General features: G+C 36.9%; 2 protein-coding genes across 3 annotated transcripts in view; one reads left to right on the forward strand and one right to left on the reverse strand.

Annotated features, from left to right (window-relative positions):
* Positions 1 to 6,243: 6,243 nt before the first annotated feature.
* Positions 6,244 to 42,662, forward strand: PCOLCE2 (procollagen C-endopeptidase enhancer 2). Its single transcript, XM_072407914.1, has 9 exons — positions 6,244 to 6,400; positions 13,672 to 13,780; positions 21,717 to 21,972; positions 22,710 to 22,834; positions 24,421 to 24,557; positions 25,489 to 25,643; positions 37,564 to 37,647; positions 39,767 to 39,934; positions 42,081 to 42,662. Exons 1-9 carry the CDS (start codon positions 6,324 to 6,326, stop codon positions 42,209 to 42,211), a joined length of 1,242 nt encoding a protein of 413 aa, XP_072264015.1. The 5' UTR covers positions 6,244 to 6,323; the 3' UTR covers positions 42,212 to 42,662.
* Positions 42,663 to 53,567: 10,905 nt separating this feature from the next.
* The window catches only part of TRPC1 (transient receptor potential cation channel subfamily C member 1), a 44,404-nt gene continuing 25,882 nt past the window's right edge, over positions 53,568 to 72,089 (reverse strand). For both annotated transcript variants that reach the window (XM_072407915.1, XM_072407916.1), the window contains 5 exons: positions 70,380 to 70,523; positions 64,525 to 64,700; positions 62,511 to 62,712; positions 59,840 to 60,034; positions 53,568 to 56,533 (listed from right to left, as the gene is read on the reverse strand). In XM_072407915.1, coding sequence (XP_072264016.1) covers positions 56,306 to 56,533; positions 59,840 to 60,034; positions 62,511 to 62,712; positions 64,525 to 64,700; positions 70,380 to 70,523 — 945 coding nt within the window. In that variant the 3' untranslated portion in view covers positions 53,568 to 56,305. The remainder of the gene's footprint in view (positions 56,534 to 59,839; positions 60,035 to 62,510; positions 62,713 to 64,524; positions 64,701 to 70,379; positions 70,524 to 72,089) is intronic.

Here is a 72,089-nt window from a genome sequence, read left to right on the forward strand (position 1 = left end):
GGAGTACATGTCCTCTCAAATGAAGCTGAATTCAACTACTGGAATCGGGAGACTTCCCTATATCAATTGATCCACGTTAGGTTTCATCCTTTCATTTTGTCTTCCTCTATCAACGTATACCTTATCCAGGCCTCCATTGATATTGATTGTGAAATTCTACCCTTCTTGAACCCTTTATATAAGGAACTTTTTCTTCAACAATCCTAATGAATCTTCCCATGACACATGAGTCAGTGAGCCCCCCCAACAATTATCGCTGTCTGAACCCAGAAAAGGCTCCTCAATATTTCTTTATTTGGGTCTACACCCGACTATTGATATACATATATTGCTTTTATTCTTGATTGGGCATACTATCAACACTGTAATGTAATGGTCCCAATTATCCCCTGAAGAAGCCCACATAAGCGAAACGCGTCAGGAAGAGACCCAACTTCTCTGTCTCGTTGATTCCTGATACACGTTTGTAAAAACTTTGTTTAACGATACAGTGTTTTAACCTCTGTTACTCCCATGTTTTATGGTTTTTAAAAATTCTTGTATATTTATTAAAATTGATTTTTTAATTTTATACAATACCTAAAAGTTTTTCTGTGCCACAAGTAGCCTTCTGTTCTGTTCTTACGTTTTCTCACAGAAAAAGCCTGATGAAAAATATAAGAAGATGTGTGAGGTGGCTCTGTATTAGAAATGTTCCTTTTCATCTGGTTGCTATTTGCATAGATGTCAGTTACTAGGCTGCACCATTTTAAAAAAGAGCCCTTAAAGAGGTCCCCTATATAACTTATGAGTGGAATTAAGCTGGAAAGTGACATTAAAAAAGAGACAAAAGCCTCAAATAAATTCCTTTACTGAGAATTGCATACAAACCATCCAATGTGTTACCAGGATTCAAACACAAAGTCTTTTCTCTGAACTTCATAAACCTTTGTTGTGTGAGACTGAAGTGAATATGGCGCTGAATGCACATGTGTGGGATGTGTGCTTAATTAATCTTAATATTCAGAGGTGCTGTGTGCATTAAAAACATTCATTGGTATGTTCTAGCCACTGGGGTGGAGTTACAATTCATCTTTAAACCCTGAAGAAGGGGGTATGGTATCACCCTCAAAACACATTTTGTATTCTCAGATAATCGATTTGATTTTATGCTTCCAACCTCATGCTTTTACTGACATTTTTATTTATATTCTACTGATCCATAATGTAACAAGATGTCAGCATTAGGTTTGTACAATCACATCACAGACTACCTTGTAAAGTAATATGATTGGTGATACAGGAGGCTTAGAGAGATGGAATACACTTCAGCTCACTCTGTTAGATGGTCCCTGTTGTAGAGGATCATAGGGTGCTCTGAAATGTGTACAGCTACCCTATTTGCTGCATAGTATTATTATGAGTGATTGACTTCCTTCACTCTTTCCCTGAATTGTGCTTTACTGTTATGTAATTCTGTGTTCTCTATTCGCAGGTAAATGTTCTTGGCTTAAAGCTGGTTAATACAGTTGACATTCAAAAATGTAAAAAAAAAAGGCAGCAGGGACGTCTCAACGTGTATTTAGTGTAGCAAACAGACCCAACAGCTGTTTCTGCAGAACAGCGCCATGAAAACATAAGTGGCCAAACAGTGTACTGAAGGAACCGGATTATCGATGGCCGGATTTTCGATTGTCAACTGTACTCCAGTACTGGAGGCAGCTGTTGTATCCTCCATTATATACACAGGGCGGACAATCAATAGAGAACCACATCATACATATCTCTTCCTACAAGACATATCAGTCACAATGTGTATGCCTTTTCCACATGCATTGAATGGAAGCCCTATAACAATTAAAGCAGATGTAAACCCAAACACTACACCATGATAGTCCTCGTTTAAGCATTACCTGATAAAATGTGACAATATTTTGTCCCTGTCTCCTAACTGTGTTCCAGCATTGTAACTAGTAAATAAAGACTAAAGGGTAAATAAAGACTAAAATTATCACACTGACATATATCATACAGACAAAGCTCACTGTTGTCACTTTCAAAACCCAGACTTAGAAAAGCCATGTAGGCATCAGTAGATGCCATTAATGTGAATACAAAGCGACTGCAAACATGCCACATGATATTGAAAACATTAAGCTGCAACAAAGTAGAAAAGTATTTATTGTCATTGTTTATAAAACAAATTTCATTTAGCAAACTTAATGCCCTTTCGGTTATATCTAAATTTTTTATCTGTATTCCTAGGTTATCTGTGAGCCTGGAATTTAGTTTTCTTCCTACAATATTGTGGTCACCGCTACCTCTACCACAAGCTATACAAACATTGAATTGTCAGTGTTTTATTCACAATGTAATGTTTACTGTAATGTTTAGCATACATCTACTAACTTGTGACCGACAGTGTAGCTAAACAAGGTCCAGGTGTTGGCTGTGAGTTGACATAGCTGTGTAATGCCAAGGATCAGGATCATAGCAGATAACAGCCATCATGATGACACAATCAGATCAATCACAAGTGCCATCATACCATTGCATACAATACCGTATTTACTGCCATTTTATGTTGATAAAATTAAATCAGGAAAAATCTGCTTAACCCTTTTGTTACGCGAGTTTTTGGAAGTTCGAAGACTCGGACCAAGTTTGGTAGCCAAATTTATGTGACAATAACTATGACTTTTTTTTAGATTGCTGTTAGGTCTGAAAACTAGCAAAAAAATACTGTTGTGTAGTCATACTTCTGTACTGTAAGGTTAAAGGGGATCTAACTCCCCCCACCCAAAAGTATCCAGCCAGAGGTTTTTTGCAGAAGACACATGCAGAGTGCTTTTCCCTTGCTATTGGTGGCTTTTTGTTTTTTTTTGGCTACATTGCATGGTGCATGCGACATGCAATGTGAAGCCTGGCACCATAACAAAAAGACCCACATAACTTACGCACACAAACACAGGAATTCATTAGTTGCTGAACAGGGTTGCCAAATATTAAGAGTTGGTGACAAAGATGGCGGCTTTGGTGGGTGCAGCGGTGGCAAGTTCCTGGTCCAGGTCTTTGCCGCAGGGTGCCTCCAAAAAGTGTGTGAAATAATTCTGTGCTGGTTATGGCAAAAGCCCAGCCAAATCAATGAGAATTTGGCCCTGCGTTGATTAACATTTTTGGCAAGATGGGTTGTGCTGTCATAAAGGGATAGTAGCAAATATGCATGGATAATATCTTGGGATTTTATATGATGATGATAACAACTGTTCTTTTCATGCAGTTATTGGTAGCCACCCTAGTCGTATTCAATGAAAAAATTATTAAACGTTCATAGTCGCTAGGTGAAGTTATGATTATGCCCCCAACAGGGCCTAGAAATAGAGTTATATGTATTATCTATTCCCAGGTTTAGGAGTTACTGAGTAGCATGGCAGTAGCGTGCTATATGTAAACATAATCTTACCTATAATATCAACATACGATCACATTAAATGATTACCAATATTCTAAAGTAAAATCAATTAATATTTGTTTGCAGTTGCATAAGGCTGGGTGACTGTCCATTTTTCCTGTGTAATTATGCATTTGGTAAGAAATAAGTAAGAAATATAATTAGAATACCCTGGCAATATGTAGATCAGCAGCTTTTACCTAAGCATACACCTAATCTGTAAGTCTTTTTTCAATTTCATCAAACCATCTTCTTTTACCTTTTTATTCTATATCCTATTCATGACACACACTATTTTTCTAAATTACAGTCACGGTAATACATCAATAGAAATATAATTTTTTTTAACTAACCATAAATTATTATTCTTATCATTTGAACCTCACTTTATTGTACTCTACGTTCCTTCAAAATTACCTGGACCCATTAAATTACCAGTACTTTCATCATTTACATAGACTATATATATCCCATCATATATAGCCAACATGATCTCAAACTATTGGTACATCAAGAATAATTACTGTTTCTCCTAATCATGTTTGATCTAGTAAATTAAGTCTCTATCTATTCCTGAAGAATTCAAAGAGTGAAATGCATTTGGAATGACATTATTGAGTAAGGACATTATCCTAAATTAGACAAATTCTGTACAGAAATAGGTCCTAGACCATGTTTTATTAGTGGGTCTCGGATTAAAATATTGTGTATTGTCAAAACCAGACATGACCTCTGTTAGGTTTTTTTGTTATTATTTCAGCAATATACTTACCCTATCCAATCTATACTTACCCTAAAAAAACCCTGTTCCCCTTATTTTTGTTTCTCGAATTGTATTAGCAGCTTTCGTTACATTTTTGGGACAGAGTCACTAATGTCCTAAAGATGCAGTGTACATTATAGCTGACTGCATGTATCATTGTTGCTGCTACTGAACATGGATTACTCTGTGACTCTTTAATGGAAATCTGGATTTGTATAGAGCAGCCCTTCTCAACCAGTGTGCAATGAAATCCTAAAGTTTCTCCAGAAGTTACTAGAATTTCCTTAAAAAAAGAACAATTTATTTTGTTAATAAACCACTATTGTGGTCCTTTTTTAGCCATCTGTAAATAGATATTTTTCCCACTGTGTGTTTAAGGGGGCCATTAATAATACACTAATATAAGAGGTCCTATATCCTTCTCCTTATGAGCACTAATATAGGAGGTCTTTCCTTTTAGCATTAATATAAGGAGGTCCTTTTCCCATTGACCACTTCTCTAACTACCACTAAAGAAGGAAAATCATTCTCCCACCGACCATTGATTTGTCAGAATTATTCTCCCATTGACTACTATGGGGCCTGCTAATATAGGTGGGATCCTTCTCTCACTAACCACAGAAATAAGGGATCATTTATCAGGTCATTCTCCTGATAAAGATCTATTTATGGGGGTTCTTCTTCCACTTACCTACCTAATAATGGGGGTCATCTCCCACTGATCACTAATAAATGAGGGTTTTTCTTCCAAAGACTGGTAGTGTTAGTGTATCCTTCTGCTAACCAATAGGATGAGGGGGTGTCCTACTACTAATCACAAATATTTAGGGGTCTTTTTGAACAATAATTGAAGTGGTTGCTCCCACTGACCACATATTTGGTCCTTCTCACACTCATCACTTTTTATAAATGGATTGTTCTACTTCGAACCGCTTACATACCGAGGCCCTTTTCCAACTGACCATTAATGTTCAAAGACATTTATCCACCAATGTAAGAGGACATTTAATTACTAAACACCAATAAAAGGGGGAAATACAATGTTTACTAGTTGTGCTTCTTTTTTGTCCATTCTTATTGTTAGATATATTCCATATTTATTGCTGAAAATAAATTTGTCCTTTGAAGCAGTGACAACACTGATCAAATGTCAAATATGTTAGGAATGGCACAATTTTTATTTGTGCATTTATTATTATTATATAGACAATGTCCTGATTAGGCTAATGTACAATGAGTTGTAAGTGAAATCAGTTATTGGAGTTTTTTTGACTAATACTTCGGTAATCAAATTTAGCAGAATGAAACATTTAATATTATGGAGCAGACTAAAGACGTGCAAGCATGTTTTATTGTAAAAAGAAATTCTACCCAAAACTGAAAAAAACATGTTGGTCCTAAAAGGGAACTCTGATGGGACACACTACTTGTGGAGCTCCCAATAGAGATGAAGCTAGCAAACCAATGTCTGCCTATACCAATATATATTGTTGGTAAACAAACTTACTTTGACTATACCTTATATGCAGAATACCCAATCTGATGCCACTTTGGAACAATCATGGGTAATGAGGAACATTACAGATGTCTTTTCTTCTTCAGATGCCTCTGGTAACTTTCCCCAGGGTTCTCTACATTTTCCAGCTATTAGAAACTTTCACCTACTGTACTAAATATTTACATTTGATAATTGTCAGCATGTGACATTTTCTGGTGCACATTATATATTTTGAAACTTAGGTGTCACATTTAAGCACACATGCAGCAGATAAGTATGTGCTGGAATGTTGAACTGAAGGAAAGCTGATTTTACACATGGTTTTCCTTTTTTTAAGGGAAAATAAGAAACCCCACCTATGATTGCACTGGCAGATGCTCTCAGGTGTTAAGGGGTTAATGGCAGGCTTTGAAAAAGAAGCTAAAGGGGAGGAGAGGGGAGGATCAGATTTTAGGGAGAAGTGGATCCCCTCCTCCCCAGGACTGCAGGAACAAATGGGATATTCATCAGGAGCGTGTCTATGCCAGAGAACCTCCCAGAGGGAAATGAGTAGAGGCTCAGACTATAGGGCGATCCTCCTTATAAAACCCCTGTAACCTCCTCATACCTACTGGGTGACTGCAGTGACAACCATGAGCAACAGACTGAATGTGTTTGTCCTGTGCCTGCTCCTGGCTGCTCCCTGCTCTGCACAGCAACCCAATGAAAGGTAAGGGGGACACATCAATGGGGACACTGCCTGCTATGGGACCCAGGGTCCAAATTACTCTCTTTAACCCTTACATTACCATGCCACATGTTCCATGTGATCAATGTACAATTCACAGACCAGCAATGTGCTCCTTATTTTACATAACCAACAAGCCCAAATTCCCAATTTTATTGCTGTGTCAGCTTTGTCTATTGGTGCCTCATGCAATAACCATCATCTGTCATTTTGTTAAAGTGTGAAGGATGGCATGTGGTTGTTATAGGTTAGTAAACTTTGCATCTCTGCATTAAATATATACAATGTGTTAGTAATGTATTCAGTATCTGAAACTTCATAGATCTCTCATCACACATGCTGAACATTCCATGCACATTTTCTTACATCAAAGATCAGAATTCATTGTTTAGAAAACAAACTGTATTTAAAGCTTTATCCTATTTGTGTGTTTTGTTTTCCATGCCGTATCCTAGTTCTGTATGCTCACATTACATCCAGTATTACTTCTTTCTACATTTGTCCTGGAACCTTTCATTCTTTGTACACATGGAGCATCTTGCTGAGGATTGGGAAGGCAATGCCCATCACCATCATGTCCCATTGCAGCTTATGTCTTTACCTTGGATTTACCTTGTACCTACCAGAGCCCCATAAATGTGCAGTTGGTGTATAAAACTCACCCCCTTAGCCACTTATGTGCCAGGAACCCAACAAGACATAACATCCTCTCTCTCTTTCGGGATTAGGTTTCTTAGTATGACTCTAAGTGGCACTTTTACTCCCATGAGCTGCTATTAAGTTGGATTTTGGGCATTTAATTCTTTAGCAAAGTATATGTGACCCAGTCTGGCATCTGATGTGTGAAAGCTTTTAAACACCTCTTCTGAGTTTATTCCACTAATAAAATGACACTTTAATTCCATTTCTTCTTATCGTCTCATATTAGACTTATTTTACAGGTGAAATCATTTATTTGGCTGTTTCAATTGGTTTTATTGTGCAGAATATGCAGCTCGTATGGCAGGTTCTGATGCTCATTGAAACGTCTTATTAGATATAGGAGGACTCATTTCTGCTATAGGTATTTTATGTTTCTTGGTTTGTGCAGCTATGGAAATACAGGATGGATTTTTATTATTATTTTAACCTATGTATGTCAGGCCACAAAAATATGTCAGATTTAACCCCGCTTCTTTATTCCCTTTCTGCATTATTATACTTTTTTATATGTCCTATGGACCTCCAAACAATCACTGTGAAGTATTTAAAATTAATAAATTATATATTCTGCTCCTTACCCTTACTTTAAATAAGCTAGAAAGTTGTGTTTAGGAGACATCAGGTTAACTAAGGCACCACATCCCTGATTGTTTGAAACATGTTTGAAAAAGGAGGAAATATTTTGGACTGAGACTTTTTAGGTGCTTTTACAGAAACAATATACAAATTATGTTTAAAATAGAATATATCTAAATAATTTTATTATAGTAGTACAAAAATAACATAAAAAAAATCATGCAAAACATTACAAAGATTTCCATGTTTTCCTGCTAAAGTACATAAATATCATATACCAGTTATCAAACTTTCCATTCTACCACCCTTGACGCGTTTCACTATAAAGGCTTCATCAGAAAGACATAATGTAGTGGATAAATAGATTTCTTTGTGACTTGGTAATTATTTGATGTAGATTATGGGAAAATAATCCCACCAGATTTAAAAAGATGTGAAATCAGAACAGCGGTTCATTTGCTAAGGCAAATGAAGGTGTTGCTGGTTGGAAGTGGAGGCACACTTCTTGAGTCTGCATTCAAGCTGGGAGTTTTTGAAATAGGAGCAAGCACTACAAAGGCCAATAAATGATTGCCGACCTATAACTCCTGGAAAGAAACCAACACCAATCAGGTTTAATCGTTAAGATTATTTAGCCCTAGCAAATAAACAATCTTCCACAAATAATTAACAAGTCACAAAGAAATCTACTTATCCACTACATTATGTCTTTCTGATGAAGCCTTTATGGTGAAACGCGTCAAGGATGTTAGAATGGAAACTGTGATAATTGTTAGATGATAGTCATGTACTTTAGCAAGAAAACATGGATATCTTTGTAATGTTTTGTATCTTTATGATGTTTTTTAAAAAAAGACATTTTCAACTACTATAATATAAGTACTTAGATATATTCTATTTTACACAAAATTAGTATGTTTCTGTATAAGCACCTAAAAAGTCCCAGTCCAAAATATTTCCTACTTTAAATAAGCCAAACATAAAAAAAGGAAATTCTAAGGATAGTAAATCAAAAATTATTATATACTATCATGTATATGCACTGATAATTTTAGGTTTGCCCCTAAAATTGTTGGTCTACCTATCTATCCACCCTACCTATCTTCCAAGTATTCTTAGTGGTCCTTTATTATACTGGGCAAACTTACTGACCAATAGAGAAGTTTTAGGGGGGGAGGATGTAGGAAAGCTGGACTTTACATTTTTATATATATTTCAGTTCTTTGTAGTTTTGGTTCAACTGATAATGTTATATGATATTTTCCTTGATGGTAGTGATACCATCTTTATCATCTTATCATCTTTTCCTCAGTGTGTGACAGGTGTATTTTAATGGCATTCCGCGTACAGTAATGTCCATTACATATCAGATGCTACAGCTTTGGTACACTGTGAACATCTAGTGAAAGGGAGGTTAGAGGGGGGCGGTCTAGGCTTTGACTTTCACAAACAAGTCAGTACTTGAATATCGGAGAAGCCAGGATTTGGAACCTCTTCTAGTTTTCTGAAGCCAGATCAAAAGTGCATGAGTGGTAATTAGTGTATTTTAAGGATAACTATAGATAAGTTTTCTGCAAACAAAACAACAATAACTAATATGGCCCTTGTAAGCTTTACCTGTCTGAGCTTAACTCGTCCATTTTAGTGTCAGAGGTCAGAGGTAATCTGAAGCCTTTAGGCTGCTGCCTTGACTGCACAATCTGTTTTCTGATTCATAAGTGCATTATTAAAGCAAATGGAAAAAACATCTTTCCTGACTCCCTAGTCGCTTAATCTAAACTCAAAACCCTGCCCAGTGATACTTAACTCTCTACAATGGCAGCAACTTGAATAATTAGATTTGAATGGGCCATATGTTAAAGGTCCCTGGAGTACTGCCTCATACAAGTCTCTGGGGAGGTCTTGCACCTGCAAATATGTAAAATCTTCTGGTTTAATTCTTTGTAACTGAGCTACAGTAAAAATAGTATAGATATGCTTATATTGCATTGCTTAAAAAGCAGAAATAAACATTAGTGCAATTCTTGGAAAACTGGAAATGTCTCTTTCTTCTGGTTCCTTTATTTTAGAATTATATTTTTACCAAAAGATGCCTGTAGGAAAGTGGAAAGTGCCAATCCTCTCTTCCCCCTTAATGGTTTTCCAGTTGAAGAGGGAATTTCCATTTCTCTTGGAAATCCCTTAAAGTAGTGTAAATTGGCAGTGACTTCAACTAACTGATCTTTCTGGATCCAACTGTGGTCTTGCACAGTGATGTTGAATATTGAATCATCTTTTTACATTGGAAAGATCTATGAGAAGCTGCTGGTGACCTCATTTATGGGGGAGGTGTAGGTGTATGGGAAAACATCTCGGTTAGTAACATCAGATGGATGCTATCTTCTTGTTTCTGATGGTTAACCATGTGTACATGCAGCAGCTGGACATCTGTAGCACAAACCACTTCTTGCTATACATGCTATGAACTCTTTATTTAATATGTTCTATATGACAGGGGAAGAACAGAACAGAATAACATAAGGAAATACTTAAAAGTCTTCTCATTCTTACACAAAGTTAGAAATGAATGAATTGCCATATTTGTGGGAATTCATAATTTAGAAATAACATAGTTCAGTCTGTAAGCTTGTAGATGCAGACATGGTGGTATGTATAGAAACATTTACAGATTAACCCTGCAAACTGCATGGACTACAGTGACTACAGTTTCCTGAGAATAAATGCCTAATTTCGTTTAAATGGCACAAACAAGAGAGCAAGAGATTTAAAAAGGACGCTGCATGGGCCAAACATATTTAAGGACAAATTTTTGTTAGGTTTTATATACATATTACATTTTGAAATGACCCCCAGAAGTACTTGTGCAATGCTAAAATCAGCTTTTTTCATTTAGAATTCTGTTTTCTTCACTGGAAAAAGTTTATGTTAACTTGTCGTGTGACTTTACATAGAGGTGAAATGGATTCCTTACTAGATAACTAAAAGCAAAATGTTCACACATTCACATCAAATCTTTTGAAGGTTTAATAGGTGAGCAGATATTCTAATAATTAATACGTCAGTTTAGAGGGCAATATGGTAAATTTTTTAAAATTTCCCTATAGTCCAATAATTTAAAATGAACATGGTTTATTGGTCTGGCAGAACTTATATTGGCCTCCCTTAGCCCAAACTGTCCAAAAAGGGAAAAAGGGAAGTTGTATTCCTTAGGCATACAACTCTGGCATTCTCATGAAAATTTCCTCAAACTTCCGATGGTTCAGCGCAATTTCGCAAAACCATCGGAAGATCGAGGAAATTATAATAGGAGGATTCACAGGATTCCCTGGGAATCCTCCTGTTTGCGATCCCCAGGGCACTAGAGGTAATTAACCTCTAGTGCCGGGGACCACACACTGTTTTTAATACATGCAGCCGCGGCTGCATTTTTTTAAAAGATCCTTGGCACTAGAGGTTAAATGGGGACAAGGCTCCCCATTCAAAACCTCTAGTGCTCCCTGATTGGCTGAGGAAAGATTTACACCGGCCATTCTCACTTACAATTTAAGTAAGCGAGAATGGCCGAATTCGCAGTGAGATCGAGTTTTAAAAACTTGCTCATCCCCAGTATTCCTGGCTTTTGAATTGATAAACACCCTTAGAATGATTTGGTGGCATCTGATACCCTTGGGGTCTTCATTCACCAGATACCTATACCAGAGATTTCTGGTTTTAGTTTGGGACAGAGTATAGAATGGGCTGTGTAACTTTGCCACATCTTGATTACATCTTGGGTCCCCATTGATGATTCTTTCCTCAATTACCGCATTTCTGTCTCCTAAAACCAGTGTGTTACAGTAACAGGAAATGGTGGTATACTGTCCAACACAAAAGGAGACAACACAGCAACAAAATCAAATAAGGTTTAGGAGAAGGGGGATTTATTTAGTCCCCAAACTTTCCCAGTTCATTCAGATGTGCTGTAATTCATGCAGGTGCTTTGGTTGGAGTTAGTTTTTAATTAATTATTTGTGTTAAATGTAATAGAACTGCCAAGCACATGAAATAGTGTAAACTTCATGGATACTGACACAGAGAAAAGTGTCCTGGAGGCCTATAAATTGCATCATATTTACAGGCCTTGATCTGACCACCAACTAGAACTTTATAGTCAGATTTCATAGAAAGAAATTTTCATTTGACATCCAGGTCAACTAATGCAAACATAAGTCCAACATGCTTGGATTTTATGAGATCCCTGGTGGCTTTGTTCTGTAGCTCTGACATCATGCACCGTATAAAATGATATATGTTCACAGTAACAGGTCTCCTTGCTTTGCAGACAGAACGTGAGTCATACAAGAATCAACCTATGCTAGTTTTCCTGTGAAGTGAGAATATTGAATGTTTATAAAGATTTGTTCGGTTTCTCAATTTGGCCTTCTGAAGACGGTCTGCAGCCAATGCAAAGTTTACTGTTCATTCTGGCCTGGCTGGTATTTCATCACTTGGATTTCAGAAATATTTTTATAGAGAATGTTGAATTGAATGCTAAAATATGCCTTAAAAAAGTTCTCACCATTTAGCCAAAACTACTGGTTTTGTTTATCGACTCACAATATTACATGTATGTGTTGAACCCTACATCATTAATTATGGAGTATCTGTGGTGAATATACAGCATACAGTGTAGTTGCAGCTTTTCCAGACCGTTCAAATAAAAGTCCTTTGGTTGGGCCGCAAACCAGTTTTCAGCAGCATCTTTGATGCCAGAAATGTCCTCAAAACTTTGCCCCTTCAGGTGTTTCTTCAAATTCGGGAACAGATAATAGTTCAAAGTGGCCAAGTCAGGTGAGTAGGGGGGATGGTAGACCAATTAGAAACCCATGAAGTTCAATTTGGCAGCCACAACGTTGGACGTGTGCGCAGGTGCATTGTCCTGCAAAAAAAGGATCCCTTTGGTCAACTTTCCACAGCGTTTTGTTTAAATTGACTCCTTCAGCTGGTCCAGGAGGTTAGCATAATACTGTTCTGTGATACTAAAGCCCTGAGGTAGTTAATCTACCAACAGAATAACGTCTTTGTCCCAGAAAATGGATGCCATGGCTTTTTCTGGGTTCAACCGCGGGCACCAGCTGTGGCGCTATTCCTTTGACTGTTCCTTAGTTTCAGGATCATAGATTTGGAGCCAGCTTTCAGCCTCAGTCACTAAACTAGCCAAAAAGTCCTGTGCAGCTTCAAAATGGGTCAAAACGGCTTTGGATGCTTCAACTTGTTCCTTCTTCTGATGACTGTTCAAACATTTCGGCACCCACTTCGCTGAAAGCTTGCACATGTCTAGGATAGTGGTGATAACAAACTCAACACGCTCCCGTGAGATGTCAAGTATCTGGGCTAACTTTTTTGTGGATATTCGCCGGTGCTCAATAATCAGCTCATGGACAGGATCGCAGGTTGCCGGGTCACTTTAGGTTGGGGGACGCCCACTGTGGGGCTCATCTTTAACGGTGTAATGCCCAGTCTTGAAATAAGATATCCAGGTATGACAGTGCTGTAGGAAGGACACTTCTCCCCCATTGTTTGTGACATCTCAGTGTGAATGTCCTTTGCTGACTTTCCCTGGAGAAACAAAAACTTCATGACGGCCTGTAACTCCAACGATGTGAAACTTGCTTGTGCCTCTGCCATCACAGCTTCTCACTAAAAGAAAAAACAGTTTTAAGAATCGCAAAGACCTGATATTTGCACATACTAAGATATTAGGCTGTCATATGCCCCACACTCATTTTTCTATTTCACCTGGAAGGGGGCAAAGCCAGGAACTTCTCAGCACCCCCTCGTACATCAGATATAAAATATGAAATTATGCTGCTTTCTATGGATATTGCCCTTTTCATGTATTAAATTGGCCAATATGTTTTCTATTAGTTCACTCATCTATGTGAATGATCGTTTTTTAATTTTTCTTAACCTCTATAACATTATATTGTGTGCAGGCACCATTTTACCTGTGGTGGAAATCTAACAGGAGAAAGTGGACTACTGGGAAGTGAGGGATTTCCAGGAGTTTACCCACCTAATAGCAAGTGTACATGGAAAATTACAGTAAGTGGCCACCCTTCTTGGTATGCTGTATTGGTTTAATGCATGTAATTTTAGGTTTTATACTAACATTGTAAATACAGATGAAGCCAACTATAAGAAAGCAGGTAAATATGTAGCTAAAATACATATATGGCTACTTTTATCCCTTCCTTAGTTTCTCCAGTTTTGTGTGGGCAAGCGGGTCTTGTTTTGCTATGTGTCTCTGTGTGTAAGTTGCCACCTTGGTAAATAATCATAGCTTCCCTTTCTTGTACCAGAGCTGCCCTCCAGAAAAATAAGTAGACATGTAGGAAGGACACATCTATATAACAAATAGAGCAGAAACAGGAAAATGCATGCAGTGCTGGTCGCCAGGCACAGATTTCTCCTTAGCAAGTAGAAAAATAGTGAGAACTCAAATTCAAAATCTGGCTATGCTTCTCACTTCAGATAAATAGCTATGAGACTGTATGCACAGGAGTGCACAGGCACACTCATATGCCAGAATATGTGCTGTTATTTTTCAGAAGGATATCAAGACAAATACGTTGATTTTTCATGGACCCTGTAGGCACAATTAACATATCCTCCACCACCATGCCAAAGGTCATTAAAACCTAGATGCACAGGCCAAATTTAGCAACACCAGCATGCGTTGGTTAACAGCTATAATTCTATGACTAATTTAAAAACCTAATGTAGATTTTTAAGGAAATTTGTGACTTTAATTTGGCACAATGTTTAATAAAAACTAATTTAAAGCTCATTTTAAAAATCAAAAAAAGAAATTTATGATTTTTCAATCATTAAATTGTATCCGATAATTACAGTATTAAACTGTACACTGCACTGCCATCGTCAGGCTGCAGTGGTTTCTACAGTGCAATATGTAGGCCAAATGCTCAAATTGGAATAAAACCTCCAATCTGCTTGATGACATATTTTTATCAGATGATAAGAAATGACTCTGACTGGTTTATAATCATTAGCGCAGACCAGAGTTGTTAGTTATAGTAGCGTCTAACAGTTTCCTTTGCTACTGTCGGGGGGGNNNTTATATAGACTGTTTCCTAAGATTCATATTTATTACATTTGTTCTAGTAAATGTTAATTAAAAGATTGTTATTGAAGAAAGCGGACCTTTCAATAAACTGACCTGAATGTACAGGCCATGCTAGCATTATTAAAAGTTTTCCAAAATGTGGACTAGGACAAGGTTTACACAGTTTTGCTACCAGGAGCATTGTGAATTTTTATATCATTAGAGACTTCATTTAATTCAGTCAGAAAAGCTTTATCTGTTAGATGTGCAGAGATATTCACTACACAGCCCTGCTAAGCAGGAATCAGAACATGCACATTTAATGAACAAACATGACTACATTCATGTACCTTTCTAGAATAAGAACTAAAAGGGCTATAGTTCTACTTTGGCTGTATTGCCTGTGAATTCCCAGGTTTATAAAACTAGACATGTTGATCACAGAGACCTGTTATGACTATGAAAAAATACTATGTATCTTGTAATGAGTTTGGAATGTTTCCAGACGTGTAGATTAGTCATAGTTAGTTACTGGGATACAACTGACTCAGATAACTATAAGTCATAAGTGGTTGAAATTTCTACAGATTCCATGCACAGCTGGATGTCTGCATTTGCCATTCCCCATTGTATGTTAGTACGATACTAATAGGAGCGCATGAGTCATTGCAGCAGACAATACCAGCGTTCATTATGTCTTTAGCCCTCCATTTGTCCTTAAAGGTGCATAAATACCTTTGTATTTATATGTGTACAACTTTCATTAAGTGTTAGGCTTGTTGGACAAGTTACAGTTTTACAACTGTGGGTTACCCAGGAATGGGCTGGGGAACACCTGTCAGGGAAAAAAACTTTGCCAACCTGTCCAATTGCTAAAGGGCTGAGCAACGCAGAACTGAAGTGAAAGGTTCAAACAATGAACAGTTTCCTAGATCCGTCATAACACCATTAGTTAGGTCTCTGCCCTTGAGTCCCTACGTTCTCTATTCATTAGGTGTTCCACTATCCCTGCTAGTTTTTTGTGTTATATTCTAAAGAATGCAACAGGAGGAGCTAGAATACTGAAAAGAGAATGTACAGGTAGTCCGCAAGTTAAGGACATCCAACATACGGATGACTCATAGATACGAACAGGGCTTCCCTGCTTGCTAGTGTGCAGGACAGAGACTTGACAGTGGGAGGGGATGGTTCGAATGACTTGCAGAAAAAATCTTTTGCTAAACACAGTTGAGGTTGTGGGTGATCTTAGAGGGGTGAGCTCCTTCTCCAGCATCATTTAACACTTTAATGACCAAGACAATCTCTACAGTTGTTTCTTTTAGCATAAAAAGCACAGCTTTCTCCAGAAGTTAATGAATGTCTAGACTCCATAAAGTTTTTTTTTGCTCTGTTTGTGATTAACTCACAGTGGGGATTTTATACAGTAACTGACACCATGCTGCCTAATATATGTTGAGACAAACATCTGTCCTAATTGCATTTATTAAAATAATGTACCTGTTCTACATTACATACAAATTCAACTTAAAGACAAACCTACAGTCCCTATCTCGTATGTAACCCGGGGACTACCTGTAATTGTATTTCTGGTTGGTGATGACATTGCACCTTCTCCTTGTCCAGTTTATTTATATTCATAGGTTATATGAAATGTATATTTGTATGCTTTGTCCTTTTTGTCCTTTTTCTCCTCCAAATTTCCACAAAAGTATGGTGATAGCTATCTCATCCCAGAAAGATTTGTCACAGGATTCTGGCAGCAGATAATAAGAATAATAAGTTATGAGTTACACAGTGGTGATTCTGAAAGCAACCTTTGCTAACAGTGCTTTTGGATGTCAAAGGAAGCTCAACTGTGTAGGAGTGATCCAACCATTTTCTGGTCAAGTACTCATCACAAGGGTGAAGAGGGCTTTATTATGGGGCCAGTCCACCTCAAACTAATTATAGCCAGAGCATGGTGGACAGAGACATTATTTGGCTTGTTACATGCTTTGGATACTTGAACAGCGAGATAACCTTTCCATAATTCCCAGCTCTGTTCCTATCCGAGGTTTTTGGGTGTTCTCAGTCTATGTGCAGTAACCCATACTAAGCTATGAGAAAAGTTTTGTCTGCCTGGGCACATGAAACTATTGAAAACTCATATCTTATTGGTTTCCATGTTAGTTTTATCATTATTAATATTATTACCATTATGAGCGAACATAGGTATTGTTTTAAAATAGTACTTATAAAGACCTAACTTACTGTAAAGTACAGTATAAATAGTTATAGACCCCTCTGATTTTCTACTTTACCCCTGCACTGGAAATGTTGAAAGTTTTTTTTTATCCATCTGAAATATGCATAACATTTTACATCTGTGAGCAGCCTCCTTGTCTGATAGTATGCTGATTCATTCTTCTTTGTGGTTCAGAATATTGCTCTCACAGGAGTTCCACACCATACAGATCTGTTTAGCGTTTTCCTGAATATCTGTTTTGTATCTGGAATTAATCCTGTTTTATTTACAGCTCCTGTGCTGCATTACAGTATAAAAACATTTAATATATAAAATATTTCAAATTTTAGTCTCATTCACAAACCTTCACTTAACAAATCCTATTTTGCATTGTTGTAAGTCAAAAGAAAAAAAGCCAAGAGGATTTTCATAGCAAGTTGATTATTGTTTCAAGTTATATCTGAAAGGGAAATATCACATTCAGCAGCAAATAAATGTGTTCCTTTTATCTCCACTTCCTTTGTATTGGTATGTTGCAGGGAGATAGCAGATGGTTCATCTGACATATTTTTAGCATTACAACTGGAAAGAAAATGATCATAAATAATAAAGTTATAGTTTTCTCTTGGACAAACATAATAAAATTAATAATTGAGTCGGAGAGAGAGGGAGATAAACGGATCACCTGCTTCTTCAGATATGGTACCAATATATAGAAAAAGTACTTAGTGTACAGGAAAAATTGATCATCTATGAACGCTTCAAACATTCTACGTGGATAATAACACAGGGACTGCTGTAATTTAAAATGATTGTGAGCATCCTGGACGGTATAGATGGTTATGTACTTAAATGCTTTCCAGTAAAATTATTCATCATTTATGTTCGTAAAGAATTTTTGGGCCTATAGATAGATAGATAGAGTTTTTGTGTTTATTTACTTTTCTATGTTATGTTCTATGTATATATATTTATGTTTTATTGTATTGTATTTTATTTGGATTGTGATATGTTATGGAAACTAGCTGTGAAGTAACACTGGAATTGTATTTTTGTTTTTTTTATAGATTGTGTTGTATTATTTATTTTTTTTGTACTAGTTGAAAAAACAAAATAAAAATTATATTAAAAAAAAATAATATTAAATCATGTTTAGTATAAAGCAACAGCTAAAATCCCATGAAACCTAGTTCTACAGTAATAGGGAAGCTTTGCTTGACTTGCATCTTGAGTATCCAATTGTTGGCAGGAGGAGAGAAAGCAGACCCTGCAAAGTTATTAGAGAAATTACTTTTCTTCCTCCTCCACCTCCTGGAAGCCTCAATATGCCTTGCTAAATGTGTTAAAGAACTACTGTGTAAAGCAAGTAGGACTCCATTGAAAGTAAGTTCTACATTGTGTAGGATAACTGCACAAAGCTCACAAATCTCTGTAGAAACAGAATAGGAAGTGTGGGAGGATTGCAGCATGTAGGTGGAATATGAAGTGTCATTGTTCTGATAACATGCTATTGGTATTTTTTATATTTAGGACATGCTATAAATAATTTCAGTTGCTGAAAAGACAAAGAGAAACATGGTATTGCTTGATAACAGAAGACAATGCTAGACCCAGCACACTATACGTATTCTGTATTTGCTAAACTTTAGGAACCCTAAGAACCTTCATCTCACTGTATACCTGGTAGGGATAAACCTGTTACAGATTACCAAGCATAGTGAGGTGAGGGTTCCTGGTTCATAACATAATGGGGAATTCACATACAAAGAATAACTAGCAAATAAGGATTAGCAGTATTCTTGTTAGGCACAGTCATGGCTAACATTTCTATTGAAGAATGTTTTTACTTATGGGATACCTATGAGATATGATTATATGCTTTAAATGTTGGATTACAACCTTAGGTCAAAGATTTTTTTTTTGCTTCAACCAGGTTATCTTTAGAAACAGTTTCAGGGTCATTGAATGACCCTGAAACTTTAGAAAGTTTCAGGGTCATTGAATCAGAATAAGTATGCAACAAGTGAAGTCTGTGTGAAAGACATTGACTGTACTACAGCCACTGTATTATAAGAGACAGATAATTAACATTTCCAAAAAGAGGACAAAAATGTCAACTCATATCTTTGTTTCTGTACAAACTTCCCATATTTAATATAACCTACTACTATAGAACAGTATATGAATTAACAGAATTAATCTGGACTATGTTATATGGAAAAAAAACTCAAGTATTTGTTTCACATCTGTGTAGCACACTGTTTTCATCACATGCTGGGGGTCTGGTCTCATCTTTCTTCAGTCCATTATCAATGTTATATTAGATGTTATTTTACATACATTTTGACCCATGGTGCCAGTCTTCAAGTCAAGACGGAAGTATGTATTGTAGTTAAGTTGTTTTAAATATGTGATTCTTTTAAAAATATGGGAGCAAAACATGTAAACATATTAGTTACATCAAAAAATGTATTTAGGTAAATAACCCAACAACCTAAAGAGTGTTTGCCAATCTTTACAACCTTAAGAACACTAAATTTACAGAACTCGGAGAGCCATGTGTCACTCAAAGGGGAAAAAACTTCCCCCAAAGTGACATCATGATGCCAGAACCTGCCCACTCTCCCATTGCAGGCCCAGACCTGCTTGCTAAATTCTAGGGGGCGGGGGGGTGAAGGAAGTGAAGGTCCATGGAAGCAACAAAAGTTGTGTCCATACGTGGGACATGATCAGTGGGGGTCCTTCTCTTGACCCCGCTAACCATGTCCCCTATATAGACACAACTTTTGTTGCGTCCACAGCCCTTCGCTACTGTGCCTCAGGATGTTAGAGAATAATATGTTAACATTGAAAGACATTTCTGTCCATAAAACTGGGAGAATAATATTTTTATATAGGATATTATATTTTTTGAACTGCCACATTTCATATGTTATGGGCATTCCCACTATCGTATTATGCTTCCTAATAGGAGCACCACAACAATTTGTATTTGGAGAGTTTTTTCTACCACAATTTTACAACAATAAAGTCACAACATAAAAGGAAAAAGTTGATGAATGGTAAAACAAAATTTCTGATGTTATTAATACATTTAAAAAATACAATTTAAAAAGTAGGTTGAGTTAGGTATCATTCTGTTCTCTGTTATGTTAGTTTGTATGTTTAGGCATAGTGGTTTTGACTTTTGCTGATGGCATATTAATCACATTTGGTCTGACTACACCAAATAATAATAAAATATGTAACACGTGGGTTAATTGTATTTCCCCTCAAAAAAATAAATAAATTAGAAAGCCTACCTCTACTTTGCATATCCCATCAAACAAATCACACAGGTCTGGATTTTTTTTTTACTGGGCATGATAGGTATATGTAGGGGCCACTTTGTCAGGTATGCCTTATACAACTATGTTACATTAAAATGTCATTTTGTTCTGTAACAGTCAACAGCTACTGTATCTATGTTGGAACATGTTTTTTGGTACATGTTATTAACCTGTGTTATGTTTCACGTCCTCAATCTTCATTCCTACTCCTTCCTTGTTACCTTTTCTTGCAATTTAATTTTTTTTGCATTTAATTGTTTGGGTTAAAAACACAACACATGAAAAACATACACTTAGACATGTTAAAATTCACTTATTTACTGCAAGGGAATTCACTCATAATCTTCTACAGAACAAGAAAAATGGAATTTAAATTGTAGTGTGCACATACCTAGCCATTTATTGTGACTTAACTATTTTCTAGGCAGACAGCCTGGCAGGCATCTTAAGCACATTTTTTAAAACAGGTTTAATCGTGATGTGTTAGTCATGATACAAAGATATACTTTTCTTTGGTATTGTCTACAACAAGTGAAACTTGTGCTTAAAATACCCTTTGTTTTTAATGAGATGTCATGTTAAATATGCACAACTATGCAAATCTAAAAGGAAAAGCTGTTATTTTTCCTTGATGATAAATATAGCATGTACCTTCATACTGGGTACAGCTGCTGGAAGCCGCTATGGTGGCCTGTCAAGCTGCATGCTAATGAATCCTTTCCCAACTTCCATTAGAATAATTGCTATTGACATATCTTGTATTGTGACATATGTATAGTAGAACTTTGTTCATCTGAAGCATTTTTGTCATACTGCACTGAAACATCCATGACAGCAATACTACAGCCTGAGCAAATGCTGAAATGCAGCAAGTAATTACTGTAAGATAAACCTCTCATGAGGAATGTTGGTTGTAAAATGGGGTCATAAATGTCTTTGCCACAGTGATGACACCTTTTCATTTGTTTTTGCTGGAAAGTCCTGTAACCCTGATTGAAATGGACTGTTTAACAGGTTGCCAAATACTAAAGACCCTGAAACAGGTAGCCAGATTTAAAGAATTCCCCATACCCCTTGTTCTGGGTACAGCTATTTATTGTCGGAATTCACATCTTTTTTGGCAACAATGTTCTCTAGTAAAATTAAAGTGGTGAATCTTCCAAATTGGGATACTGACAGTAAATGATCTTCTGAATTAACATGGATAATAATGTCTGTCCAGATAATGACAAGGTGAATGTAGTAGAAATATTACAGCGTGATTTGCAGAAGGTCCACCCTCATTCCTTGCTTCATTCAATAAAAGGTTCTGTGTTGTAGACATCTCTTGTACCCAATAACTGTATTGATTCTTTTTTTAAGGTGCCAGAGGGTAAAGTGGTTGTCCTGAATTTCCGTTTCATTGATCTGGAGAGTGACAATCTCTGTCGATATGACTTTGTGGATGTTTACAGTGGCCATAATAATGGACAGCGCATTGGACGATTCTGTGGAACTTTTAGACCCGGTGCTCTTGTGTCCAGCAACAACAAGATGTTGGTCCAAATGGTTTCAGATTCCAACACGGCAGGCAATGGTTTCATAGCAATGTTCTCTGCAGCAGAACCCCATGAAAGAGGTACCAGCAAAGCATTTATATTATATAATATAAACATCAGATAGAGAGACCAAAGCAGATAACTGGCTGCAACAACATTCATAAAATTGGCCTACCTGTGATACACCTTTAAAGTCTTTAAATACCAATAATATATTTTTTATTCTTTATAAAATATTGACATTTGTACAAAAGATTGTACATAAAATGTAATGATTGTGTGATTAGGAGATTGTCAAGTATTTTTCATCTCAGCTCACTTTTGCAATGACCCCAAAAACAGATCACATATGTAAGTCAATCTACAAAGTGCCAGTGAAATTACAAACCCCACACTAATAAAAATATAATCAAAAATTCAACTTACGTAACTAAAAACAGATGAAATCTCAATCTTTCTTCTATCCATTCTCATAATGAAGGTATGCTCATAGTCACAGCTATAAGCAACTGCATTTCTCAATGGTTGCCCCCCAAGTCCACCACTCCATACAGAGTTAAATGGTTAAATGCAAAAACAATTGCTGACCACAGCAGTTCTTTGATACACAAGTTTATTCCATACTAGCTGTGCTTAAATTTATTATTAATTAGGCAATACAAATTCCCTGAAAAGATTGATAACCGGTACTAACAGTGAAAAGAAATAAAAGTGGAAACACTGCTTAACTGTTTATTATTATAGTTTGTTTAAAAAAATCTAAATAAATTAAATATTCAAAATCTTCAAATGGAAAATGAGTATGCTGTGGTTACAGGGGATCAGTACTGTGGAGGAAGGCTGGATAAACCTACTGGAACTTTTAAAACCCCAAATTGGCCTGAACGAGACTACCCAGCTGGTGTCACGTGTTCCTGGCACATTGTTGCACCAAAACATCAGGTGAGACAGATTCATGGACATGAGCATGTACAGTATATCCTTCCTGCATTGAATGTTTTGCTATAGATCATTGTGCTTGTGCAGTGAATAAAATATAGAACTCTTTCTATTCTAATTCAGGTTCACTGAGCTGTTTTAAACTTCTTGAACAACCGGTGTTTGAACCTTGGTGTATTTAGCTATTATCTATATTACGTGCCCTTAATGACTGCATTTCACTCACATATAGGGATTTTCTCGCGAAAATTTCCTCGAAGTTCCGAAGGGTTCACGAAATTTCACCAAAATTTTGTGAAACCACCGAAAATCACTATAGGAGGATTTTCATGGCTGCATTCATAAATACAGCATTGGGAATCCTCCTGTCAGTGAGCGATCCCGGGGCACTACAGGTCAGAATGAGGGCACCCTTATTCTAACCTGTAGTGCCCGGGGATCCCTTACTGAAAGGAGGATTCTCACGGCTCCATTCATAAATGCAGCCGCGATACTCCTCCTCTCAGAGTCCCGAGGTCATGCGGCTTGCGTTTATGAATCAGAGGATTTTTCCCACACTGCACTCTTCATGAGTAGCCAGCGAGATGCACACTGTGTTCCTGGATAGAGAAACTCTATCCAGGAACACATAGTACAGGACCGCATAAGCTGTCAGCTCCGCTCCCCTGATTGGTCTTGCAGGTCCCAAAAATTCGGTCTTGTTGGCCGAATTTACAAAGGCCGTTTTCCCCTACATGTTTGGTAAGTGAAAATGGCCCAATTCGCCGCAATACCGAATTAAAAAAATTTGTTTGCTCATCCCTACTCACATATTACGTACAACTGTTGGTTATAGAATACACAATTTGAAAATCTCATGCATGTTTACTGTGTTTCTAGCACTTTCCTAAAAGCATGTTGATATTGCCCAGTGTTCTTACACAATAACATTTCTTTTTGCACTGTATGTTTATGTTTTGCACCCTGTCTGCTTGCTTATATTTACAGCATTGTTCTTTTAATGTTTTCTTTTTTGGGGGTTTTTGGGGGACATTACCAACAAATTTTATGCTTTTGGCAAAACTTTATTGTTTGGCTAAAAACTTGTATTACTATTGTGGTGATGTTTCTGCTTGGTTTCTGAGACAGTTACAGGGGATGTGCTGCTATGTACTACTTCTAAAAAGAGCATTGATGCCTAAATCACATCCTGAACCAACAAGTATCAGTAGAAAATAATATAATACATAGACCAGTGGCAGTGCTACCTAGTGTTGACCTCAGTATGTTACACAAGGGCAAATGAATCCTATTCTCCCTTTGCCAGCCTTCCGCCAAACATACTACAGTTCTGTTCAATGGAAAATAAATCTAAGGATCTAAATCAGGAAACTAAAAGAGACTAGCAAAAATCTGGCAGTGTCTGCCAGTTGTTTAGTGCATTGTGTGATATGTCAATTCTGTTCTGAAAATATCCAGCATACACTTTGATAGCATTTTAAATTTTTACTGGACTGTTTGAATGATAGCCTTCAGGAGAGACTTTTACACACTGTTGATAGGGTTTGTTTTGTGATTTTATTCTAAATGATACAACTCTTTTATTTAAGGTTATAGAATTAAAGTTTGAAAAGTTTGATGTGGAAAGGGACAATTACTGCCGATATGATTATGTTGCAATATTCAATGGAGGAGAAATAGATGATGCTAAAAGAATTGGAAAATTCTGTGGGGATAGTCCACCTGCGTGAGTACTTGTACTTAGTTATGTATGTTCAACCATCTATAACAGGGGTGTCAAACTCTGGCCCTCAAGGTCCTTTTTATGGACCCCCAAAGAATTCTGAAAATGAACTACATCTGGCCCACCCGCCCGCCCCCGTTACAACCTCACATCATCGTTTTCAATACATGCAATACATAGACTTTATTCCTGTACACCCATCATGTGACAACAAGCCTAGGCAATGATCACATGGTGCCTGACTACAGAGGCATTGTGTTTGTTTCAATCTATTAGAGACTGCATAGTGTAATATTTAGTGTCAGACAAACTTGTGATGTGAGAGAATGAACAACACACAGACTGCATAAATAGATAGAAATTAGTTTTTTCAAACCTAAAGTGTGTGTAGAGGGGTTTGTTTTTGTTAGTTATGGATGAAGTAGTAAACTTTCTCAATTTTTTCAGTAAATTTTAAGTTTAGCCGCCGACTTGGTCTAAGTTGAGATTGACACCCCTGATCTATAAGAACTGTGCTCAATCAATAGAAAAAAGTTTGTATTTATTTTGATATAATGTGTACCAATGTAATGCTACAGCAGTATTCAACTCTAAATTAAATAATAGTTAAATGAGTTAAATAATAAAATGCAGACCCTTTTTTCCCGCTGTGACTGTTGTTATCTTCGATAATTTTGCAATTAATCAAGCAATCTGATTGATTTTTCAAGCAGTATCCTGTACTTTTATACATGCTGCAATACAAACATATAATAGTACAAACATATAAAAATCTTTGAAAAATTACCAGCTCCAAACAAATCCAAAGGTAGGAATCTCTGGTGACAACTATATTATTGTTGAATTACACCTACTTCAAAAACAGTGAAGATAATGTGTTTTAATACAGTATGTACAATACATGTTATTTCATACTGCTAATGTTTATTTCCAGGCCTATTGTATCTGAGAAAAATGAACTCCTTATTCAGTTTTTATCTGACTTGAGCTTGACTGCTGATGGTTTTATTGGTCATTACAAATTCAGGCCCAAAAAATTACCCTCAACTACCCTTGCTCCTGTTACAACAGCTGCGTCTGCCACTACAAGTAAGTTTTTTTGTAATCAATTCTACAACTGTTCTAGATGCTGTCTATAGGTGCATTCAGGAAATAATCATTCTTGAAGGTGAAAACCAGTGTTAGTACAAGTGTCACACAACATCATTTAGGGTATCTACCATGCTGGATCATTAAACTTACAAATCCCTAATGAGGACTATTGTAGTTCCTGCATCAGAGTCTCTTGTTCCTCCGTCCTCTGCTCCCCTCTCCGGAAAATATTATAGTAGCCAATCTGACTGTTTGTACAGCACTCATTCGATCATACTGTCACCTGAAATGATCATTATTGATTGTTTTGAGCAACAGATATTGAGTGTTTGTACAAAGCTTTACTCCATCCTAACCACATTGCATACCTATGTATGATGAATTCCTTTCATAATGACCAAGATGCTAATCTCCAAATACAAATCTGCTAATTACAGATAAGAAATAGGCATTTTAATGGAACAGTGCTGATATTTATCAAAACAAGTCCTTTGAAGTTTGAGACTGCTTATTTTCACCATCAGTAAGGATCTCCGAAATTACAGTGTGATTGTTCTAAGACTGTAATAGATACCACTCAGCAAAGCTTAATAGGCGTAACGGGAAAAGTCTATAATGATATCACATCTGTCAGAACAGGCAATATTAGTACAGTTCTGATTGAACTCCTTAAATGATGACTGACAGAAAAGATATGGCTGCATAATAATATTTGTCATAAACACCATTATATGGAATGTGGTGGGAACATTTATAGGAACTTACAGGTATCATTTAAAGTTTTGACTGCAAGTCTTTAGGACAATTATAGAAAGAAACATTTACATTATCTAGACACCTATTACTTCTATAGCACAGCAGGGATTAAGACATGGTGGTTCAAAGTAGTATGAGCAGGTTCCTTGCCATGTTGTCGAAAACTTTCATTCCCTGAGCTGATGCTTTAATACAGGTCCATAGAAAATGGGACCCTTCTAGAAACAATCAATTTTTCTTTATGGCAATATATATATATATGTATATATATATATATATATATATATATTTTTTTTTTTTTTCTGATAATATGTTGTAAAATAAGACCTGTAATTGTATAATAAACTATATAATTAATGTATTTTGCCAATTCACAAATATAATATGACCCCTGACTCCCATCCACAATACTTGTGGGCAATGTAATTAACTCAAAAAAGTTTTGTGACTTGGCTTTGATTTACAGAAACATTACATGGTTCTGAAAAAGTTTCACTTTGAACATGTTTATACAGGACCCCCACATACCATGTTTGAGGGATTTGCAATAAACTTTGGTGTCAATACTATGTTTAGGGACTTTGCCCCTTCTATTAAGATGTTGAGCTGTAGTTGCACTAAAATCAAACAAATTTTAGTTGAAAGTAATATTTGAATTTTTTTGGCTACTGTTGCAGTGCCTGTACAACAAAACTGGAGTAGGGAATGGGAGATTAAAAAGCAGCACAACCCAATGTAATGCAGTGCCAGGAGCCTGCTGATTGGAGGTGAAACCAGAATGACAGGGGTATGACTTTTATCAGCATGCTGCTTTTGTACTGTCCAATTACAGGGTAGGGATGGGGATGTATGTAATAGTGGAACTGCAGCAGAGGAAGTCATTTCCCTGCCAGACATCCTTTACCAGTTAACACAGTTTATATACAATATAAATAATGTGTGAATTGAACTGTTTGTCTATTGTCTAGCTTTAACATATGTTTTCTTCATGCACTCACATTAAACCTATGTGACCTTGCCTTGGATTTTACCCATCACTCTTCTAGCTCTGTAAACAGTAATACAATGCTTTGCATTTGTTCCACAAGCTTCAAGCTAACCAGCAATCTCAATCTTAAGTACAACAAGGGCCTGTGCTATTTATAAGTTATAGGTTTTCCTTAGAGGTTTGGAATGACAGTGTAAATTCTATGTTTGGTACTATAAATAAATCTGGTTACATGCTGGAATTACAGGGTGGCAGTACTTTAGGATTGTCCCTGTTATTCACACATTCCACTGTGGCTGGTCAGATTAAATCCATACACTGCTCACACATTGTCCTGTACAGACCAATATATAAATACATCATTTGTGGATTTTACTACATTTTCCATCCCCAAAGTTAAAAATATATATACAGATATTTGTTTTACCACCAGCAAACTTGGAGATAACACATTATTATCTGACATTCAAAAAAAGGCTGATGTTTGGCCCCAGGTCTATCTCCTTTCTATCTGTAGGATTTTTAGTATTGTTGATGTCATTCAGAATTTTTCAGATTTCCTGTGGTGGGCTGCTATACAAAAGATTGTGAACTCGATAAACATGTGAAAATTAGTCTCCCAATATTGTATAGCTCTGTTAGATCCCTAATCAGTGACCAGACCTAACTGCTGTCACTTATTATTATTATTATTATTATTATTATTATTAATAATAACAATAATAATGAACAGGATTTATATAGCACCAACATATTATGCAGCGCTGTACATTAAATAGGCATTGCAAATGACAGATGAATACAGACAGTGATACAGGAGGAGAGGACCCTGCCCAGAAGAGCTTACAAGGAGTGATGGGAAGGATGGATGAGTCTGGCTGGAGCATTCATAATAGATTGTAGAGGAGGGAGTCGGGTTAGTGGAATACCAGAAAGGAGGAGGTTACAGTAGTCCAGACGAGAGATGATAAGAGTGTGTACAAGGAGTTTGGTGGTCTCAGGGGGGATTTTGGAGATGTTGTGCAGGTGACAGGACTTGGAAATGAATATGAGGGGTAAATGAGAGGGCAGAATCAACAGAACACTGCGATCAACAGTGTCTAGGAGAACGAGGGTGGAAAAGTTGCCTTGAGACTTAGCTCTGATGAGGTCATTGGTCACTTTAGTAAGGGCTGTTTCAGTGGAATAGGCAGCTCAAAAACCAGACTGGAGGGGTTCAAGGAGAGAGTTGGTGCTCAGGTAATCAGTAAATCTTTTATAGACAATGCACTCAAGACGTTTGGAAATATTTGGGAGAAGGGAGATAAGAAGGTAGTTAGAAGGTAGGGAGGGGTCTAGTGAGGGTTTCTTAGGGATAGGGAGAATTATAGCATGTTTGAAAGAGGGGTAGATACCAGTAGAAGGGGAGAGGTTGAATAGTTTGGTTAGGTCAGTGGCCAGGGTGGAGGAATGGACACGGAGTAGATTAGAGGTCGATAGATTGGGTCAAGCGGACAGGTAGTAGATGGAGATGATGAGAGATGAGAAGAGACTTTGTCCACAGTAACAGGGCTGAGGGAGCCTAGTGATGATTTACAGGAGGAAGGGGTGGATATGGTTGTAATAGCACGGTGAGCAGAGGCATCATGTCTGATTTTAACAATTTTATCTCTGAAGTAGGTGGCTATGCCTTGGGCAGAGAAGGATGGTGTGGGGGGAAGAGGTGGGTGGAGGGGAATGCAGTAGGGTGCCCCCCTTTGGTAAAGCCCTCTTTACACCAAAAAAGATATGAGAGTGTATGATATTCTTTAATAACTAATAACTAAGCTCATAAGATATAGTCCTAACATAACACACAGTTCACTGTCACAGATCTTCCATAACACATTCAAGCCACTGTTTAAGAAACTGCAATGGATTTTGGATTGAATACTCTATATCCCTCATTCTCAACCAGCGTTCTGTGGAATCATAGATTTCCTCCAAATATTGCTAGGGGTTCTTTGAGCTTTGCCTAACTAATTCCCCACCCATGTAATGTTGACCTCACCATGGCCATTGCCACTTGGCAGAGGTAATAGCATGACACCAAATATTGTTTTAGCTATCTGTAAGGGGGTGTTCTCATGAACATCTGATCTGTAGGATGGAAAACTGATGACCAGTGAAAGGTATTTTTTTTACCATTTACCTACCTATGGTTTAAGCAAGGGATTCTTAAGACCTGAAATTTGTTACATGAGTTTCTCAGGGCAAAAAAGGGAAAAGAATAAAAAGGGGATGGCTACTTTACAATGTGTACCTTGTTATATGTTGTTGTTATGATAAGTTTCTTTTACAAAATGTTATTATGTTGTTACATTAGGAACAAAGTAACACATATGAATATAATATTCAGAAAGGTATTTACAAATATGCACCAAGCTAAAGCGGAACTATCATCAAACTTTGTACTTTACATAAAAGAGTAGACAACCCTTTTATGTAAAGTAAAAATTACCTTGTTTTTTTTTATCGGAAGGCCCTCCCCTTCTGTCTCGATTGCTGGGGCGATAAAGACAGAATGTATGCGCAGAGCCTCCTGGGATACCAACTCCATGTTACCAGGAGGCTCCTGGCTGCTCCTTCTGTGTATGCCTGGGGCTTTTTTCTACATTGAGGGTGAAATGCTGATCTCATGCATGCGCAGTGAAGTTGGCACTTTTTCCCCCCCTGCAACAGGCTACATCACCTGATCTCGCGTCTGCGCAGCACAAGATTGGGTGATGTAGGCAGAAGAAAAAAAAAGACCAACATAAATGGTGGCGTCTGGCATTTCCTTAGCTCAAGGATGAATGAGAATTGCAGGATGGCACTGGACCCAATAGCGAACATCTCCAGGGGGATTAAGGGATCTGCGGAATTAAAGGTAAGTGTGATTTTTTTCAGTTTAGTTATGCTTTAAGGCAGACACATATGCAAACCATCTGTGGTATATCATTGCTGTGTCACGTTTCTTCTGAATCGTCTTCTTCCAGCACTAACAATATTGTAGACTGTGAATGTTGTGTTGGCTATATTATGTTTTGAAGTATGATGTGCAAGAAGGGGGAGGGAGGTATGGTAGAGATTTGACACTCCACAAAGTTCAGCAAGTTCAAAGACGATTTGCAAGTCATAAAAAATAAAACAACACAGCAAGCAAACAATTAAAAAACTTAATTATTCTCTGGCTTTACCTGCAATATTTAAGTTGGTGGCAGGATGTTTTTAAAGAAAACATAATGAGAAATACATGTGCTGCTGTTTCTGATTTTCTTTTTAAAAAGCTAGTTATCTTTTTTTTTTGGATTTTAATTTTTCCATTTACTGATTTGGAAACATGAAGAAGCAAGTAAGAAGTCGGGCAGCCAATGTATTTCTCCTTAGAGTAATTTGTGGCTTAAATAATGCTTTTACTTGTAATTTGCACTGAAGGTATCCAGCAGAAAGCCGGCTAAATTCTGAATTTTAAAGATTGCTCGGCCTTACTGAGTTCACCCAAAGTTCACTCTTAGTACACCCGGTATCACAATAATGATGCACCTGCATGCTATGTGATCTAGTGCTGCCAGAAATGTAAAGTAGTAACATAAAACTATAGAACTGTGTCCTTTATATAACTCCGACATCTTATCTCCTTTTACCCCATATCCTTAGATCCATGTGTAAATTTCTTTACAATTTGTTTTGTCACAGGATATAATTTCCTTATATTAGGTGTACACTGAAGTCTCTCAATCTATTTTATACATTGCATTAATGTGCAATTCATTCTTTGTGTTAGTTCTTCTCATTCAGGTCAATATAAAATATGACATATGAATATTTATTATAACCACTTGCAGCTAGAAGGTGAACAATCACCAGTTAATAGAAATGCTTCCTGCTGTTTTCATAAGCAACTTGAATGTTTGCCAAACCTGGGGAAGTTTGCCAGTCACTACTGTCATATCTCAGCATCTAAATGAACACAATGCTCCAGAAGGCACACAAATAGTGCTGGGCTGTACCCCTTAAATGCCTCTCATCAGGTAGTTTTTGAGGCACCTTTATGCCAAAATAGTTTTATGTTAATAAGCTATTTCACAACAGGCCATTGAGTAACAATGTTGGAAGAAAATGATAGAAGACAATTAGGGTAGAATAGGCTAACTGGAGAAAGTATTATGCTTTTATGGCACTACTGAAAAACACTGCAAAAGGCAAAACAAAAGCATCATATTTGCTTTAGTTTTAGCCTATTTCACCCTAAGTGTTCTAACTTCTATCTATTTCTTCCAACATTGTTACTTAGGAGTCTTTTTTGCCAAAGTAATGGTCAGAATGGGCTTACAAATCATGAAAGGTGCAACAGTTTCTAATTTATTTTTTCAGTGGACATGTTGGATGTAATTTTTAAACTGGCCACGCATTTTTTGTTAGTTCTTACAGTTGTTTTTACTAATTTTTAGGTAGTGAATTCAGAAATGACCCCAGTTTTTTTCTATCACATACGGTTTTTACAATACAGGGTACCCTCCATTTTTACATACAATGAAAAAATAATGAAATAATATTTTGAATATACTGTTTATTTAAATTTATTTTGTTCATACAAAGGATTTATTGTTACTCTATGACATGTTTTTACAGTAAAACATTTGAAAATTATTCAGGTAAGCGGTTAAGGTAAAAATGTATGCTTATAGCTTTTCCTGAAGTGTTCAGTGTTAGGACAATCCCACCGGATGCTCCAACAATAGTCAGCCATCTACCCTGATACCGTTCTTCCATGCTTTTCAAATCTTGGTGGAATCGTTCACCTTGCTCATCAAGAACTGCACCAAGGTTTTCCGGGAAGTTAGAAAGATGGCTATGCAGAAAATGCACCTTGATGCTCATATTGCAACCAAGCATTTTGTAGCTCTCCAAGAGTTTCTGGACAATTTCTGTGTAGTTATTTGCTTGTGTGTTTCCAAGAAAGTCCTTGAATGATAACCAAGCATTCTTTTTTACTTCTGACATTGTCCTGATGAAATGTTCATCTTTGATGAGCTGCCGAATCTGTGTACCATCAAACACACCCGCCTTTATTTTTCCAAATGACTGGCTAGGAAATGCCAAAATGAGGTACTTGAAACATTCTCCTTCAGTTGGCAAAGCTTTAACGAACTGCTTCATCAGACACAGTTTCATGTGCAGAGGCGGGAACATAATATTCTTTCTATCATCAAGTGGCTCTTGTAGAATGTTTGGATCACCTGGTTTTAGAGCAGGTCTTGGAGGCCAATTCCTTTCCACCCAATGCCTCTAACGAGATTTGCTGTCCCACATGCACAGATGAAAGGGATACTTGGTGTATCCGTGTTGCTGGCCAAGAAGAAAGCATACCATTTTAGGGGCATTACAGATGACCCAATTGTGTTGGTGATATTGCAACAACTCAATGACTCTCTTTATGTCTGCATATTCTTCACAAAGAGAAACTGAATGGCCAATTGGGACTGACCCAAATATATTGCCATTGTGAAGGAGAACACACTTTAAGCTCCGCTTCGAGCTATCAATGAATAGTCGTCATTCATTGAGTTATAGATTGGAATTCCCAATTCCTCCATTAAACCAGGTATGCTATGGCAATACACAAAGCCGCTGTCAGTTCCAAAGTACTGCAGAAATGCAATTTCTCTGGCTTGGAAAATACAATACCTTTGTTCCTTTTTCAAGTAAGTTTTTCTCACGCAGTCTTGATGCTAGCCTTCTTCGATAGTCACAAATCACGTGCCAACTCACTCAACTCATGCTGATCAAATCCCTTACGAACAGTCCTCTTCAATTTTAAACTCTTCATCATTGTTGTCACCTAGTTTATCACCATAATCATGTTCTTAAAGATAGGGTATTGTAACGAAAACCAGCACTGGGATTTCATCTAAAGGAGCCACTGGGCGTTTTTGTTTTTTTTAGACGGCTGCCACCAGCTTCTCCTGCTGTTATCGTTTCTTCACCATGCAACATACTGGATTCATTTCTTACTCCTCCACTCCTCAGTTATCGAATAAGTACATCATCATATAATCACTCTCTTAAGAACATTGCTCACTATATGTATACAAGCTTCATATCCTACTAAGAGTTAAGGTGCGTACACACTTCCAATTTTTATCGTTCCAATCGAACGACGAACGATCGATTGGGCAAAAAATCGTTCGTAAAAAAGTAACCAACGACGCCGACGAACGAGGAAAATTGTTGGAAACGAACGACCGGACCGGCGGATCGGATTGGGCGACGATCGTTGAACATCGTTCGTGTGTACGGTCGTTCGTTGATCGTCCATATTCAGAGCATGCGTGATGAACGAACGTCCGTTCACTTTCCTGTCGTGCACATAGTTTCTCTATCGCTTAAACGATCGTATCTATTGTGTGTACAATATCTACGAACGATCGTGTCGTTACCTCTATGTGCAGGATCGGTGTTATACGATCGTTCATATATATCGTGCAGGAACGTTCGTCGTTCGTTTTCCGACGATAATAATTGGAAGTGTGTACGTAGCTTTAACCCTACCAAGGATACAGATATCTTTCACCAATAGTTCTATTAGGTTCCGTATTTTCTACCCGGTCAATATATCAAAGTCTCGTTGTCCCCTGAGGAAGCCAATTAGGGTGAAATGTGTTGGGAGAGACAGTACTAATTATTCTGACCTACGAATCTAGTGTTGGATGAACATCCTTTCTTAAAAGACATCAATACTATATATTGATAAGAGATTTTGTAATATGTTTAGTAAAAACAAAAGGTTCTCCCTTTTTGTGTTTGCATGTTTTATGTATACTGTTATGTTTGTAGGATTATTTTATACAAATTAAATAAAGGATTTTATGTAGTTTTAATCAAGTTTGCCATAAAGAGCTGCTAATTTTTCTATCCTTTCCTTGTCTATTTACACTGGGCATATAGCCGATGGTAGACTAGGATACTCTATATTACATTTTGTTTTCCTTGGTATATCCTGAAGTTTTCACTATACAAAAGTACCAGTCACTGAAATGATCTCCTTGGCGCCTTATCACCTTATTATCTTATCCTGTCTCCTTTGTCAGCATGAAAGGAAATCATACAAACTGAGTTTTTCAGTGACTTCTTTGTGATTAGTTCTGTAAATATACTGAATATAGAATATATTGACATTACGTATTTCAAAAATTTAACTTTGTATATATAGGCATATCTAGTTTAATTTTGCTTAATTTTTATATGTCATTAGTTTTCTATGAAGTTATTATTGAGATCCATTATGTCAAAAACCAGAGCCAATCCAGAAAAACCCATACCATATTTGGAATCTGTGCATCAAACATAACCTATAATTACTTGAATCTGTTTGGCAAGAAAATGTTTGTTGACCAGTGGTATCATTGGAATTTACCTTTGCAAATTTAAATATCCATTGGGTAACTGTGCTTGACTGAGACTGCTATGTTGCACTATGTATTACTATACTGTATATTAGATTTTTGGGGGGATTGGATATCTTTACAAGGAAGAATAAGGGGAAGTGAGAGAAGGAGCTATATGCCATCCTTTTTAGTTCCATCGCCATTAGCAGAGTGGCAGCTGCACTCACTATTGCCTATAGCACCTAAGCAATAAGTATGGCGTGTGGATGGACACTGTTGAAGTTTTCTGTAGTATGGAAGACGATAGCACAAAACAAAGAACATATGTGCGCAGAAAGCGCGTGAACTAATCTACCTGACAATGCCAGTATAAAGAAGGTGCTGGCATGCTCTCGCTTCTGGACGATATAGTGTTGACTTATTTTCCAAACGATGTAGCACCACTAGATGCAAAAAGCGGGAGGAATTTCAATAAATCAAAGAGAGAATGTTTGACAAAATCACTATCAATTCCTTTTACCTTCAGTCTTTCCTATCAACCTATCAGTCTCCCTCCCTCTTGTACTTGTCTGGAGTTATCAGTTAAGTTAAATAAGTTACTGATTAATCTTCATAGGTTTTGCTGTTTCAGTGCATGTGAACTGATATAGAAACTGTAAAATAAACTCTGTAAAATAACACTGGAACTGCAGAATAGCTAAGCCTACAGTAAATATTGGGTGACATGGTGCCCTGAGCCCTGTGTGCTTCATGTTGTGTCGTTAAGCAGCCTTCCCGGTCAAGAACTAGGCTCAATCCACTCTCGCCTCCAGTTCTACACTCTTTCCTAGTGTGCCCACCTTGATTATTATGGGGCAGTAGTGCAGAAAATGAAAGAGTCTAGTTAGTTAGTTGATTTGGGGCACCCTGACAAGATGGTGTGCAGGCGTCATTAGGTGACTGCACAATCATTTCCCATTTGGTTTCACAGTAGGTATAGATAGATTGGTTGTCATGGATTATCGTATTTGGAAAATTTGTGGGAGCACTTGAAAATAAGAACTCTTTGGGCCTTGTGTATGTATGTATGTGTTCCTGGGAGTTACCCAGTCAGCTACCAGTGGGGTTTATATTTTTTGTTCATGCCTAAAGCTGTTTGTTGGCAGGGGATAAATAACTCCAGTAAGAATAAAATAATTGATTTGTACTTTCATTATATATGACAGATACGAATTATTGAATAGCAACACATTACTGAATGAATTCCCTAAACGTATTACAAATAATTCTCTTTAAATAATGACAGCATTAATAAGCAATTTCCACTGTGTTTTCCTTTATTTAGTTTTTTTACTCTGTTTATGTTTACTTTAGCTGTGCCAATTACAATGATTAGAATGATGCTTGGATGTGATTTGCAATGTGCCTGTATTTTAATTATTTCACAGTATTGAGTAAGTTATTCCTCTTCACTAGAATCTGTAGCACTGATGTAATATGGAAAGTATTGCACTCTCCAGGCTACAAGTCATGCCCAATAACGTGTCTGCCTAGTGCATTCCAAGCTGCTACTGTCTAGGTCATATTAACTCTTAACCTGTTGCCAGATTCTTGCCCTGTAAACCCAAGCCAGGTGAATGACTTTCCCCAAGACTGGGTTTCCTATAGTACAGCAATGTATTACAGCTGTAGGCAATGAAGCTACAGAGCCGGCTCCGAACATGTTTGTTCTCCAATGGTCTGGAACAGATGACAGTGTCTGCATTGTGCACTGCGGTCCTTTGGGCATATAGCTAAATGTGGAGTACTGCTTTGTATCCCATCTACATTTGTTCATGCTGTAATTGACATATTACTATACTACATGTCATGTATGATTTTTTAATCCAAAACAAGAATCTATCATTTCAACGTTGTAATTGTAATTTTTTAATCTCATTCGATTTAGCTCAAAATAGCATTTTTTCAATAACTGATTATTTAAGAAGGAGGTTAGGAATGATGTGAAGCTGTGAAGCTTCCAAGTTACATCAGATATGATAATTGCCTTTTGTTAATCTGACACAAGTTTCATGGCTAATATTCAAAATATTTGTCTTTTTTGCATGTGCATGTAATTCAAAATATAGGATATTACTATTTTGAATCTTCATAGGCAACCAGCAGGTGGAGATCATTCCTCCTTCTCACATGTTTTCCAGGCTCTTTTTTGGATTGACATAAATGAGTCAGTAAGAGAAGTGAGAATCCATTTACCTAGCCAGTCTGATGAATACTTATCCATCACTGGTCTTAGTACACCCATAAGCACTAAAAAACCACTAACTTGGCTGCTGGGGCCTGAGAGTTGCACAGTAACTACTAAGTAGCTGTAAGTTAGACACCAGGGGTAAAGAAGGGTTTTGGAGTAGGTAACAGACAACTTAGTGTCTTGGTAACAGGGGTCAGGAGTAGATAATGTAGTGGTTGACAATAGTTACCTTCGATAGGAGGACAGCAGCATCAGACATCTGCCTAGGGTGGGGGTAAGAATTGTATATCCGAACTTGTATGTCATCACACAGATATTTTTGGTCTGTTAACATTCATTTGGTTTTCTGTATGAAAAATAGTCTTTCCCCGAAATGAAGCGTTCAGGGGCCATAAAGGAAAACCTTATTGTTGTAAGCAAATAGCTATGTATGGCCACTGTGACTATTTTTTTTACCTTCACTATTGTTTTTTTAAGTTATTTTGAGTTATTTATTTAATTATTATATATTGAATGATCTATTGTTGTGTTAAGTAGTATTTTTCTTTTATCTAGGTCTAAAACCAACAGTTCCACTCTGTCAACAAAAATGCAGAAGGATTGGATCCATGGAGAGCAATTACTGTTCTAGTAATTTTGGTAAGTGAACAAAAAATTTACTATTTTTTTTACTCCTTAATCAGTGACCTAAGTCACAGAAAGAAAGTCTGCTTCAATGTTGGGAAATGGCAAAAAAATGTAGCTGAAGTTTGGCATTTATACTCAGAAATGCCTGCCTGTGTCTTGCATTAGTGTCTGTGACTCAAAGGATTCCTTGAGACATTTAGGAGAGAACAGCATAAACATCTGTCCCAGGCAAACAGGGTAAACACAAATGGCCAGACAGAAGGTGAACTGTTACTATATAAAGGTCTTTATTCAGAATGGTGTATTGCTAGAACACTGTGTGTATTTTCGGCTGACAAAGACAGGTTTGTCACAGCGAAGTCCCTCCATGCTCTTTTATTATTCAGTTTTACTGGGATTCAATGTTAAACATTAATTAATGAGCAATTTTATTGGATGTTAATGTAAGCTAAACTTGGAGTCAATGTTTACTGCAAACTGAATTATAATATACATTACATTGCAAATTATTTTGCAAGTAAAATATACCATGTTGGTAATAGGTGCAGGTAACAGTGCTAAGGGATTTCTATAGTACGTAAAGCTGCAGTTAGGATTTTTTGGCCCATTCTGGTAATAAATTGTGTCACTTTGTATTCATGTTCTAGTTCCTTGCTAATTAAACAACAGCAAGTGCTACCTGTAATTCTTAGTGAATGAACTACTAAGGTTTATGTATACCTTCATGTAATAGTATCAGGCAAAACAGCTAAATGGTGCATTTTGTACTGGGTTGACTTGAACTTGTAATGGGAAATGTTCAGTTTTATTGGAAAGATATAGACAAGCATGATAAATTCATTCCCTAGGCTCATATTTATCTAAAGCTCCACCAGGGCAACAAACTCAACTTGTACATTGTTTGCTGGATACTAGGAATACTTTGAGAGCCTGCACCATTATGAAGGAAAAAAGTGCATGATGAATTCAACTTTTTATAGATATAAATGTATTTGGTGATTTAAAAAGTCCCAAGATTCTTGGATCAATCAGTACCAAACATTTATTAAGGTGCTAGCATTGAGAATCTCTTTGATTGAGGAGGTCAGACATTTCCTGAAAACTTCCCAGCCCAGTGATTAGGACACTCACACTTAAAGCCTTTTACAACAATTTAAGCTTATCTCCAAGTAAACTGGTAAATACACAGATATCATGCATTTATGAGGACTACTTAAGATTTGTATTTCCTTCTGTCCAGGCCTAAGATTTACATAGCTTTACCACATGGCTTATGATGCCGTCTGACCCATCAAATTGCCTGTCTGAAGAGTACATAAAAGTAAAACTGTTGTACACGACTACACTACCAACTAGTGGCCCTTATCTTTCAATTAAAAGAGGCCCATGGTGTGTAGCCTATGAAGCCCCACAAAGTTTATGCAGTACAGAGAGCCCCATAGTTGGAGGAAAGCAGATTATGTAATTTTGACAGGTCACATAAGCAGGATTTCCACCCATTTTTTGTTTTTTTTTTATTTTTACTTACGGGTTCAATTCTGTTGCCTGGTAAAATGCTGGTAAAATGGCCACACAATATAACTAGGACCCTGTTTTTGGACCACCTAAATTTGGCAATACACAAGTTTGATGAACGGTTGTAGGTCTTTTCCTCTCCTTATGAACATCCAGATGAGGGGTGCTCACACTTTTTTGCCTTGCGAGCTACTTTTAAAATGACCAAGTCAAAATGATCCACCAACAATAAAAACTTGGCCTTAACTCCTGTGCGCGGTAGAAATTATTTTGAAAGGCCGGGCTCTGCGATCCACTTGCGTTGCCTTTGCGATCTACCGGTAGATTCGATCCACCTGTTGGGCACCCCTGATTCAGATCATATAAAGGTTGAGGATTGTTGATTTAGATTTTTTATTCCTCCTGAATATTATCCATGCAGGTAGTAACAAGCTGAAAATGTATGCTGAATATTATCAGGTGAGGTCTAAAATCACATTTCTTTGTTGAGAATGTAAATCATTTCCGGGCCTATATTATCGGTTTCCTGCCAGCATTATATCAGTAATTCATCATGTTTCTCATGCACAAAGACACATGCTTGGTATAAATATTCTCTTTTATTTTACTTTTTCAGTGATCACTGGCATGGTTATAACAACAGTAAGTAAAGGAGGAAGTGTACACGCAACAGTGTCCATTATCAATGTTTACAAAGAGGGGACACTGGCCATTCAGCAAGCTGGCAAGTCAATGAGTGCCAAAATCATTGTGGTGTGCAAACAATGTCCGCTGGTCAGAAGAGGTCAGTATTCAAATACAATGTTAAACATTTATTCAAAGAAAAAAAAACCTAACCCAGCTGGGCTGGGTTAAAGTGTAACTGTCTTGCTTGCTATTCATAGCATAAACATACCAGTCCACCATATCGTATACCATTTCTTTTTTTTTTTTTTTATTACATGTAGACCCTGCCTATAGATCTGTTAGTTTTTTCCTTTACTGTCAAGCAAAAGAAGCCATTATATTTGCAGCAAGTCTTTGACCCTGATTTATTAAAGCTCTTCATGGATGGAGAGGATACACTTTCATCAGTGAAGATGGGTGATCCAGCAAGTGTGAAATGGATCTGGTCCAGGATTCAAAACATTTGCTAGCAAAAACCAAATGATTTTTAAGAAATCCATTCCAGATTCACTGGATCACCCAGCTTCACTGATGAAAGTATATCATCTCCATCCTTGGAGAGCTTTAATAAATCAGGCCCTTTGTCTCAGCTGCAAAATGGTGAGATCAGTCATCAGTCAACCAACAGGGGGGATAGGCTGCAGCAGGTTGGGTGAAAGCACGGGGAGATCACTGTCTTATAGAATTGGAAACTGGTGGTCACCCCACTAAAAAGAGAGAATGAGAGAATAGAAACCAACAAAACAGATTTTTATGAGACATTTACTCAACCCAAATGTAAAAATCCTATACAACTGCAATAACAAAGTCAAATGAGAGCTATTTACCCAACTTTAGTTCTTGGGTTTAAATACAATTTTGTTTTCAACTTTTATTTCAGCCAACATGTTTTCTAAAGTGTTCCTGGCACCCATAACATATGAGGTATTCATTTTGTTGGATGGAATAACATTTTAAAAAATGTAAATGGTTTACAGAGACACAGCATTTTATAAGAACGGATGGTATCATGACATAAGGTGCTGCAGTGACGTCAATGGGTCCTACAAAGCTCATAGTCTAAATCTGCCCACAAATTGGCTGCCTCTGTGTGTGGTCAAAAGAGATGTTCTAATGTGGAGACTTGGAAAAAAGATCTGTTTGAGAAGACGGCACATCTGTTAAGTCTTACCATCAGAATATGGCTAAATTTTTTTGAAGTTAGCAGAGCATTTGTTACAAAATGAGTCATAGAAAAACTTTGCTGTAGCTTACCAGGGTGTTTATAAAGCAGTGAATCTGACGTTCACCAAACATTCTCTGGTGGAAAATAAATCACTGCCATTGAAAACACACAGACATGAAATATGCTTCATCATGGGGTATGTACTGAATGTCAGATTAACTCCTTTTTAATTGACCCCTTAGTCTTGATTATGAAAGCAATGACTGATTTTTTTTTTGTTTTTTAATACAATTTTACACATTGTACCAAGTTTTTCGAAGTTTATAAGAGTAAAAATAGAGTATTCCAATTTTTCACACCAAACTAACATTTACATTATGGTAATCCCATTTGTGTGTTTGTTTTTTTTTTGAGAACATATCCAATAAGTGCTGCATTCCATTGGAAACAGTAGCTGATATTGAAGGAAATCCATCATAAAACACCTGCGGGTAAAGGCCTTGCTGATAAAAGCCAATCCACACATCGCAGATTGAAAACCCTTTTCAGGGCAAAGGTTCCAGTACCATATAATTTATTTCTATAAACTAGGCATCACCTCAATAAAACATTGTCGGGAATCTTTTTTATAAAAGGAAATTGTTTCCTGTAAAAAGACATGTGGCCCGAAGAAAAGCTCAAACTGCTACTGGCATTCACTAATTGTACTAAAAACACTTGTCTGTTCCAATAAAACTTGAACCTAAAGACCAATCCCAGGGTTCTCTCCTTTTTATTCTCTTACTAGCCAAGGAGGGTTCAAGATGATGTAGAGAGCGTTCTCGATATGATGACCGTTCTTTGCATCAGTGCAGTGTGAGATGTCACAATCTTTCCTCCAGTCTTTTGGGTTGGGTGGTGCTGGTTGTCATTCAGCCCTGAAATCTGAGGACATATTTTACCAAAGAGGTACTAATGGGGACAGCCTAAAACTGAAACAGCCCAGAGTTGGGTTTCTCAATACTTATGTGTTCTATTCAAAAAAAGATTTGATTGCTTTAAGTTAGAATTCAACAAATTCAAAAGTTTATGTCTAATTAGTTCTGCTGTCTCCCAACAGGCTTGAATTATATTATCATGGGCCAAGTAGATGAAGAAGGCAGAGCAAAGGTCTTCCCCAACAGCTTCGTCATGAGCTTCAAGACAAAGAACCAAAAGATTATGAACACACTAAAGAACAAGAGATGTTAGATGCCCTTTCTGTTTTTCCTAACTGATATGACTGTGTTTCCCCTGTTTCAAGAGGAAGATTTTATATACCCACAGTTTAATCCATCAAAAGCACTTACTTGTGCTGAGCGTAGGGCACAGTAACAGCTGCACTGGGCAGCTGTTTTCTACAATTGAATTTATTAGCACCTCCACTAGGGGGTGCAGTTATATAAGCTTCTCCCATCGAGATTCCAGTGATTTATAAACTGAACTGTTCTAGGTTCTGACTACTTTTGCATTTGTTTTATTTATACATTTCTGGAAACTTTGAGAAATATATTTTTAGTAATTATTAATATGGTCTTGTAACATATGAAAAATTTTAAGTGCAATATTTATACTGTTTTCTTCTTTTGTCTTTTTAAATGATTGTGTGCAACCTATGCTTAATAAAACCTATTCATAATTTTTTTATGAATATGAAAACTTATACCCATAACAAATATTACAAAGAATCACAACCTAATTCAAGTAGTTAAGCTTTATCCAGCAAACTCTGGCATTGTTGAAGAAGCCCTCTGATTTTAAAAATAAACCTGAGCTTGCTAAACTTTATTCACCTTCCACTCTCCGCCATTCAATATACCAGAAATTGACAGAAAATAAGACAGTAGGTAAGTATAAAACTCTGTTTCTGTTGCTATGATGCAGCATTGGGTGCCTTAGTGGTCATAAGATAGTTCCGGATCTGAACTGAGTAGTAAAGAGGAGCACAAGCATTAAGTTTAAGGAAATAGAAAAATGGTGGGTTAAATGAACCTGAAATTTCGTCCTACCCGGGTAAAAGACAGTTTTAATATATTATGTGTTAATATATTAAAGGGGGCCCCTATTGAGGAGGATCGGAAGCCCTTGTGGCACATTTTGCACCTCCTTATGACTGCCCCTGTTTAGGACTTACATGGTAAAGCCAGATGCTGCTAATGGAAAGTCACCTGGAGGACTGACCTTGCCTAACACTGAGAGCTTTCCACTCCTCTGTACCAATAACTTTGGCATATCCGCTGTTTATGTTGAGGAATGCAGTCATGCCCCAATCCTAATAACCCAGAAATGGGTATGGTATTTCACAGGCACTCAACATATTGCTCCCAGGAAGATCTGGCCATCACAGGGACTCTCCTGGCAAACTGATAAAAGTTAATGTAACAATTTACCTCTGGGTCCTAGGAAATATAACCGCCCAAGTCAACCTTTTTAATTTTTTGGAACCAAATTGCTAAACGTTTTGTGGAGAAAGGCGTTAGGTTATTATTATTAATAAACAGGATTTGTATAGCGCTAACATATTACGCAGGGCTGTACATTAAATAGGGGGTGCAAATGACAGACTAATACAGACAGTGACACAAGAGGAGAGGACCCGGCCCGAAGAGCTTACAATCTAGTAGGTGGTGAAATTAACACACAATAGGAGGGGAGATATGTAGTGGTGGGAAGTAGTGACGGTTTCAAAAGACATAAGAAGATGGGTAGGCAAGTTTAAAAAAATGGTTTTTAAGTGCTCTTTTAAATGAGCAGAAAGTATGAGCAAGTGGAATAGGATGGGGAAGACTATACTAAGACTAAGGTCTAGAAAAGTCTTGTAGCCGTGCGTGTAATGAGGTTATGAGTAAGGAAGTCAGTTGTAGGTAATCAGAGAAGAACGGTCAGGGGAGTTTTTTTTTTACCAGGTCAGAAATGTAAGTGGGACAAGAACTGTGGAGGGATTTGAAGGCAAAGCACAGGAGCTTGAATTTGATTCTAAGGTGAAATGGAAGCCAATGAAGGGATCTACAAAGAGATGCAGCGGAAGAGGAGCGGAGGGAAGGATGGATGAGTCTGGCTGCAGCATTCATAATAGATTGAGGAGAATTAGTGGAATACCAGAGAGGAGGATGTTATAGTAGTCCAGGCAAGAGATGATAGGAGCATGTACAAAGAGTTTTGTGGTCTCTGGGGACAAGTAGGGGTGGATTTTGGAGATGTTGAGTAGGTGAAAATGGTAGGACCTGGAAATGTTCTGAACATGGGGGGTAAATGGGTCAAAGGTGACACCAAGACATGTGCCTGAGGGGAGGGATGAATAACAGTGTTGTTAATAGTAATATGTCAGGGGGAGATTTGTAATTTAAAGGGGGAGAAGATGATGAGTTCTGTTTTATCCAGGTTGAGTTTCAGGAATCAGTCAGACATCCATGATGAGATGGCTGACAGGCAGCATGAGACCTTATCCAGGACTGGGGGAGACAGGTCAGGGGTGGACAGATAGATTTGGGTGTCATCAGATGGTATTGATGTTACAGATGGTACTGTAAGCCAAAGGAGGATATGAGACTACCGAGAGAAGAGGTGTACAGAGAAAAGAGAACCGGTCCAAGGACTGACCCATTGGGAACACCAACAGGGAGGAGAATGGGTGAGGAGGAATTACCATTGAAAGAAACTTGAAAGGAGCAGTCAGACAGGTAGGAAGCAAACTAGGAGTAAACAGTGTCACTGATACGGATAGAGCGCATGATTTGTATTGGAAGGGGGTGATCAACAGTGTCAAAAGCAGAGGAAAGATCAAGGAGAAGGAGCAGGGAAAAGTTGCCTTGAGACTTAGCTCTGATGACGTCATTAGCATTTTTAGTAAGTGCAGTTTTGGTGGAATTGGCAGCTCGAAAGCCAGACTGGGTCAAGGAGAGAGTTGGTGCTCAGGTAATCGGTGAGTTTTTTGTAGACAAGGCGCTCAAGAAGTTTGGAGACATATGGGAGAAGGGATATAGGACGGTAGCCAGAGGATTGGGAGTGGTCTAGAGAGGGTTTCTTCAGGATAGGAAGAATAATGGCATGTTTGAAAGCTGAGGGGTCCTTACCAGTAGAGAGGGACAGGTTGAATAGTTCAGTTAGGGTGGGTGCCAGGGAGGAAGAATGGGCATGGAGTAGATCAGAGGGAATTGGGTCAAGCAGACAGGTAGTAAATGGAGAAGATTAGAGAAGAGAGGAGACTCCATCCACAGTAGCAGGGCTGGGGGAGGCCAGTGATGATTTACAGGTGGAAGGGGTGGGTATGGTTGGAGTGGCCCAGTGAGCCTAGACATCATGTCTGATTTTGTCAATATTCTCTCTAAAGTAGGTAGCAATGTCTCGGGCTGTGAAGATTGTTGTGGGGGGAGCAGGTGTGGTGTTTAGGAGGGAGTCAATTGTTGAGAAGAGGTTGCGTGGGTTGGAAGCTTGAGAGGAAATGACTGCGGAGAAATAATTTTGCTTGGTGACAGCAAAATGGGCCGTTTACGTTCTGTGTCCAAATGAGGAGGAAATGGTGAGCAGTTTCGTTGAGGAAGGATAGTTTGGCTCATCCACTGCAACATTAAAGTCTCCAAGGATGAGTGTGGGCAGGTCATGGAAAAGAATGTGTGGGAGCCAAGAGGCAAAGTTATTCAAAATTGTGATACTGGGCCGGAGGGGGGGCGGTAGACAACAGCAACAATGAGGGGTAAGGGGCTGAAAAGACAGACAGAGTGGATTTCAAAAGAGGTGAAAATGAGAGAGGGTGGGGTAGGAAGGACTCCGTTAGGTAAGAGGAGACCCACACTACCCCCTACTTTGTTGCCAGGTCTAGGGGTATGTGTAAAGTGCAGGCCTCCATAGGGGAGAGCAGCAGCAGAGGCAGAGTCAGAGAAGGAAAGCCAAATTTCAGTGAGAGCCAGTTCAGAGATTTAGAAAGGAGAAGGTTGTGTATGGAGGTTAATTTATTGCCAACAGATCTGGCATTCCATAGACTGCCAGAGAGAAGGGGCAAGAACTTATGGGTAGGGTGAATAGGGATGAGGTTAGGAAAAGGGAGTATCCTGCTGAGAGTATAGGGAAGAGAGAGGCTGTGGGGGGGGGCAGGTTAGGGTGAGATGTCGCCAGAAAATATGAGTAGAGAATACAGGTGCAGGAGCAAAGACAGAGAAAGCAGGAGAGTGAAGGAGCTGAGAGACAATGAGTTATTAGACTGGGGGGAGGGGGAATAGTGCCAGCAAAGAGTGCAGGGTGAACAATACATGTTAACAGATAATTGCAAACCATATGAGTACAATAAACAACTGGAGTCCAAGAGAGCAGGTCCAGTAATGTGCGGTAGTGAGGCTTCTAAGATTCTTGAGTTCCAGGAGTAGGGTATGATGAGTCAGTCGCAGAGATAGCTTGGTGAAATACTAGCAGCAGAGGATGTGATCGAGTCCACGTGGATAAATCAGTCCAAAGGCAGGAGATAGGAGTTGCAGAGTATAATTATATGTCCAATTGTGTTCCAATTCCTGGTTCTCTTCCCTTCCCTAATAATTCCCATTGCACGTCAAATTTGGGCACATTACCAGGGGCCCCACGTGACCTTGCCCGTTCTTTAAATAGAAGTGCTTTGGGCCCTGAATATGGATGGACTGATGGGAGTAACAAGGAATTTGGGATATCAGTTGAACCTGGGTAGGGGAGGGGTTGGCAGGGCAATAAATATAAATGTGCACTCAGCTGGAACTAAGGGATAGTGAACAGATAAATCTATGAGGAGAATAAAGTTGGTGCAATATATTAATCTACAATGGGAGGTGTACCATATATAATCAGATGGGTATTGCAGGGAAAACAATTGCATACACAGGGCTGAGATTTGGCAGAATTGCCGATGTACCATACACAATCAGATGAGGATTGCAGGGGAAACAATTGGATACACAAGGCTGAAATTTGGCAGGCAGAATGGGAGACATACCATACACAATCAGATGGGGATTGCAAGGGGAAAACAATTAGATACAGGGCTGAGATCTGGCAGGCAGAATGGGAGACGTAGCTGTAGAAGGAGAGATAAATGTGTATTAGTTGCAGGCAGATAAAGAAGGTGAAATAATCAGTGATGTTAGTCGAGAATGATGATGATGATGATGGAATTCCTTGTATTAATTACCATTGCACTTATAATATTGGAACATAAGATTTGGCCATGTGACCAGGGTCCCCACATGACCCAGCTTGTTGTTTAAATAGTAGTGCTTTGGGCCCTGATTAAACATAGCTCTGGTTTAGGTGCTCTAAATAAATCACTTTGCTGTCTTTTCCTAAGTAGTTATTTGCATGCAAAGATTAACCATCTTTAAATCCTGATATCAGAGTTTTTGATATCTGCCCTACAATTACTCTGTAGGCCACACACGAGCCTGGGTAGAGAAGCTGTGGTGCTTGGTTCCCAATTGTTTGATTGCTAGAAACATTTACTAGGAAATCCAAAATAATAAATTTATATCCAAAAAATCCTTTCAACTGGACTAACTACAGTGTTAACATACATTGTTTCAAAACAAACAGGGAACTCTGAGCCAACATATGACCATGCAGGACTCGGCCTGCTGATATCCAATGGTCAGAAGTCACACAGAATTGTAGTTTTTCATTTTTTTTTGTTACTTGTCTCACAAAGGCTGAGTTTAATAGGTATGAAGTAACAGCCTAAATATGCAAGTTGACATTCCACTTGCACAATCAACTGGAACAGCAAATGTAAAATTCTCCCCACATTCCCATCAGCCAAATTGCAGATCTCTCATAATGTTGGGTTTGTATTATCTGTGATGCATGTAATATAAGAATTGAAGATTTTCTTCTGCTCTAACTTTGTACGTTTCTGAAATCCCTTTATGCTTTTTCAGTAAGAAAACTATTGGCCTGTAAAACTATCCTTCACACTGATATTATTGAAGCAAGCATTGCATCTATTGTCAGCTTAGTTTGCGTAGGGAAAGCAATGCTGTGGAAAATTATGATGTTTTTTTTGACCAGCAAGTCATTAAAAAAATAATAAAAAACAGGCAGATAAATAGATTTGGCCGGATTGCACACGTTGGGTTATGTAAACAGGTTTTATTGCCATCCCATGAGATCCGTCATTGGCTGGATTCTTTTTTTTTTCATCTTTGTAGTATTACTAATAGTCATTAAAGAGTCGGACTGTAGTTTAGAGAAACTCACTTCTGCTGCTCTATTCTCCCTAATGTACAGGAACATGAGTGCACAACGGAATGTGAGATTTCACTGAGATAGCTGCAGCATACAGACTGATATCTTGCCACTGGAATGCCAAATAAATATAGGGGACAATCTACAGATAAAAGCATATATTATTTCAACCGCATTCCAAAAATAAAAATGTTGAGTTTCCGAACACATAATTCACCAAGTGGATTTAGTACACAAGTTTAAGAAGTAAAATTACTAACGGTTGTTTATCATGAATTTGTAATTTATCTAAAATTCCTGCTTTTTATTTACCTAAAGGTTCTTTGTGCTATTAAACCCAAAAAAACAATTTTAGATTTAAGAAAGCTAAAACCATAAGATTAATACTAAGCACATTACCGTTACTGAATATTCCATTCCACGCATTTCACAGGACTGGCCTGCTTTATCAGGAAAAGGAGGAAGCCTGGTATAGATAATGCAAAGCATAAACATGCCAACCAACTAATTTCTATATCAAAGTTTACCAATTATTCAGTGTATACCAATATGCCCCCCATGTCAAAAGCCCTGGACGGTAAGATAAATCAGATCAGAAGGTCCAATCGAAATATTTTCTTATTATTATGCCTATAGTTCTAAAAGTTCTGCTAATTTTTTTGAAGGATTTATCAAATTATCATAAAAATGTACTTGTAAGACTGCTTTAATATGCAGATTTAAGGTGACCCTTTGATCACCATATACATGAGTGTAAAAGTAAATACATTATAACATTAATGTTGTTACATTGTATTTCTTAATTAATTTTCTGAATAGTGTTATAAATGCTGTAAAGACATTTAATTCACACAGCAGTTGCTGCTGTAAATTCAGGTTATTTTGACAGCTTTGAGATAAATGTTAAATACATTTTTAGAATGCCTATTGTGCACCCAAAGTCTGCATCCTGGAAGGTGTGTGTCATAGCCTTTGTGAACTGGCTAATGTAAACATTTTATTATGATCAAGAATTCATCTGCCAGATATTAGTTTTGTATGGCCTACCCCCCTGAAGTGCACCTGTCATGAAAGTATTATTTAGGTTGCTACTAATGACCTCTTCATTTAGCACAAGAGTGCTAATTACTTGGCTTTAATGATTCCCAAGACATTGACTATGAACACTTTATTCTCACCCTCCTCTGACACTTACTCCCAGTATGCTTATTCTGGATATGAGACTCAAAATGACTGTACACATGTAACTTGCACTTTTATAGTTAGGTCAGCAATAGTATCTTCCAGGCCATTTAGATATCTGGTAATAAAAAAAAAACTATTATACTACAACTAAACCTATGTTTTGCTCCTGAAATGTTTGCTAAGTTAAAGGTTGAAAAAATTCAATATTTTATATCAATTATTATTCATTATTAACATTTTATTGATAAAATAAAAGGGGGAAGCTATAATTGGGTAATAATGAGAAGCTTGCAGAGTGCACAGTCCCTGGTTTAAGGGTTAAATGATTTGCTTTCAATAATGGCACTCTTATAAAGCCACCTCCCTTACATTTTTGCCACATAGAGGTTTGGAATAACACCAAGACACGTTTAACTACGATAATCCTTCTGCTAAAACAGTGATATTTTCCTTCCTCACTGAGAAGTGTAGTGTTTGTCCAAATCCACACCCCGCCTGGACTGTCCTGCTCATATGTAATAACACAATTAAAGATAAAGTACAGCAGAATGCATTGAAATCCAAGACAAAAACTGCTGTATACAAAACAAAACTGAAATATATGATAAGTAAAACTTCCTTGTTCTTTGTGCATGAATAGAAAGAACTTCTAGAAGATATTGTAATACTTTGGTGTGCTAAAGTTTACACATTCCATAAATAGTGCTAAGCCGCTGAGACTGAAGTTCACTGCGATAGCCATCTCTATTGGCAAGTGTGCTTTCAAAATAAAAATGAGAAAATAAGCTTCCCAGAAGAAATGTCAGCTTTTATAACATCCCTGAAAATATCTCAATATTAAACATAGAGTATATCTAAAATATAATATCTTTATATATTAAGAACTATTATTCACAATTGTTGTAATAAAAGATGGCACTTACTGGATGCTTGTATTTTAGTTAAAATACTGGATTGCTTGTATTTTAATAAATTCAAAGGGTTTATGTAATGTTAAGGAGAATGTTTGAATTAGTAAATTATCAGGAGCATGTTGTGCATTACATTTTAGGAGATTAAGGGGTACTTATCAGAATCAGGAAATGAGTTAAGGGGGCTGATTTATTAAAGCTTTTCAAGGCTGGAGAAACTGGGTGATCCAGCAAACCTGGAATGGATCTAGTCCTGGATTCAAAACATTTGCTAGCAAATAGCAAATTACTTTGAAGCAATCCGTTTGGAATTATAAATGTTCTGATCTCTCTATTGTTTCTATATTGTATTCTAATCTCTACACAATTGTTCAACTTGACCCAGTTCTTCTCTATGTTTTAAGTTTTTTGTTGGTTAGATTAAAAAAGCTTTCTGACAAAAGTGACTAATTTTTATATTATGTGTATTTATTGTGAAATCAACAATAGGCGTAGCATTGCAAAGCAAACAATATCCAAAATAAAACTATACCAACATGATGAATAGACCCTAGAGGTCAAAGAAGGCAGTGCCCTCACGGAGGGGGGTTACTTGACTCTCACTGCCATGTGTTTCTGCACTACATCAGTAACAAAATACATTTCATTTTGTTTGACTTTGTGGCTTGCTCCGATTTCTCCTATCTTCTGCTCTTGCTCTTTGCCTGTTTGGTACTGACAACATTTTGGGATGAAGAGAGGATGTTTGATATACTCTTCAGTATATCATTACTGAAAGTTATTTTTATTGTAAGTTTACTGGGTGGTTCTGCCATCCTTTCTTGTATTACTAATGGATTTAAATTTATATGATATAATATCTTCATCAGGCTCTTACCTGTTACTATACTCCTGAAGAAGCGGATTAAGCTGCAAAACGCGTTGTTTCTGCTTAACCACCCGGGCGGTTAGCCCGACCTTGGTTCGGGGTAAGTAAACTTGCTACTATTGGTTACCCTGAACCAAGGTCGGGGTAGCTAAAAGTATAAACAAGCATTATATTGCAATCCGATTGTCATACAACAATGTATGACAATCGGATTACAACTGAAAAAAATACTTACCTTGTCCCCGCAGCTCCTCCGGAGACGTCCTCTCTCTTTCTTCATCCGGCGTGTGCAGTGACGATCTCCGGGGTTTCCTGGTGATGTCGCTGCTTGCGTCGGTGCGGGCTGGAGGCGGGAAATTCAAATAACTTTGCATTGAACTCAATACAAAAAAGCTGTATTGAGTCCAATACAAAGAAATCTTTATATATTATATATATGTATTGGATTCAATTCAAAGTCCTGTATCCAATCCAATACAAAATAATACAAAATATATTTATGTGGTTTTGTCTATAGGTATGTGACGTTTGGACTGTTTTAAATTTTACCACACTAGGGAGGTGTTTTAGAAAAACATATTACTATACAGTATACCAAATTATTGCATTTTTAGTATTTTTGATTTTTTTATGCATTCTTGTTTAAGCTGACTTTTGTGTTTTTTATTTAATTTTATTAAAAGTAATTTTTTTTTTACATGATTGTGTGTTTCAAACTTTTTTTATATTCATGATATCTACTAGACCCTTGTTCCGACATATTTCTGTAAGTTACAGGTCTACAATTTTAAAACCAAATTTCATGAAAAACAGTGAACCGCTTTTGGTACAGAACTCTAGACATCAGTGAAACGCCCAGGTGGTTAAAGTCCTGTTGTAAATTTTTGTTTGTGTTTGGAGTACTTTTATGCAATTAACTGTGATAATAACCTTATGGTTCTGTTTTTAAAATTAAAGATGCTTTTTAGGGATGATTGAATTATATTTCTGTAACATATTCTGCTATATATAGATGCCTTAAAAATTGCATTGCTTTTTATATATTTACTAACATTTAACATTAGTCCTTAGATCATTTCCATAATGCAGTCCAGAGCTTCTTCTGTACCCTCATTGGTTCTAAGTTTCATATTGCACTTCCTGTGGTCTGTAGGTATTGCGTCATCAACATACAGTACACTACAGCACTCTTCTGATTAACCTCTCCAAGGCCCTGTGGTATACAGTATGCTGTTCAAGTTACAGTTAAAACTGCATTGCACACAAAAGATCCTGTTATTCAGTTTCTGATTCTATACTAGCTGCACCCCAATCTCCAGTTTCGGTACTCATTCCAGTTCCTTTACCACCACCCACTTCCAGTGCCAGCCCCTAGTTTTCTGTTAGATACCGACTTCCCACAGCTCAGTTCTAAGGCTAGACTTCCAGTCCTGTCCAACCTATGTGTCCCGACTTTGGGTTAACCCTTACTAGCCACTTTTATTGACTTTTCTAGTCACACTTAAGCACTCTCAACATCTTAAGATTCACCAGCAGCTTCCACGACTTGAGAGGTCTTCCATTTTCCTACACTGTTCATAACAGTTTTTGTTAATTGCATCAAAGGAGTGATGTTCAGTTGAAATAAGGTTCAATGTAAGCTTGTAATTATAAATTTATCATTTCAGTTATGCCCTAAATAATTTATACACACAGAATTTAAAAAGAAATCTCTGCAGTTTGGTATACATTATTACATATAGACCATGATTAATTAAATTGTAATAACATTTTTGTTAAATAATGTGAGTAAGGCATAGTAAAATGAAAAAGAACAATAATGACAGGAGAGATAGTGGTGGCATACATTGGCTCATTCAAAGCTGCGCCAGGGTCTCAGGTGCCAGCCTGTTTGTTATAAATGGTTAGAAAGCTGATAGGGTTTGAGGTTTTTTATCTGCACCCAAGATAGTAACTTTCATCATTTTCAGGAGCCCAACTTTTTTAATTAATATATTGTATTACTTCATATTCAGCTTAGTTTCATCATAAAAATAATTCAGTAAAGAAAGTGTAATTTTAGCTCCTTTTAACTAACAATGCAGTTGAGTCTTTATATCTTTCATTCAGCTGAGGATATTGAGAAATAAGTGAAAACATATTTTGCACAGAGAAAATAAAGTGTTTTTTGGGGTTTAGTACTAATTACAAACAAAACATACCCAATATAAATTATGTAGAACAATGACTATTTGGTTCCTATAATTTCTTTGTTTTTCTAACATCCATTATGAAAATGTTATTGCTTACAATAATGTCTCTTAAGTCTTGACCTTTACAATAAAAGTACAGAAGTTGAAGTTCCATATGTTTCTCTTTAAATCATACATCATAAAATATGAACAGGCTTCTATATATCACAGGCTGACAATTTTATACACACAAAACTTTGTTTTATTAATTGTACTCATTTCTGTAATACTTCAATTCCTTAATATACAATACAAACATAGAGCAATCTCTGTATTTACATCATTTACAAGATACAGACACAAAATATTCTAGGTTTAATTGTTTTCATAATTTTTATCCGATTTCTTTATTTATCTTAATCAATAAATGTTATTTCAACTGTAGATTTTACTGTATATATACAATTCACAGGGTTTACCCAAGGCAAGAATTGAGTGTAGATAGAGAATCCAGGGATAGATAAACACATTGCATTGAATAGTGTATGTATAAGATTTATTTAACAGCACAATCAGACACATCCATGTTTGTTTTCCTAATTAGTACTTTGGGGGTGTTATTTAAATGTGCTGATCTCCTTTTAGTAACATTTACTGAAGAATGGGAATTGTGTACTCCATTGTTGTTGGGTATGTCAGGGCAGTTTCAGTATAACACCAACCCATGTATAGAACTACTGCTAAAGTAAAATCTTGATCTTCATGCCCATGTGCAGATCCATTCACCCTGTTTCCCTGTCTGAATGTCAATGTTTTCAATAAACTCACATGGGCCCAGCATCTAATTTAAAGTTAATGTGCAGAAAGGCATTTACTTTATTGCACCACCCCATAATGCAGGATGCAAAATGAGTCTCCATGGTCTCCAGTGCCTCCCCTAAGAATCCATCTACCAATCAGGTGCATTATAATAAAATATTGTATCTACAAGTCCTTAGTTCTCTTATTTACAAAGCCTATAATATTAAAATGGGTGTATTGGTGTCCTTTTGGCACATTCAGTATGATTTCCTTTGTGATGGTGTGCCTGAAAACATTAGAAAAAAACCTGTTCACATGATTTAACGTGGATTTTCTTAGTAAGCAATGGAAATTGTCCTTGGATAAATGCCTTACCCTGCCCCGGGAGCTGACTGAAAATCACATGTTAATTTAATCTGTGACTCTCAATGGCTTAATGTGATCATGGTCTTAGAAGAAATGCCAAACATGTCGCAGTTTGCAGGGCTTGCCTTTATCTGAATAACTAGCAACAGCATTTTGGTGAAAATTGTGCATTCTAAAACTGTTTTATCTGCAAGAGCTAAAGCATAGATCATGTGATTATATGCCTTAAAGAGAACCAACCAAGGCAAAGCTTTTATAAGATTATAAAATTTTGCAAAATATGTATATGTATCCCTTATTTAGCCTAATTTGTGTGAAGCTGACCTTTGGAACTAAGAGTAAGAGCTGAAAGGCTGTCTGAGGTCCAACTGGTTGTTGCCCTGACAGTGGCCAAGAATTTTGCCTACATTGCACACTGTGCTGCTGTTTATATGCAGCAAGTAGAGCATTAAACAGAACACAAATATTTAATACCGTTGTGCACACTTAGGTAAATGTGCGTGTTATCAACATGAGGCAAGGTATTTGGCAAAGCGGAAACCATTACGCTTCAGGAAAACCTGAATCAATCCTATTCCCAGGGCATTGAGATATCCTTTAGACAGAAAAAATAAGCTAAATAAGGGGTCAAATATACATCTCTCCCAGAAACCCTTATATTTAAATATTCATATAATAATTTAGAAAATATTACTATTGTATATACTGATTTTTTTTTAATCTAAAATACAAAAAAACCCAATCTATGTTTTTATATTTGTGTTACACCAGTAGATGGCACTGTGTCCTTATGTAACATGTATACTAAACTCTTGCAGTCAGAAAAATTATTGGTTGCACACTTTATATGAGGACACAGCACCATCTACTGGTGGCCAACATGCACAAAAGATCACTTAAGAGCAAGTGAACCATCAAAACTAACTGAAAAGTACAAAATATTTTAACATGTAAAACAGGGAAAAAAATAAACTGAGACTGAGGCCATGTGATTTTAACTTTTTTACCCTTTTAAATAATGTTTTTAAAATAGCAAACCTTGGATGTATTTATTCACATTCATTATTCATATTAGCATTTCTGTTGATGACTGTTTTGAATGATAGCAGTGATGGACGCATTTTGTGCCTTATACTCAAGTCAATGTAGTTTTTCTGTTTTTCCCAGGTAAAAATATATACTTTGGTATACATCAGAGATGCAGATAAAGGGATAATTTGTAATCCAAAGAAGAGTAATAAAGAAAATAATGTAATGTAAATTGTAGCAATTTATCAGATTTTATTTTGTAAACAGTAAAAAATTAAATATAGTAAATTGGAATTTAAGGTGAAAATATCTCCTATTGTCACTCTGATTTAAAAAAAAACTCCATGATGTGCATATACTTACAATTACTGTAGTTGCCATGGAAAATTTACCTCAACAACCATTTTAAGTACTGATGAATAAATAACTTAAGAATAGTATTCTTTCACACAGCAGTTAAGAAAAAACTTAAAACTTTTTAGCTTTTAGTCACCATCATGTGATCATGCTTGAAAAGTTTGAAAATTCAGGTAAGCATAGTAATAAAAAGTACATGGCAGCATACCTGCTTTCTGCTTATATGAATATTCTGTTAATAAAATAACACTTCATAATAGAATAATAAATGTCAAACTCAACTTGTTATATAGAACTGATACATGACTTCCATGTAAATAAATACTTGAATGTAAGACTATAAAATACTAACACAAACAAGTGCAAGAAGACATCAGCACAAGCCTATTGTGGACTCGGGAAAGGTCAGCTTTGTGTTGATGTTTTAGTTTCTTGGATAGAACATTGCATATTTTGAGGTCCGAAATCCTAGCAGGTCTCTCATCTCATTGCGGAATTTTGACAGATCTTGTTGAAGTTCATTTAGGTTTTCCACTGTAGCCTGATCAGTGCTTTGCATCTTCTGCCTCATTGAAGTCAAATAGCGATGAACCAAGCAGCACATGACCTTCTGATAGTTCTCATCTCTCTTCTGTCTAAGACTTTTCCATTCCTGCAAAAGCAGAAAAAGCCACCATAGTCAAACATCTGGGCTTCTAACATGACATCTGCAGTCACTGTTTGATAATACAATTAAAAGGGAACATCAGTTAAAGAGCTTAATACAGTACCTGTCCCCCTGCCAATGAATTTATAATTTTCAGAGGCCATCTTCCTTCCATCACCTTTACTGTGGCCAGACTGGATGAGTGCATATACAGAAATAACATGCTGACTTGTCCAATCAGCTAACTGAAAATTTAATGAAATAGGGGTCGAAAACCTGGTGTGCTCTGTGTCTGGAAAACAAGACTGTCCAAACAAAACACAAATTCCCCTGTAAGATTACTATTAGTTGTATGATGGCAGTGGTCAGGTCCACATAGTGTCAGCCCTGCACACCAGAGCCAGATAAGCATGTTGCTAGATAAAACAGTAGGAAACCAACAGAACAGAATGAGATGTCTGAGATCAACGAATCCAGCGGGTAGCAAAAATTGTTCTAAGAATCCTTCAAATAAACAGGTAAACCTAAAGTAATACCATGGTAAAAATCAAGTAAAATGAGTTAAAATGCATCATCTGGCATTTGTGGGGGAATGCGGCATAAGCCTGCATTGTAAGAGGGCGTACATTGTGGGTTTATTGGCTGATTCATTTACAGTGCAGATGCTCGTACACAGTTGCTCTTATCTGCTTTTTCTCTACCACCTGTCATCATAGACTGACACTTTATACAGCCATAAAAATAATATGGTAAACATTCATCAAACAAAAACTGTCTGAATAATTAGTCAGGGCATTTACTAAAGCCACATTCAGGAATAAATGTTATCGGGCCATTTATCTCACATAAGTCCTGTTTGAGTGTTTGTTTTTGTAGTATGCCAACTAAAAAGCCCAATAAGCTGGTGATGCTAAACTCCGACAGCTGGCAAGTGGTCAACGGCAGCAACTGTTTTCATGACAGCAATTTATATGATTGTACTTATATACCTAAGAACTAAGAATATAGCTTATAAAGTAATAAAGTGGAACTCCATGCATAAGAAAAAAAAATGCATGCTAAATAAAATGTAATTGTGATCATTAATTGCTGTAATTTAGGCTCACATGCCAGAATAAAAAGAAGGGACTGTGACACCATGGGGAAATACAGCTTTGTGTATCATCATATTAATTATGGAAAAATATGATCCTCCTTCTGTGGCCTCCACTCACTCTCCTACTTCTGTAGACATGTCCAAACATCTGCTTACAAACTCCAGTGCCTGAAAACACACCAGACCAGTGTTTCTCAACCAGGATTCCATAGAAGGTTCCTCCAGAGGTTATCAGGGGTTCCTTGAGGAATGAGCAGTTTGAGACTCTCCAATGTTATTTTTTGCTATCTGTGGATGTTGTTCTTCTCACTGACAAACAATGTAAGAGTCATTCTTCCTCCTCACTACCACACCAGTGTATTGTGGTTTGTGGATATAGAAATTATAGTAGAGGTCGATGAAGTGAGGTTATTTTAAGGGGTTCCCCCATGTTAAAAAAGGTTGTGAAACACTGTACTAGACCAATGCTACTTGCAAGACAATGCCTGCCTGTGCCATTGTAAACCTCATATTCCCAGTCTATTCCCAGTAGTTATTCTACCAGTATGTTATTTCCTGTCTTGTAACCATAACTACATTAACTGTATCAATTTCTTAGTATTTGCTTAAAACCTACTGCAATTTTAATACTAAATTAAATACTCCCACTTCTTTGAGTACAAACTTGCACAACACCTATGATTTTCAGTGTAATATATAATTGCACTATGCCTCATAAATAAACCCAGGAATGGCAGAGCTTTCTGTTTAAATCTTCAACTGGCTAGTGAAAGTTATTTTAAAACTTTTTTTTCTATTTTTGCTATTGGTTTAAACAGCACATTATGCTTCTGGAGAAATAGTTTAAAATAAGGAAAATAACAGCAAAGGCAAAGAAGCATGGGAATTCCCATTTCTAATAATAACATTGGTTCCCAGGAGTGACCCAAGAAAGAATCAAGCATGAAAAGTTCACATGTTATACATCCAGGCACCTCTATTTATGTATTCATGTCGTAATAAAGTCAGTGAATTGACCTTGCACACATTATAAGTGGCATCTATAAAAAGAGAAAAATTGCATGCTCACTGAGTGGGGGATTTTTATGTCATGAATAAGCAAGAAAAAAAGCAAATGATAAAGCTCATGGTAAAATGTCCTAAAACACAGGATAAACTAATTTTAAAAGACAGGTCAATGTTTAAAGATTCAGCTTTGTTCTCTTACAACTCCTATTAACAGGTAATTGTAAATTTTGATTTCACTATTAGCCATTTAGTTTTCAATATTAAAAATAAAAGCATTATCAGTTTAGGTGTAAAGATTGTTGATAAAGTAAGGGTGATTTACTACAAAAGCAAATATAGTAACTGCATCTTTAATAAAAGTGCTCAACTAGTGTAAGGAAGACTGCCTTAAAGAATCTGCGGGCTAATGTAAGCTCAAAAGGGCTGCTTAGCCTGAATCAAATGTGTTTGTATAAAAGTAACATTTACTATAGAAAGTTCCCACTTGGGTACACAAAGGTACTGTGTTGGCAGTGGTACCAGTGCATACACAGAGCTGCACTGTGCTTGGCAATCATTAATCAGGTACATAAGTACATAATTGTTGTCGCATGTTATTTGTCAGGGCTGCTTTTTGTGGGTAAATCTATTTTTATTGATAGATAAGAATAGAACATTGCCAAAAATTACAAAACAAATGTTGTAGTAAAACAAAAATAGAATGCAAACAGAACAAGTTTACATGATATACAATTTGAAGATTATAAATGTAGTAAAAACAAGTACAAAAGGTAGAATCCAAATTAAAAAGGTAGAGCAAAAAATTTCAAAGATAAAAAATAATTTAGGTTTTACAAAGCCAGGGCTGTTTATTACTCCCAAACTGGCAAGTATTGGGGTTATCCTTTACCCTCCCAAAAATATGTGCTTGTACTGTGCATTTTATATCTGGCATATTGAGCAATGACAAAATCTTGTGTTTAGGTAAGAAAAGGTTTCCTTTGATGAATACAATTTTAACTGCTATTGTTTTACGCATGCAGCACATTACAGCAACTTTCCAACTGAATTGTATTGTTTAGAATACACTGCATTTAACATCCCTTCCCAAAATAAACCCATACTACATATTTCTCCAATCCCTGCTGTGTTATTTTGGACTTAACATATCACATGAATATTATTCTGTCTGCGACTGTTTAGAAAGAGATTACTATGAAATGTCTTACCTTAAGGCTGTTCTGCCGTTTGACCCTTCCTGACGGGGTGTGGGAGCAGATCCACTTACTCAGGCTGTTGAACAAGTAACAAATAGTTTTGGGAGACGGAATAATGTTGAAAGGTGGAGGAAGAGTGCATTTGTCATCAAAATAGCTAAGCCACAGCTTGGCCCGGGCAAACTTCCACTCTTTATCCTCATGATTCTGGAAATAGAAGGTAAAAAACAGATACCAGTCACTATAAGGTATGATAGCAAGAAAGAGCAAACCCAAGGTCATGGGTATGATCATCGCTACATCTGTTGATATCCATACAACTTGAAGCACTTGGCCCAGGAATAAGGGATTACAAATTTATAAAATAACAGTCATCCAGAACAAGGTGAACACTCTGTGTTTGTGTTTCTGTATATATATATATATATATATATATATATATATATATAAATATATTTATATTACTTCCCTTATAGGATGAACTGAGTAACTAATACTCACATTAGGCCATTTCACCCACCTAATGCAGAATACTTTTTTGATGCCCATGAATGTCTTGTATACAGCACAGTTTTATACTTTGTTTAACCCACTATTTGTGTCCCTTCTCAATTAAAGACTTAATGTAGAATGTTAATATGTATTATTACAAAGGCTTGGTATTTCTACAAAACATGCAGTTATCTATCTTTATTCACACATGCCTATTCTTGGTATATCTAGTTATAAGTATCAGCAGGGGTTGGTTTACTAAAGTTATTTAGGTTGTTCACCTGGCAAAGTAAAATATTACTTTACAATAGGATTTTCATTTAGCTTAGAAAGTTAACTATTGTTAGACCTGTTTGTCATAACTGATGTGCTTTTTGTGTATGTGTTTCTACGTGGCTAAGAGGTTAAATTAATCACTGCAAATAATATTTTCTACATTGTTGATTCATCAGTATGACAGGGACAACTAATATCCTTCTTTTTCTCCCTCTTGCAGTGGAAGCCAAAACTAATTACCTTGGCTGACTAAAGACTAGCAGTCAGAAGTTCAGTGAGCACACTGGAGACTCCAGCTCCCAATATTGAGAAGAGCATATGTACATGTAATCCAAAAACTGCATCCCAGGATTCTGTTTTATATTTTTTTTGTCTCGTAAAGCAGCTGTAGTGGAGGAAACCTCTAACTAATATTTACCAATACATATGGGTATGTTAGCTATTAAGGTATTATGACAAATGATTTTGTAAAGCACAGCATAATATGTTGGCACTATATAAATACTGATTAATATTATTATAATTTTATTATTATTAATAAGAAAAATAAGGTGCGTTGGTAGGGGAGAAGTAGCCCAAAAAATTTTTAAAGTTTTGACCCAAAAATGTTCTTGGAACTGAATTTGTTTTGCATAATGCTGAGAAATACACTGGGATTAGATGCATTTTTTTACCCAGTGATATGTACAATTTATGAGCTATTTATTATGAATTACCAGTCTGCAGACTGTACCCATGAAGAGACAATAGTGTAGATTCAGCCTTAAAGATTTAAAGATATATAGGGATGCAAACACAGACTTACATTAATATTCATTTTCTTCTAATATTCATACAAATATATTTAGTCTTAGGAAATCCAGAGAACAATATGGAGATTCTTAGTAATAGTAGATAAATAATGAAATTGTATCAGTAGGAAGCAGGTAAAATAAATGAAAAGGTGATCACAAAATAAACAGCAGATACAGCATAATAGTTAAAAAAGCAGAAGTGGTAATGGAGGAGAGTGAGAGTGTAAAGCAGATGACAAGGAGATCTGAAGAAGTCTATGGAAGACATGCAAAGGAGAGAACAAACTACATGAAAAGAAAAAAATATTGTGAAGTAGAAAAACTAATAAAAATCGAGCAGCTGAGGAGAAATGAATAGACTTCACTGTTCTGCCAAAATGTACACATTTTTTTCAGACCCATCTCCAACCTAGGTTCACCCTGTCACAAGATGATGGCTTGATGTATGGTACAGGAGGTTGCTTAGAGGGAATACATAGAGGTGTACTTGAAAACTAAGGTAAGGTCAAGTTAAAAAAATAATCTCTATGAAAGACATAAGGAAGTCACACTATTAATAATACACATTGTTCGTGTAATGACCATTTATGAATTATTGTATTTTTCTGTTGATGACAAGGGCAATGGCCTGGACCTGGATTTCTTTATGGCTAAGCTCCACTTACTGCCACTCTCCTGTCCAGTAGACTACCTTTAATTGGACAAGGGAATGGAATCTGTTAGTGCTTATCTATGAAGTCAGGGAGTGTTAGGCCTCAGTAACAAAATTAGTCAGAGAAATGGCTGGAGAATGATCTCCTTACAAAAAAAAAAAAAAAAAAAAAGGTAGAATCTATGTTTGTGTGTTCTAAGGCTGTACTTTTACCGTTAAATGTATAAAATGGCTTATATTCACCTACATCTTTCCAATATATCTGATCTCAGTCTGACCTTGATTACTCACCATTCAATGCAGTATTCTGACCCATTTTAGGGGATACCTATAGAATAAATCCTGCACAAAATGGTCAGGTGATTGTGTGTGCTTCCAAGGCTAAAAGATACCAATTCACCCCGGTAATGGCTCTTGGTCTATACCTTACTGACAGACACCCTTTAATGTCATCTTTTCTACAACTTACAGCTATGAGCTGGAAGCTTTTGTGCAGCATGGCGACCAGAAGCTTGGTAAGTACAATCACGACCACCACATTGTATGTTCCAACGATCAGTGCTCCAACAAATGACTGAAGTTCCTCAGTGTAACTGAATCTGGTCACAAAGAGAGCTACATGTGCCAATGAGAAGATGTACCAAAACAGAGCATAGCATGTCCCAATAAACCTGCAAGAGACAATAAATAAATTATAAACAGTACTTTTATTAACCATTGACTCCAAAGGAATTAGATATATTCATAAAGAGACTTCATAACAGGCCTATGGTATATGTCAAAGGACACAAAAACAGATAAAAAGGCACTGTTCCATAATGCTAACACTCTTTTTGGTACAATGTGTCAAAATATACAAATATACATAAGAATACATTTTTAACTACGTTTCAGATTTTACTGGAATGGTCTTTATTTGGTTGTTAGAAAAGTCTTCATCTGTCTTCTATCAGCAGGTAGTAGAGCAATCCCAGCAGGCATATTGGCAATACAGCCACACAAATCTATTCTAGCCTATGCCTGACAGAGAGGTGGTCTACCCTAACCTAACCTGCACTGGTAAGTTTACCTGATGTGAGTAGGGAGATGCAAACAATGGCTCCTTTGTATAGTAGACTGCTTGAAGATCAGGATCATCATTGTGTTTTTCCCTTACAGATTCAACTGTTAGGTTCAACATACATTTATGTGTAGATTGTACAGCTTAATATTTCCATATATATATATATCCAATAACTCTACAAATGATCCGGCCAATAATTCGCTATGAAACCTTAAAGAAAATCCAAAGTCAAAGTCCTCACATTGGGAATTAATAAGGAGCAGCTAATAAACAATAATGTATAAGTAATATATAATTTATTATATATACCGTGTTTCCCCGATGATAAGGCAGGGCCATCAAATAAGACAGCCCCCCCTTTTTAGGAAAAAATGAAAAATAAGCCACCCACCGATTACCGTATTTTTTGCCATATAAGTTGCACTTTTTCTTCCCCAAAACTGGGGGGGAAAAGTTAGTGCGTCCTATACGACAAATGTGTTAAAAAAAATAATTAAAATATTATACTCACCCGATACCCGATCCTGCGTGTGTTTCTGGCTGCAGCGTCTCTCTTCTCTCCTCTGCCAGCATCGTGTTTTCTCCTGTCTGTAAAGCAAAGCGAAAGAAGCCGGCACAGCGCCACCTGCTGTTCCCTGTCCTAACTGCCGTACAATAGAAAAAAAGCACAGCGTGATCAGAAGGGGAATTTGAATGACAGAGTGATCAGAAGGGGAGTTTGAATGACACAAGATGATCAGAAAGGGAATTTGAAAGGCACAGATTGATCAGAAAGGGAATTTGAATTGCACATGAGTGATCAGAAGGGGACAATGATTGGCACAGATTGATCAGAAGTGGACATGAATGGCTGTAGTCTTCTTCATGGGTAAATAAGGCATCCCCCTGAAAATAAGCCCTAGAGCATATTTTGGCCTTCAAAAAAAAATAAGACAGTGTCTTATCATCGGGGAAACAGGGTAATATAATAAAAAATATTGCAATATTTTCAATAGTTGATTTATTAGAATGCCAAGTTGTTATTAAAAAATGCATTCATTTTTGTCGTCAATTAATTAACCATTGTATTAAAATTAAATCAACCTCAAATATAATGTAACCCAAATTAATTATTAAATGAGTTGATGGTCCTTTGAATACTTGTAGTTGATCATGAAGATCAATTCAAACATATTTAAACACCATTAGCCAGAGCGGTAACATAAGGTAAATATTCATGACTTCTTAGTAAAGTACATTTTAAATAGGTGAATATTTGCTTTGTACTAGTAATATATTTATGTACTTTTGATCCCTTTTGTATTAGTCTAACTCAGCGTCCTTGTTTAAAATGGTTATTTTGTTTGTTACCAATTATATAACTAAAGTTCATATAATCCCGTCAGAAAAGAACGTAAATACAATATGAAAAGGAACTTACGAATGGAAAGTGTCATTGCTCTGTCGCTCACAGAAAATGCCAACACAGTCCTTTGCCTCATTGGTTGTATATCCTTTATCATACAGCTGTGTTAGACCAATAGTGAAGGAGAACAACACTAGGAGGAACATTCCCAAGAACTTGCCAAAGTCTTGTAACATCTGACCCATGGATATCTGCAAATTACAAAATGTGCCATGATTAATTTTAACAAATGTAACAAGAGACTGTAAAGATTTGATTTAATAAAAGCTGTCTGCCTGACTGTCATAGCTTTATCCTTTAGGGGACTAAAGTTAATTGCAAATGCAAACCAGAATCCCTTTCAGTGAACAGTAATTAGAACTAAACAGAAAGAAAACCTATCTTTATTTAAACTTTCTTTATAAATCAATATAATAATTGTCTGAAGATATATTACCTTTGGTGGTACCAGGACTTGACTCCTTGATTAAAATGTTAAAAAAGTTACCGACTAAATGCAATCAATCTTGGAACCTGTATTAAAAAAGACATTGATTTCTAGCCATTGGAATGATGTGGTTAAATTAGGATCAGAATTATAGCTATGGTCATATGAATGGTTACATGAATGCCAGTAATGACATCTGCCTGAGTTTGCTACTCCATTGTATGTTATTTCCCCAACCTCCTAGATTGTAAGCTATTTGGGGCAGGGTCTTCTCCTCCTGTGTCACTGTCTGTATTTGTCTGTCATACCTCTGCCTATACCTCTGCCTCCACGCATTATACTGCAATCAGGGCCCCATATTGTAATAATCAGGGCCCAAGTTCTGGCTGAAGGAACAGGAATTAAAGTGGACCTATCACCCTACTTTTTACTTTATATAGAAGGGTAGTTAACCCCTCAATATAAAGTAAAGATGTGTTTTTCATTAAACTCCTTTTAAAAATAAAAAGACAAACCCCCTCCCCTTTCGTCTTTACTGCCGTGGCAGTAAATAATGAATGGGAGGATGCCCGATCTCAGAGGAACTTTTCTGTCATTGAAAAAAGAAAGATGCCAATCTCACACAATTGCAGTTAGATCTGCACTTTCTTTTTTTAAGGCAGCTCCAGGATTGGGAAGGCAGCTCCAGGGGGATTGACGGATCTGAGCAACTAAAGGTAAGTGTCATTTTTTTATTTTAACTTTAGTTAAACTAACTTTTAACTAACTAACTTTTAGTTAGTTAAAGCTTTAAGGGTCCTCTAAACCTACCCCATGCAGTCCTACCACATATTACTACTGCTTTAGGCATTCTGGGGTAAGTCCTGCATATTTTCATATTACTTTTTTTTTCAAATTAAGTACATATTGCTGCTGTGGTCAAATGTAATATCAAAGGATAAAACAAAGCCAATCTAGATCAGTACATTAAAACAAGTAGTATTAAAACAAAACCTGTGTTTACCATCTAATGTTTAACTGTATTGTGTAATATACAGGTATAATATTTAAAGAACACAAAGGATTGTACTGGCAATGGAAGAAAACAGTCTTAGTCTGGCTTCTGTTTTTCTGCCAATTGCAGGCAGGGAAATCATTATTAAATGAAGTGGCATTAGAGCATAAATCCAGCAATGATTACATGTAGCTCAGATTACCGCTGGAGGACAGCAGATGATATGCCGTACAGACATTCCTGCTCTGCTGGCTATGAGCACAGCTGAGTCCTTTCTACATACCTCTTTTTTTCTGGATTACAGATAAAATCATCTGTTGTATAAACAATGCAGAGTGTTCTGCAGTTATCCACTGACATTACTAACAGAATACTATGTACCAGGAAATAACTCTACCTGATGATGACAACATATATATATATATATATAAAGAAGTGTATATACTAAAAAACAAAACTTCAGGAAGTATTGCAACCAACCTTTTGTGATCTTGTAACAAGTGTAATTGGTGTAGTTTAACCCTGGACAGGCAAAAAAAAAAAAAATAATTATCTGGTGGTGGGCTATATACAAGTCTTTCTTGCCAAAAGAGTACCATATCTGTGTCACTACCTTTATGTAATCAGTAGAATGTCAATTCACATTAAATAGTCCTTAAGGATGATCCTTTTATTAGTGTTTTCTTGTGGTATCCTGCAAGTTGTGCTGAGTAAGCTGATAAAAACCTAAGCCATTTCAATTTGTTAGGGACCCCCTCCGACGCATAATTCAACTTGCAGGGATCCAGGCCAAAAATAATAATGAAACCCATATTGCATGGCTGCTCCTGAGAATATTTTAAGTCATGCAGGTCATATTATCCTTAAAAAATCACGTTTTTTCCCACGATCATCTGCAATCGATCATACACAATTGCACAATGCTGCAGTTGAATCACATTCAACTGCAATAAATTAGAGGATGATCACAGCAACACAGGGCCATCCAATGGCCACAACAGAAGCCCACTGAAGTAGGGTGGGCAAACAAATCTTAAGAATCGAAGACAAATGGCAAGTAAAGGGTATCACATGGTTTTCACAACACAAACTTATCTCCAAATGACCTGCATATTTAGGGTTATCAGTACATGACATGTCAACATAGTTAAGCTGAAAACCAGCATGCAAAAAAAGACGTGAAGGTATAGGATGTGCTCAACTGTACTGTGTACAAAGAAGCTACAAGTTGTATTGTAGAGCAGGTTCTATAACGTGCCCGCTTCAACCCTTTACAGTGCCACTAACTGCCACAGGTAAAGGAAACATGTGTAAACCTATTCCTTCCACCTTCGATGCAGCAGTTGGTAATTAAATGCCCAATAATTGTCTGGAATTGGTCTCACAAGCTCTTTGCAAATAGCAATCCTAAAAAAGGTGATGTTTGTTCATGAACTTGTAGCTGCTAGGGTAGACAGTATAAAAATCCCTTTGATGTTTACTAAGCAGTGAAACAGTTTAGCTATGTAATACATAAGCTTTTGAATCTAGAACATTTTTTGTGGAAAAAACATGTTGGTGTCTATTTTCAAAGCAGTAATTCTGGCATTCACTGAAACATTCCCTGGTAAATAATCCTATAAGCCTATGTGTTTCAATGGTAGTAATTGATTCTCCAATAGGAAATGTTTCAGTGAATGTCAGATTCACTACTTTATAAATAGACCCCACTGTGTTTCCTCTGGATCACCTGCCAGTGAGCTAATCTTTTAACTAAGCAACTTTTTGTCTAATAGGCTAAAGCAACATAATATACAGAATGCACAATTTATACTGTGCCAATACCTGGTCATTACACTTTTTAAGGATATATTTCTTGTAGTTCTTCATGCAATACTTTATTTGCAACTATTTAAATCATCATGGCCCTCATTTATTATTTAACTCTTCACTTAAATTGTGTTGGAAAATGATGGAAAATAAGTTGATTCATATACATGTATGAACAATAATGGCCACACATATTTATTAATAGATCCTAGCGAGTGTACTTTGAGTACTTTGGTGCAGAAAATACTAAATGCATAGACTGCTGCAGTATACTGGTCAGTGCTTGGCATGTAAGGGACAGTGTTTGTCACTGAATGGTCTAACTGTGAGAGACAGACATAAATACTGAATAAGGCAAATAATCTTCTACACTGAGACCTGTGCACAAAAAGGGACCTTCTCAAAAAGGGGTTAAAGTGGTTTGAAATGCCTGCATGTAACCTCTGTATAATGATTACTGATACCAATGTCTTCTGTTTGCAGACGTTTTATTTTATATTTAGATCATATTTTTGAGATGATGTATGACCATTACTATGTTTATGTGTTTCTGCACAGCTGAATGATTTTGGTAAAGTGGACCTATACTGTAATGACCTAGTACCCATCCCACTGCCCTTTGGTACTGACTTACTGGGCACAGGGCCAAATAGTTAGTATGATTCCTGTCTAGGTGTTTGCCAAGACCTGGAACTATAGGTGAAGAATTGCGCCCTGAAGAATAGGAAAAACCTGACTCACTCTGTTCTGGGTCCTGCACAAATGCACATGTCAGGGAATGTTCTCTATATAGCACCGAATGTGCATTCTTGTACGGTAATACACTACCTGCACTGCCAGAACTGCTAATATATACTCCAGTACCTGCACATACCTCCAAAACAAGAAACAGGCTAGCACTACTTGGTACAATGTAATACTTTTTTAGGGACTCAATTCAATGGGAACATTTTTTCCAAAGAAGAATCAATCAAAAATCAAGTTCCGCCCTATATATCATGTGTCTGCCATCCTGATTGTTTCACATTCCTACTGAGCAGCGAATTCTTGTATGGCATATCTACATTCAGTTTTTTGTACTTTTGCATCCCTGCTATGGAGCAAAGTTTTGCAGATAGGTGATGGCCACTGTGACCATCTTTTGATACTGTACAAGTTTTAAAGCTACGTACACACTTCCAATTATTATCGTTGGTAAACGAACGACGAACAATCCTGCACGATATCTGCGAACGATCGTATAGCACCGATCCTATACATACAGATAACGACACGATCGTTTGCAGATATTGTACACACGATAGATGCGATCGTTTGAACGATACAGGAAGTGACGTGCACCACAGGAAGTGAGCGAACGTTCGTTCACCGCGCATGCTCAGACCATGGACGATCAATGAACGACCGTACACACGATAGATGGTCAACGATCGTCGTCCAATCCGATCCGCCGGTCCGGTCGTTCATTTCCAACGACTATCCTCGTTCGTCGGCGTCGTTGGTTACTTTTTTTACGAACGATTTTTGCCCAATCGATCGTTCGTCGTTTGTTCGTCGTTCATTTCCAACGATAAAAATTGGAAGTGTGTACGCAGCTTTAGAAATGACTGGTAATAAATTTTGTATAGTTTTATATAGATAGTATTGGTGTTTGTATGGAGGTACCATAAAAGTCCATTTAAATGTACTTTTCAGATGCTAAAAATGAACCGGAACATATGTAAACAATAATAAGGATGCAGTATCATAAACCACAACTCCACCTTATAAAAGAATATATACAATTTTATTATAGATTTACAGATAAATACACATAATGCAGCCATAGTTCATATAAAATGATGATTAATAAAAGGATAATTGCACTGATATAAAACCCACTTTTGTGATATGAATACAGTGAAATATATACCATGTCTTATGTAATAAGCTCTAATTACCTTTCTATAATATGGAGGTAACACCTATGGTGGGAGTTTATCTTTCTGGAGAGCATGACACTTGGATTGTATACTAAATGAAGAAGATATACAGCCAAATACATTATTCTGTAAATATACTTTATAGGGATATGCCCACAACCAACACTGTTGGAGAGATTAATGGGGAAATGAGACTGGAGGTAAGTATAACTATTTTTTTGCTTTTTCCATTCTCACAAGACAAAATAAGCATTTAATCCATGCAGTTCTAGGGGAGCATCACTGTAAGGGTAACTTTTCAATTGGAGTTCAGCTTTACCAAAAACTGTCTTATGTCTGTCAGAAGTCTGATTAGCCCACTAATAGAGCCAATCTCCTCTATATAAGGACAGGTGGGGGGATTCAGCAGTTCACTAAAGAACAACTGCACCGAACTGACATTATTTTTTGTGATTTGAATCCTGAAAAAAGCAAGAAATAGGAAGTTGTATGCATTTCTAGCTGGTTACCTATGTATTTTTCTGTACTTGCATACTTTTTTCTATTTTTCTCTGACATACGCTTTTAGAATTAGAAACTAAAATGAAAGATAACTGGCGAACCACAATTTAGGAATGAATGTCCCACTACTGCCACCATGTGTTTGTATATTTTACAGAATACAGAATAGTATGCAGAAACATTATTCTTCAAGTTACCATGGATGCAATCATTTTACCTGCAGTGGGCCCAGGATTGAGCTAGTTGTGTACATGAAGAACAAACGCAGATAGCTTAGCACATTGCCAAAAGCAAAAAGGCCCTCTGCCACCAGAGTTGGATGGAAAGCGTCCCAGTCTTTCCTTTCTGCAATGTGGTGAAACTAAAAAGGAGAAATAAAGGAGAAATTAGTGAAGGCAATGTGTAAAATATAGTTCTGTAATACGCAGCAATATCTAATTATTACTAAACCATCCTGCTCCTCTCTCACAATGATTAATTTCTCCCTTTTTCTGACCTGGTACATTTTTCCTGCTTAGTTACCAGTCCTCAAATGTTCATATGTGTAAAATGCACAAAATATGCTGCTGGTTTACTGTTTGGCTGTAATTCACACAATATACAGATGTTCTTTATTTGCCTACTTACCTACTAACAATAACTCAGACATGCAATCGGCTTCCAATGATTACAAGAACAGTACAGTATATGGCAGCATAGGATCTCTTTAAACTTTCTAGTCCTCCTGTGCACTGTTCCATGCACTCCATTCTAGATCCTGGTTTGCAGGTTGTCAGTAATCTTCACACTAACACACACTGCACATGTGTTCTGCCTGAGAATATTGAGGAAGCTTCCACCACTAAAGCCCCATACAGTTGTCCGATGGGCATTAGAAGTTTTTTGCTGGTAATAATCTTTGTGATTGTTCCCAGTGACACATAAATGAATAAGAGCTGTACACCCAGTGCCATTCTGTTCTATGGAGATGGGTTGGGGGAGGACGAGTAAGCAGCATCCTACTATGCCTGTCTGCGCAAATTCTGCCACACCACACTCACAACACACCACACCACAACAATATAAAAAAACACTTCTATTCCATGTTTTGAATTGTTGATTCCGAGACTAGGCCAACCTTATATCAACGGTTTGCTCAAATTTATCGTATTTCAGAAATGGAGGAAATGATTCATGCATCCCGCTATAACAAAATTCTATACCACTTGGGCCTTATGGTGGAACTACTACAACGGTACTTCATAGAGAGTCCGTCCTTCTGAAAGATACAAATATTTTCTTCTGCACAATATCCCCTTCTTTTTTTCTGTCTTTCTTCATTCTCTATCCTAAAGCCAGAAGGGCAAACGGAAAAGCGCACTTTTTACAACATCTTTTAACCAATTTACTATTGTTGTTTACCCTTTATAAGGTGGCTGTTCTTGCTGTTTTTTTACATGTTTATTTTGGTATTTTACATGATTAAACCTCTTGAAACTTAAAAATGTATTATAAATATGAACAGACATATATGTTTATCCATTGTAATTGTATCTGACAATATGTACGTATTTCTTGCAAATGTTACATACTGTACACTGTTATTTGCTATTTCAATAAAGCTTTATTTTGGGAAAAAAAGAAATGAACAGTGGTCATTTGATCAGTCCTTTATGAATCCACTGTGGCTGATTGATAAACAGCGCTGGGGGGACTTCTGTACACGTATTAGATTTTCACATCCGTTAATCTTGGGCTATTATGTTCTGACGTGTGTACATAGCTTAACACTCATTCTCCCAGCTACATACAGTTTAATATATTATCAATAAAAAAATTCAGACATCTGCTATTTGTCCCTTATAATGCTCTAAATAAACTGTAAGAACTTAGATACAAGTGAATGAGTCAGAGAAGTGGCTTATTCTTTCACCAGCCTTTGAAGTAC

The sequence above is a fragment of the Pyxicephalus adspersus genome, chromosome 4 (genome assembly GCF_032062135.1).
Source record: "Pyxicephalus adspersus chromosome 4, UCB_Pads_2.0, whole genome shotgun sequence".
Classification (NCBI taxonomy): domain Eukaryota; kingdom Metazoa; phylum Chordata; class Amphibia; order Anura; family Pyxicephalidae; genus Pyxicephalus; species Pyxicephalus adspersus.

Bases quoted from the DNA above. Each gene is read 5' to 3' on its own strand.
- PCOLCE2 (XM_072407914.1), top strand. From the start codon at position 6,324: ATGAGCAACAGACTGAATGTGTTTGTCCTGTGCCTGCTCCTGGCTGCT. The intron at 22,835-24,420 runs GTGAGACAGATT...CTTTTATTTAAG, and splicing joins TTGTTGCACCAAAACATCAG to GTTATAGAATTAAAGTTTGA. The intron at 24,558-25,488 runs GTGAGTACTTGT...GTTTATTTCCAG, and splicing joins TGTGGGGATAGTCCACCTGC to GCCTATTGTATCTGAGAAAA.